The sequence below is a fragment of the Durio zibethinus genome, chromosome 2 (genome assembly GCF_047325235.1).
Source record: "Durio zibethinus cultivar Kanyao isolate XHJ-2024 chromosome 2, ASM4732523v1, whole genome shotgun sequence".
Lineage (NCBI taxonomy): Eukaryota > Viridiplantae > Streptophyta > Magnoliopsida > Malvales > Malvaceae > Durio > Durio zibethinus.
The window spans coordinates 7,789,855-7,850,707 of record NC_143163.1 but is presented as its reverse complement, the minus strand read 5'-3'; the positions used below and the strand labels follow the sequence as shown (position 1 = coordinate 7,850,707).

Sequence of the window (60,853 nt, the reverse complement as noted above, 5' to 3'; positions counted from 1 at the left end):
TCTAGACTTGTCCTCGATTAACCTTAACAACTTGAGGTCTTAGCAATTCTCAGCACCAATTGAAACTGATGATGAAAAAGACATAGAGATTAAAGTTACTATAAATGTTACCTTTGAAACCGATTCTGAGGCTTTAAAAGGTGGGAAGTTTGAAGTGGAGGCTAAAGTTGGTGAACTTTAGACACCATCTACTGAGGAGCATATTGAAATGCAACTTAAGGTGCAGGTTGAGTAGTAGCCTAAGAAATGGGCTTAGGTACTACAACTTCAGACTATAATATTTTTTTTTCCTTTTGATAATTTTTATGATTTATGTTTAGGTTTTGTAAATAATATATATTTTTAATTAAATAAAAATGTTTTTTACACAAGTCTCAGCTTAAAATTTTCTTCTTCCTTTATTTGATAATTTTTATCAAAATATGTAGATAAATTTTTTTTTTTAAGTTTCAGCTCTGAAATTTACAAGTAAGATGAGGCAAGTGAATGAATAACGGAGTAACTTTGAATTTTTAATAGGTCATTCAATCAAGTAGTAGCTCAGTATTAGATTATAGTTTGAACTTTAATCTTGAAATGGTAATTGATTTTTCTAAAAATAAGTAAAGTATGAGGTTGGTTTAGCTACTGTGACCGATCTTTATCAAGAAATGTTATAAAGATAACTAATATATTATAAAGATTAGTTTTAAGAATTTTAATCGATCTAAATCAAAGACCTTGGAATTTATTAATAGTTTGGACATGTAAATTGAAAGATTTAATTTCAACATGCAAATGTCAGCTCGATTTTGCAGGCACTATTATTAGCTTAGATCTAGCATGTGACTAGCGAGTGTTCAAGACGAATTAAAAACTTTTATTTAGCTTAAAACTTTGGTAGTACAAATGTATATAAAAATTACAAGTATGTGTTTAACTTTCTTACCATTATTGATGGTACATTTTTAAATTATTTGCATTCCATGTCCTTAAAATAGGATTTTCATTTATATCTATAACCTATAGGTCACATCTTGGATGATATCTTTAACAATGTAAAGGCCATAATAGTTCGAGGTTAATTTTTCACCTCAGCCATTGACTATTGAGACTTCTACTTTTCTAAGTACAAGGTTACCTTTCTTTATATTCTTTTATTGTACCCTCTTATTGTAAAAATTGGAGACTCTCTATTCGTAGGCTATTATTCTGGTTAAAGTTACATCTTTTTGCTCTTCGATTATATCCAAATTACCCTAAAGGCCTTATTATTCCCTTTTTTTGTTCCAAGCTTAACTCGAAAGCTAGGGAGGTTAATCCCCACAAGTACTACAACTTTTGTTCTAAAAGCTAAATTAAAGAGAGCTTCTCTTGTGAGAACTTTTGTAATTATCCTAAGTGCCCATAACACTTTAGGTAGCTCATTGGCCTATTTATCTTTGGCTTCATTTAACTTTTTTTTTAGGGCTTCGAGTATGGTTTTGTTAGATGCCTCGGCTAGGTTATTGGACTAAAAATGTGTGACTGAGGTGAACCTCATATCAATGCTAAGGTTGGAGAACCATTCTTTAAACTTCGGATTATCAAACTATTTTTCATTGTCTGTTACTATCGTCCGAGTTTAAATCAATAAATTATGTTTTTCTAGACAAATTTCTTGACTTGAGACTCAATTATAGTAGCTAAGGCTTTAACTTCAAGCCATTTAATGAAATAGTCAACTATTACCAGCACAAATCTCTTTAATCTTGTGGTTGGGTTGAAAGGACTAAAGACATCAATTCCTCATTATATGAATGGTCAAGGGCTGATGATAGGGGTGATCTCAATTAAAGGAAAATGTTATGACTATGCAAACTTCTGACATTTGTCACATTTTTTCACTAGTTCAATCATGTCTTTTCTGACGGTCAGCAAATAATATCCCTGTCCAAGCACCTTATAAGCAAATGGTCAGGGTTCGAGGTAGTTACTATAGATTCCCTCATGGATTTTTTTAAGTACTTAGTTTACTTTTTCTTCATCTACACATCTTAGGTAGGGAAAACTAAATGACCTTTTGTACAATTTTCCATTGATGATAGTCTATCGAGAAGCTTTTCTTAACAATGCTTTTACCTATACCTTGACCTTGGACAATTCATTGATCATTAGATAAACTTTAATTTGGACTATCCATGATTCTTTCTTTTCAATTTGGTAGACCTATCTTTAGTTAATACTCTTCTCTGTTAGCTCTTCTAGCAAAACATAGGCTAAACTATCTGTCGTTATCACATATGTCAACCTAGATAATAAGTTAGCCAAGGTATTCTCTGATCTTGGTATTTTCCTAACCTCTGCTTCAAAGAATGTAGCCAATTGTGCCAAGTCTTTATCTAAATATTTCTTTATTCCCTCTTCGAGCGTTGAATTCTCCATTTACTTGTCCGATAATAAGTTACAAGTCACTACACATAAGGATGTTCTTAACATTTAGGTCAGTAGCTAATTTCAGGCTGACAATTAATACTTTATATTTAGCTTCATTATTTAAAGCTTTAAATTTGAACTTTAAAGCATATTAGAATTGTATGTTCTTCAGGCTGATCAAAATTAGACCAGTTTCACTTCTTTAGCTGGTAGCTGACCCATCAATAAAAAGTTTTCACATTTTTTCTTCTTTTAATTCATCAACCTTTTTGGACTATTCATCGATTTTGATCGAGGTGCATTCAGAGACAAAATCTGTTAGCATCTATGATTTGAGAATCGACTTTAGCAAAATATGTATGTCATATTCATTAAGCTCAATTACCCATTTGATTAATCTACCCGATAGTTCAAGCTTTTGTAAAATTTACCTAAGTGGTACTCGATCAATACATTGATCGTGTTAGTTTAAAAGTATGGTTTGAGTTTCTTGGTCCATGTGACAACAATATTGGCTAATTTTTCTATTTTGGAATAGTTCATCTCGAACCCTATCGATTTTTTCTTTATGAAGTATACCGATTTTTACCTTTTTTCATCTTTTCGAATCAATACCATGCTAAAAGAATGGTTAATTGTGGCAATATAAAGGTACAACACTTTGTCAGGTATTGGTTTAGATAATATAAATGGAGAAGGCATAAATTGTTTGAGCTATTCCAAAACTTTCTGACATTGAGATATCTATATTAAATTTAAAATAATTATAAAGATTTTGAAGAATGGTAGCCATCGATCTGCTAACCTTGATATGAATTTATTTAAAGCAATGATTCTCTTAATTAACCTCTATACTTTATTTACTGATGTCGATGCTTTTATGTCCAAAATTGCTTGAGCCTTCTCTAGGTTTGCTTCTATCTCCCTTTTTATTGATTATATAGTTGAGAAATTTTTTTGTCATGACCCTAAAGGTAAATTTGTTCAAATTTATTTTGTAAAAGTTTTTAAGGTCTTTTTCAAATCTTTCAGATGTTTGGTTGAGCTCTTGCTCTTCACAATCATGTTATTAACGTATACTTTTACATTTCGACCAATCTGATTATTGAAAACTTTATTAACCAACCTTTGGTAAGTTATCCTTATATTTTTCAGACTAAAAGGCATAACCTTATAGTAATGAAAACCTTTCTCGATTATGAAGGATGTTTTCGCCTCATTTTCCTTTAACATTTTGATTTGGTTGTAACCAGCATAGGCATTTATAAAGTTAAGCAAGTTGTGCTCATCGTTGTCATCAACCGATCGATCTATGTTGGATAGAGAAAAACTATCTTTTGGGTAAGCTTTGATGCGGTTAGTGAAATCCATACATTTTTTATTTTTTATTGTGCTTTTTCACCATTACAACATTAGCAATCCATTCAGGGTAGTCTGTTTCTCTAATGAAGCCTACTTTTAATAATTTGTCGACCCCTTCTTCAATTGCCTTTTGTCGTTCTGGGGGTGAAAGTTTTCTTTTTTTTGTTAAATTGACTTCATGTTTGATTATTTGTGTAGCCTATGGACCATTACTATAAGATCTATCCTAGGCATGTCGATAAGGTCTATGTAAACAGATCAGCATTGTTTCTTCTAACAAATTGACTAGGTTGGCCCAATGTTATGTTATAAGCTAAGGTGATGTCTATTACCATAAATTCAATAATCGAGGTGACACTCATCGGTTTGGTACCCAATGAGATTGATAGCTTGATGTTTCTTTTAACTGGCACTTGCACATTTCTAAAGTCGATCAATGTGGTGGTGAACAATTTTAACATTTCCTCTTTAATGTTCATCTTTAGCATCGTAACATAGTACAAGATATCAGTCGAGCTCCCACTGTCAAATAAGATCCTTTTTACCACATAATTGTATACAACAACTAAAATCACTATACCATCAAAATGTGAAAATTAGATTCCTTTTAGATCTTTCTAAGTAAAAGAGATCAATTTACCCTTTCAGCTTTTTTGCTTCTTGACCGAGGACCCTATAGCCATTACTACTCTTTGATCAAATTTTTCTTTGTTGATGCAGAGGTTTTTTCAATAATTACATTAATAATACCTATAATAAAGTCGGTTATCCACTACCCATTCTTTATCTTTTTTTGTTCATTCTTTGGTTACCACCATTTTGATTCCTTTCTTTCATGTTCGCTATATTTTTTCTTGTCCTTTCTTTTTAATTTTCTCTTTTAAAGTCTCATCTCCCTTGACCTTGTCTTGTTTAATCAACAAATTTTCCTAGTGGATTTCTTTTGATCAAATTTTCAGTCTCATTTTTCAAGTTGATACAATTTTCGATATTGTGGACAAAGTTTCAATGGAAAACACATTTATTTGTTAGGTCTTTTCTGGTATTACGTCTTAGTGGCTTCGACCATCTAAGTTCAGGCTCCTTCTCAATATGTATCAAAATCTTCTCTCAAGAGGTATTCAATGTAATGTACCTTTTTTGTTCGTTCGAGCTTTTGGCTTTAGGGTACCCTAGTCTTTTCCCTTGTGAGGGATCGTAAACCTTTTTTCTCTTTTGTGAGCTAAGGAGGGGGTTGAACTTTTCTCACCTTGGCTGCTTTTCATTATAGCTTCAACGTTGATATATTTTTCAGCGATTAGTAGAATGTTGGCCAAATTCTTTGGTGGCTCTATGGAAAAGGTAAGCTTGAAGTGATACTCTTTATCACCAAGTCCACTGGTTATAGCAGCAATTATAATAACTTGTTCTAGGTCTTACACTTAAAAGGCTTTAACATTAAAACGAGTGACATAATCATTCAAAAACTTATTTTGGCCTTGGTAAATCAACTTCAGGCTTAATGTAGTTTTCTTTATTTGTTGACTATTGATGAACCTATACAGGAATGAGTGGTTGAGCTATTTGAACATAGTTAGAGGCCTCGGTTCCAAACTACAGTACCATGATCAAGTTGTCCCTTTAAGCGTAGTGGCCAATCCTTTACACATCAAAGCTTTATAGGCCTCCTGTATCATCATATTAGTTCGATAAAGTTATAAATGATAAAAATGGTTAGATGTAATGTCATATGTCTCCAAGGTTAGCATTTTGAACCCTTTTGAAGGCATGGTCTAATCTATCTTCTCAGTAAAGGGCAAGGTCTCCATGAAGTTCAGCTTGTCATCAAATGCAGAGGCCTTTCCCTTCAACTTTTTTTCCATGACATGTATATGAACTTTTAGGTTTTTGTTTAATTGGGGTTCTGGGACGATCTGTTCGAATTTTTGGATGGTGGCTTATGTTGATGTATGGTTATGGTAATAAGTAGTTGGAGTAGTGAGCTTTTCATATCTTGACATCGATGAGGCTACGATGCCATTGTAGCTCTGTAACTTTTCTACTTGTGGAGTTTTTGGGGTGATTAGATCTAGCGGTTTGGATGTTTAAGGTGGATTTAGGTTTTCCATCATTTCTTTGAGGGATTGTAATTGTTGATTTAGGGCTAGGAATTGGCTCCATTATGGGGCTTACTGCAGCAAATATGTCTGTGTTAGGTTGGCTAGTCTGGGTTTCTATTTCAGTTGCAACAGCTTGTTCTCCTTTCTTGGTGACTTTCCTTTTGGGTGGCATTTTGCTATGAGCTTGGCTGAATGGAATTATTCGTACTTAGCACATCAAATGTTTGTATCGAGTTATCTTCTAAGGATAAAATATTGAAATCAAATGAAAAAGAAAAAACCGATTAAAGACAAAGGCTAGGGTAGTCCCAGTGTTTGTACCCCAACTTTTGTGCTTCGATGATAAAGTCAAATAATGGTTAAGGAAGTATATAGGAAAGAGATTGTAAGAAAGTATAATAAAGCAATATGAATTAAATGGTACCTAAAATGTGTTATTTATATTTGTAAAATAGGAGGTTTTAGGCAAACTAGGTTGCTCGAGGTTAGTCATAATGTTAGGGATGATTTGATAGATCGAACTAAGTTGAACGTTGACCACCAAATCATGAACAACAAGTTAGTATCTAAGAGGGTCTAATGAGTAGAGTAGTCGAGTTAACATAATCTTAAGAATTTAAATCGATTTGACATTTTAATTCGATCAAAAAAAATACCCTTAATTATTTTTAATGAAGGGAAATGACTGTTATATTTTTTGAACCTAAAAATGCTCATAACACTTTCCTAGAAGAGATTTTTATATAAATGATATAGACACAAATCATCTCATAAAATAACTTTTGAGGAACGAATAATCATTTCATAATGAAAATGTAAATATTTTATCAATAATTAAGCATAATTATTTTTAGTGAACAAATATAACTTTTAACTTGATGCACAAGCATAACTTTTCATATTTATATTAAAATAATTTGTCATTATTATAAAATACTTAGATCACCAAAATTATTTCATAAAACTTTTTCTTATTCAGTGTAATAATAAAATCAACCTAAATTCTAAATTATCAACACTCTCTACATCGAACTCGTGAAGCATTTTTTGTTTGACTATATATAAAAAAAATATTTTAGTGCTCCGTGACATGTCGGTTCAATGTTGCTGTATGGATGAACAGATAAATTGAAAAAGTCCAATGTTTTTATTTAAAGATAAGAAAAGCGATGTAAATTGACAGCCACCATTTGTGACCTGTGCGGTTGGTTCTACAATTTCTTTTCTTTTTGAATCATAGTTTAAAAAAATAGGAAACCATCGAGAAGTGGAATATGAATTGGAAAATAAAGGATTACCTAAAAAAGGTGTCCTGCGCATTTAACTCATATCGCAGCATCATATATGGAAAATTTGACTCCAATATATAAAAAAATAATAATAAAAACAAAGAGGGGTTATTGGGTTAGGAATTTTGTGGGTCATAGAATGGTAGAAAATTTTGAGCAGCTAATCATAACATAATGGTGATTGAAAAATTCTCTTTGACAAAAATGAGAAAGAGGCCAAGGAATTTGGTCGGCTAAATTCAATATATGATTCTGACCCTTTAGAAGAAAGAAGTTTGATGAAAAACAGAGAAAATAGAAGTTTATTACCTTGCTTTATATAGAGTTCAAGCGGGGTTAAGGAAGAAGAAGAAATATGTTTACTTGCAAAATTTCACAATCAACAGTGACTAAGTCCAAAACCCTTTATAGAAATGGGCCAGAAGCTGCCGACATTGCAAGTATTCATTTGTTCTCAAACCAACAGAGACTAGCTGGGCTTACTTGCTAATGGAGAATGGGCTAGAAATCGTTGAATTTTGACAGGCTGGGCAGTGTAGACTGGAGACCCTAGCCGAATACTGGCCAAGATTATCTAATCGACTTATCAACAAGAATCAATTGTTTCAATGTAATGCGACAAATGTAATTATTGAATCTGAACTTACTATTTTGCAATTTTCCTTGTCCTATTATTGCAGGAAATCGATAAATTTTGATAAAAATCCAAATAAATAATCATAACTCTTTTGGGAGCTCTTCCAAGAAAATGAACCAGCAAAATCTCACCGATTCTTCCCTTGCTTGCAAGTTCCAAGTTCCAATGCCATCTTCACTGTCTCTGCCCTCAGGCCAACAATCTCAATACCTCCAAACCCTCTTAGATTCTATACGACCTTTCCTTCGAGGTGAGCTCGAATCTATTGACAAAGACTTGCCTGGATTGATTGCTGTCCTGCGTTCTGCTGGTGCCGGAGAGTGTTCTCATAAACATGGTAGCTTTTTGGAGCATCTGGTCGACATATATCGTATTCTAAAGATATGGAAAGCACCTGACTGTGTTTGCCTCTGTGGCCTCTTTCACTCCGCTTACTCCAATGCCTATGTAAACCTTGCTATATTCGATGCTTCTACTGGGAGAGACGTTGTCCGAGGCCATGTTGGTAAGGCCGCAGAGCGTTTGATTCACTTGTTCTGTGTTGTTCCACGTCAGACTATGATCCATGATAATCTTTTGTTCAAGTACTTAGATTCTGAGCTCATGGAGCACCTTAATTTGTCGGAGATATCCTTGAAGAATGCGAAGGAAAAGGGTTTATTCGATAGAGAAGAAGTTTGGAGGCAGAAACTTCAAGTTCTGTTACCTGAGAATGGAATTGTAGTAAAAAATATAAAGACAGGTGAAGATGTTTTGGTCACAAGAAGGGTGATGGCTGTTTTTCTTTTGATGAGCATGGCGGATTACAGTGATCAATTTTTCGGCTATCAGGATCTGTTGTTTGATAACTTTGATGGACGGTTCAGGTTTTTGGGGAATAACTATGCCACTTTATGGCCTGGAGATGGCAAGCCCGGGCTGTGGATGAACTCGATATCGAAAATGGGTGCTGCTTATTCTCTAATACTCAGAGATGAAGGCATAATTTTGGAGGAGAGGATAAGTGTTGGTGGTGCTGAGGTTGAGAAGGACAGAGATGAGGAAATTGAGCTTGTGGTACCCCCAGTTTTTGAGAACTGCACAAGGGTTTTGGATGCTAAGGAACAGGTAGAGGCAAGGGACTTGTATTGGGAAGCTACTTGCGATGGATCTAAGAGTGGGATGGAAAGAGCTGAGGACTTGTTGGTAGGGTGCACTGAGAAGAACCCATTTATTGGTGAGCCACATGTTTTGTTGGCTCAGGTTTACTTGAACAAAGGCAGGTTTAAGGAGGCTGAAAAAGAGGCGGAGAGAGGGCTGACTCTGATGTTAGAGTGGGGGAGTCCTTGGGACAAGAGAATGTCATGGGAAGGGTGGATAGCTTGGGCAAGAGTTTTGTTACTGAAGGCCAAGGAAAAGTCTTGGCCGCAGAGTGCTTGGGGTGTCCTCAGTCTGGGACTTGTGAGGTAATGCAATTGCAGCTGCAGTCTTGTTAGTTGTTACTTCATCATATGTGTGTTTTGCCATCTGCCATTAAAAATATGACGCAATTTGGATTTGGGATTTCTGCTTTGAGGTCGGTTCTATGTGTTTTTTCCATTTGTTTTAAAAGGAAGATAGTAATGTCAAATGCTATGCCGTCCCCTGTTTCTTTGCTTCTTGTCCTTTTTTTATTTTTTAATCTTTTCCAATGCAATATCAGAAAATGCTTCTCATTGATGTGAATTTATTCAGAGTGCTGAATCTATTGAAAACAATTTGTTATTTCCAAAATATAACTTTAGAAGAGTGAAATCCACTCGTATTTGTACTTTGTAGTGGAATGGAGACTGGAGAGGAATATAAATATATATATATATATATTAATTTTATTTCACGTGTTATGCATGTGATTGTTAATCAAATTATAATTATAATATAATATAATAATTTTGATATTTTATAATAATAAAATTGAAATAATTATTATCATACTAAATTAAATTAAAAATATAAATTTAAGTTTTAAAAAATAAATATAACAACAAATTAAAATTAAAATTCTAATTAAAATAAATATTTAATCTTTCTTTATTTTGATTTTTTTTAGAAATTTTCTTTTAAGTCTTTTAATGTTAAGTCATCATCTTCATTCTTTGTTTTTAATATATTTTTTTAAAAAAATTTCGACTATAAAAGATTGTTTTTTATCACAATCAAATTGAATTTTGTACTTTTATTCTTCTCTATTTTATGTTTCTTCTAGAGCTTTTTAAAGCTTTTTTAGTGGTAGATTATTATCTTCAATTTTAGAAATTTTTTAGGTAATTGATCATTGTCAAACTCATTCAAACTATTATTTTTCATCTATTTGCTATTAAAAATTTAAATTTGTTTTTTTTATTTGAAACCAAATTCTTATAAAGTTCTTGTTACTTGAAATAAAGTAAATATATACTAACTTTTTTTCATTACTAACTTCTGTTTTTAACATGTACTTATTTATGTAATATAAATCATTTTGTAATTTCATTTTATAGTAAAAATTGCATACTTACATGAATTTTACTAATTAAAATATTAATTTGTAAACATATTCTAAAGAAATGATATGGAATAATAAGAAATTATTAGTATCTCGATGTAATAATCAATGATGTTTATTTATGTATTTATAAGGGATATTGACTAAAATTACTTTTAGTATCGAATACTGATTTTTTAAAAAATAATTAAATATACATAACTTATTAAAATATGTTATACTAAGAGTTTAAATAACAAACTTTACTTAAAGGTATACTTTATCCTAATCAAAAAGTTTTTCATGTTGTTCTTTAAATATTCAAATACTTTTTTCAATTAACTTTGGTTCAATATTATTATTGTTTGTTAAATAATGAAATATCATAATTTTAAAATTAATAAGATATGATCTATTTTAGACAAATATTAAAAGGTATATTTTAAAGGTAAATTATGTTTTAAATCTTAGACTTTAAAATTGATAGTGAATATATTTTTAATATTTGTACTCTTTTTTTTAATTAAAATGGAATAATTTCATTATTCAATGAACACTTAATTATTTATCAAGTATAAGTCATTAAAAAAATTCATCATTTAAACGATATGGTTATAAAATTATAATTTATAGAATTCATACTATTATTAGTATTATTAGATCATATATTTTAATTTAAAATATTATGTACTTGAGAAAATAACTCATAGATAATTTTTTTATGATATTTTTCAATAAATTTAAACTCATTATTTTTCTCTTTCATTTTAAAAATATCTTTAAAGACAACAATTTTTTGTATAATTGCTATCAATGTTATAAATGATACCATAAAACACAACAATTTATTTTAGTAAAGATATATCATTAATCTAGCTACTATTAATATATTATCAACTAGATAGTCAATGACATACAAATATAGATAAAGTTATTCCAAATTTTCACTTCAAAATTTGATTTTTTAAAATAAAAATATATTGTTATAGTAATTGGTATATGAATATTGTTTTAATTATTTATATATGTGAAAAATATCCACAAATATTGTAACTCAATACCTTAGTATTAAATGAAAATTAGTATAATTTTTAAAATGAATTAAATATGTTAGACATATTAAAAAATATAGCTCTATATCAATATTTAACAAAAAAAAACTACTAAGTTAGTAATGATTTACTACTACATGTTATCGATGATTTGCTGTTAAGTTATATTACTAATTTATTATTAAAATATGAATAATTTACTATTAAGTTATCTAGACTTTATTACTAAGCTAAAACTAATTTACTAATAAGTTATCATTGATTTGTTATTATCATTGATTTACAACTAAATTATAAGTGATTTAGCATTTAGTTATCAATAAATTACGACTAAGTTAACTCTGATTTATTATTATAACTAATTTATTACTAAATTTTTACTTCACTCTTGCTAGTAACCAGAGTTCAATCCTTAAAAACTTCAAATATAAAAAATCTTATCATGAATTAACAATTAAGTCATTACTGATTTATTATTATGTTATCAGTGGTTTATTATTAAGTTATTAATTATTAAGTTATAAATGATTTAGTATTAAGTTATTGATAATTTATTATAAAGTTATAACTAATTTACTGTGAAGTTATTGATGATTTATTACAAAATTATCATTAATATATAACTGAGTTATAAGTGACTTATTACTATGTTATTAGTGATTTATTGCTAAATTTAGTGATTTACTATTATATTATTATGCATTTACTAATTAAATTATTTTATTACTAAGTTTTCAATAGTTAGCTATTAAGTTATCAATTATTTATTACTAAATTATTATTAAATTACTACTAAGTTATTTATGGTATATTATTAATTTTATCAATTAATTACAATATATGAGATAATTTTTTTTATATAATATAACATTATTCTTTCGTTTAAATTTAGAATTTTTCTACTAAATTTTTTTAATGAATAAATTCATGGTAGGTTTATCCTAATCCTTTTCTCTTTCTAGTAATCGGGGTTCAATCATTAGTCGCTTTAAGTATAAAAAAACTGTTACCACTAATTAAAAAATAGGTTACTACTCATTTACTATTATCTTATCATTGATTTACTACTAAATTATCATGATTTATCACTAAGTTATAGATAATTTACTACTAAGTTATAAATAATTTATTACTTAGTTATTGTTAATTTACTATTAAGTTATTAATAATTTATTATAATGTTATTACTGATTTACTATAAAGTTATTAATAATTAACTAATTTACAATTAAATTATTATTGATTTATAACTAAATTATCACTTATTTACAATTAAGTTATCAATATTTTGCTATTATGTTATTAGTGATTTACTATTAAATTATCAATAATTTACTACTAAATTATTAATGATTTACTATTATACGATTATACATTTGCTATTTTGTTATCATTGATTTACTATTGAATTTTAGTGATTAGCTATTAAATTATCATTGATTTATCGTTAAGTTATTTATGATTTACTACTAAATTTATAATTTAATTACTATTAAACTAAACTAAATTTACTATTATGCTATCACTAATTTACTACTAAATTTTCATTGATTTACCACTAAATTATCAATGATTAATTATTAAGTTATTATTTTTTATGAAGTTATCATTAATTTACAACTATGTTATTATATATTTACAACTATGTTATAATTGATTTATTATTAAGTTATTATGCTTTGACTATTATATTATTACTAATTTGCTACTAAATTATAATTGATATACTATTAAGTTATATCTCTAATTTACTATATTAAATTATTACTGATTAACTATTAATTTACTGATGATTACTGTTAAGTTATATTGATTTACTTTTAATTTTTAATTATTAATTACTACTTAGTTATAAATTATTTACTATTAAATTATTATTGATTTATTACTAAGCTATTTATGATTTATTACTAAATTTGTCAATTAATTACTACTCATTTTATATGTTCCAATTAAATTATCACAGTTGATTTTTTTAGTTAAAATTTTTTAACTTTGACATCTATTATTTTAAATATTTTAATAAATTAAATTTTACAGAACATATATTTAGAAACCACTTCATTTAAAGTTTTTAAAATATTTTTTCATATTTTTATCAATAATAAATAAAAAATAACAGGTGATTAAAATTGAAAAAAAATTGACCAACAAAAATCAAAATGTGACAATTTTATTAGGATGGAGGGAATATTAAACTGAATCTTATTTACTATTAAGTTATCATTAATTTACTATTAAGTTATCATTGATTTATTACTAAGTTATCAATAATTAACTACTAAGTTATCATTTATTTTTTATTAAGTTATCTTTAATTTACTAATATATGTTATACATTTACAATTATGTATAAATGATTTATTGTTAAGTTATTTGTTATTTCCTACTATGTTATTATGTATTTATTATTATGTTATCATACACTATTTAATCAATTATTTACTACTAAATTATTATTTATTCACTATTAAGTTATTATTACTTTAAAATTAAGTTATCAATAATTTATTATACAATTATCATTAATTTAGTATAAAATTGTTACTGATTTTGTCTAAATTATCATTAATTTATAACAAAATTATCAATAATTTGCTACTATATTGTTATACATTTACTATTAAGTTAAGATTAATTTATCATTAAATCTTCTATAATTAATATAATTGTGTAAATCATATTAATAAGTGTAATATATTATAAACATTAAATTATTCATTTGTAGAAAAACTATTTTAAGCCTTTTAGCCGTATTGTTTGCGTTAACTGGGGCATGAATGACTTAACCAAAAATAAACCATTTTAATAAGAAAATAAATGAAAAATAGATAATATTTTAATTTACTAAAAAATATTAAATAAAAAATAGAGATAATTTAATAAATTATCACATTTTATATATAATATAGATATATATTAAAAATTTTCTTAATTATAGATTGTCTAATTTAAGGTAGGCTATAAAATCTAAAATATGTATATGTTTGTGAGTATTCTAAATATTTAGCTAAAATTTAAATAAAATTTTTTATAGTAAAATTGACTAAATTTCAAGTGGAGCACTTTTTATGCATTAAGAGAAAAAAAAATTAAACGTCACATTATCATTTGTCATCCAACACCTTTTTTTTAATCATTTTCATATATATATATATATTATGATATATTGACCTATTGATTAATAAAAAGACTAATTTAATAATTTTACAATCTGTATGAAATATTAATTGATTCATTTGTTTTATTTTTGTATATATATAATTTAACATTATTAATTGAATTAGTTTATGATCTTAATTGTAAGATTATATAAATAAACATATTTTATTTCACATCCTCATGCTTCAAATTTTTTATTATGCAACTAATGAGTTTGATTATAAGTTTTCCTTTCTTTATGAATTGAAGAATTGGTTGGACATGCATGATTGGCATGCAGTGTATTATTAATAGGAGTGTAACAAATAAAAAAATTACTTTTAATATTAGTTAGAATTCACACTTTTATATGTAGATATCATAGATGATACATGTATTTATCTATAATAAATACACTCAAAAAGTGTAAATAATTATTAAATAGATGCTTTCATGATAAGAGTAAAAATTAATAATCATATACTTAAAAAATATAAACAAATAACAGAAAATAAACTATAACATTATTGATTCAAAGAATATAATAATTGGTTACAAAACTAACAAAGCTTTGATCATTTAACAAAATGCGTACAATTAATCATGTGATTAAAATATTTTTCACTATCAAAATACAAAAATATTCTAGAGCATTCTTAATTGAAAAAAATAAATTTATATTATTCAAGAGAAAATTATAAAATATATTGATAGTAGAGTTTTTAAATTTCACAATTGAAATTAGTAACATAACACACATACCCTTTAAGCTTCAGAGTATATTAAAAAAGACTAATTGAAAAAATAAGTGAGTGATATTAAAAAAAAAATCTAAATGAAAAAATAAGTGAGTGATGTGTTAATTTTTTAAGTCACTTGTGAAATTAAAAAAAACTCAACTAACATTATATCAAATAATTTCTCTTCTTCAATATTAATGTTTATTAACAATATTGACTATGGTTTCATAAAAATATCTTAAGCAAAAAATATTTGAAATTAAAAATAAAAAAATAAGGATTGATTGAAATTAACTTTGATGTAATATAGAATCAATCTATAGAAGACAAAATAAAATCTAAGTTTAGTAACAATTCACATATACAGAAGATTATGTTCATAAAACAAAGATTCATTAGTCATTGTAATGTTAAGACGTGATTGCATAGAGTGATTAGAAATATTATAGTAAAATAAATAAACCATTGCAATCATTAAACATATAAATGTATATTTATCATAAAAAATAGAAAAATTTAAAACATACAAACTTACCACAACACATGTATTACTCTTTCTCAATAATATTTTGATAATTTAATTAATAATTTTGTAAGAACTTTAATTTTAATTTATCTAAAATAAATAAATAAATAATATAAATGTATTTAAGGACTCATGATATGTACTATTAAAGAAGATAAAGAGTAAATTAGATTGTATTTTGAAAAAGAAAAATTTTATGTTTTACTTAAGATAAAATTAAATGTTTTTTGGGGCATAAACGTTATGATATAATAATTTAGACTAAAATAATGACTCATTGAGCAACATAGGAAATATTTTGTCTATCTTTTGTTCAATATCAAAGACTCATAGTATGCCATAGCCCATAGGATGAGAAATATGTTTTAAATGAATTTAATTGAATTATTACTTATGAAATTGAACAAAAAAAATCCTACAAAAAAAGAAAAAGTAAATTTGGGTTAATTTTCGACAACACATCCACTATATCCCACAAATAAAATTTTAATGTAATTTAATTTGATATAAATTGTATTTGTAAATTTTTAATTGATTTAAATTTAAATAACTAGCGAATAAAATGTTATATATTTAATGGCAAATAATCTTTATTAAATAAATAAATAAATGCTAGAAATTTAAAGGTAAATTTGTTATTTTTTAAAATTCATAAGAATATTTATATGATTTACTTTTAACACTTTTGGATTAATTTAAATAATTAACTAATAAATTATATATATTTAATGAAAAATAATCTTTAATACATAAATAACAATGCTAAAAATTTAAACGTAAATTTGTTATTTCTTAAAATTTATAAGAGTATTTATGTCATTTACTTTTAATAATTTTAGAGTTCACACTTTTATATATATAATATTCAAGCTTTTAGCTTAGTAATTAAAAGAGCTTGAGGGGACATCAAATATCTGATTTCAAATCAAATTTTCTTCTTACCTTTACTTATACCAACTTTACTCTCCTGATATATAAAAAAAAAAAGTTTATCTACAGTAACAAAAATAAATTAATTTTGGGCTGCAAAGGTACCCAAGCCCTGATCCACAACAATCGTGGGTTTAGATCAAACCAACTAGCTTTAGGTCAAGAGGCCCATCTCCACATGCTCCAAAGTCCAAACCAACTTCACAGACCAGGCCGGAACATGGATCCTATCGCCATGAGAAACGGATTATACAAACATTTTTCTTACCATTAGTAGTCCAGTCCTATGCACACTCACGGATTTAAATTAAATTTTGATTATTTAGACAAAAATTTAAAAAATAAAATATTTTATATTTATTTGAATAATAAAATTTAAAGAGTGAAAATGAGGAAACTTCTTTTACCTAAACATGTACAAATTTTTATAATTGTCAATATATAAACTCTATACATTGTTAGTCAAACTGACGTTACTATTTTATTAATAAGTAAATATTAAAATTTAAAATAAATATATAAAAATTAACATTTTTTTAAAAAAACTTACTCATGAATGAGGTGATATTATTTAATTAATTTTATTAATGAGATAACATTATCCGATTTACTAATAGTATATAAAATATATACACCGATAATAAATCAAATATAAATTTTTTTATAATAAAAAATAAAACTAAGTGGATTTTAAAATTGGAATGTCTCTCCTAAAAAAATAGTTTACCATTATAACTTTATTAATATATATTTTTTATTTTATAATTTATTATTATTATTTTTTTATCAATTTACTCATTGAATTTGACACCAACTCAGTTGGGGATTTTATAAATATCGCATAGATATTCGATGTTGCGATGCTTAACTGAAAGGGAGTAAGAGTTGAATAACTAAAAAAAAATTAGTTTGCATCTTAAAGTTTACTACTACCTATTTAACTTGTCCAAGTTGAACTTAATTAATCATAAAATGCTTCCTTTGAAAGAAGAAAATAGGAAAAAGGGAAAGGATTGCACAATATATTAGAAGGTAAAGAGGCCAAGCTTGAGTAGAGTCAGGCAAGAATGTTTCAAAATTATAAAACAATTCACAAAGAAAAAATATATTACTCTCCCTCCTACCCATAAATAAACATAAGTAAATAATAATATATGCATGAAGGACTGCTAGAAAGTTAGAACTATAAACTAAGAGTTTTTAAGGATTTATTTATGGTTATAGTTACATCACCAGTTTATAAATAAATCTTACAAAGGAAATATACTCTAAAAATAAAAGTAAATAAATAAGTACTAAATTTAAATTCATATCTAGATATTTATTTTTTTAAAGTTAGATGTCTATTATTTTTTTATACATGCCCATATTAATTGTTTCTTAATGAAAATATATATTAGAAAATAAATATAAAAAATACACTAGGCATATATATATATATACATATATATATATATATATATTAAAGGATTAGATTTCGTCTTTTGGTATTTGAGGTGGTAAAAATTTGAATTATAAAAAAAATTAAAAATTTAATACTTTACCAACAAATCATACGAATATTAGTTAAATTTTATTATATTATATAATCACATTTCCTCATAAACTCAAAATCCAAATTAATTTCCATTTTATTAAAATAAAAAGGAATATCTAAATTAACCTTTAACTTGGTCATATTCATAAATATAAAGCCGGCATGCTTAAAGAAAATATACTTTGTTGATATGAAAGAAACAGCTTAATAGAATAAAAAAATGGATAGAAAATATTATACTATCAAATTTATTTAACATTAATTATAAATATTTTTTAGTGTTTTGAATGTAAAATAATTAATTAGATAAAATATGTAGAATACGTGGAGGTACAATGTGATATGGCCACGTGGTATTAATCTGTCGACAATTTGTTCGTGGTTTTAGGATTGGTCACAGTGATGGAGACTTGTTAACTATTGATATTAACAGTCGTACTGTTTGGTCAATTATTTTAATAAATAGGACCTTGCATTAGGCTTTAACAATGATATCCGTTGCCAACCTTGATTTTGTTTTATGGTTTATGAAATTAATACTCCATGTGTTTGTCCATGAATGTCACCCCCAAATTCCATTTTTATAATGCAACTGGATTGCAACGTTGATGCTTGCTTTTTCTTAAAGAATTACCAATGGAAAACTTGCCTTTCTTCAAACATCATCAAGATTTCAAAGATTTTATCAAAGTTTTTGAGTTTTCACGTTCAACATTTTGATCAAAATACTACCTTATCAACTCTAATATTATCAAGATTTTATCAATTTTTTTAAGTTTTAAGATGTCAATAAGCAAGGATTAAGATGTTATTTTTTAAAAAAGAATAAAGAAATTATCATACCAACTAATAGAAGAACTTTAAAAATTTTCTATTAAGATTAGTAATGTGATATATATCTTTTAAGATATAATAAAAAATTTAAAAAATATGATAAATTTTTTATTCATTCATGAAATTAAAATTTAAAAAACTTATAATTAATGATTTTTTTAATTTAAGGATAACAATGTATTAAATGTAATTTTTTAAAAATAATATTTTTAACCATTCACAATTAGTTATATAAACTGGAAATGGAAGTCTAGTAATTGGATCAAGACATTGGTGATAAGTAGTTTGATTTTAAAGTAGAACTTGCATTGTAATTGACAACAATGATGTTGATGTTGATACTATTTATAATAAAAATTTTTTTCCACTTTCTGAAAGGATTCAAAATCATAAAATTTTCGTTGAAAAGCTGTGATTTGTGAATGACGTTGATGCTTGGTTGTGTTCTTTTGGGTAGGATTTTTGGTATTGGTGTTTCGGAAATTTTGGGCGGTGGCCCCTTTTATAATCATATCTTTTAGATGTCGCTCTGTGTTCCATGTGGGCACGGTGACCATCCTCACAAAATGTTAGACACAGTCCTTTTCCTATTCATAGCCTTTTTCAGCACAAATATCTCCACATGTAATGTTTTTAAAATTTTATTAATTTTATATATTCACAATCACATATATACAAAAATTACATTTAATAATTTTAAAAATATACGGAAAAAATCATATTATTTGAGACCTCTAAAATCTTTACTAATATACAAGCAAAACTAAAATTGCCTTTTTATTAGAAAAAATTACGATTGAGAGGATTTTTAATTGGCAGAGAATTAGGTGCATTGTAGCTACGAAAGGAGGGCATTCTTTTTGCATTATTCTAAGGACAATGAAATATTTATTATGTACGCAACAAGCGTCTTCAATTTTATAAACACCTATAGTGACGAATGTGGTTGGCATTTTCTTTAACGACGGGGAATCGGCATTTTACAAGTAAAGGGTTGCTCCCAATCACCAACTTTGAGCAAATAGGCTACCATTCTTTAGAAGTTAAAGGTGCACATTCTGCCTTTTTTTATTAAATGATATTTTTAGTCTTCATTCACGTTTGTTTCATTCACGTTTGTTTTCAAAGAAAAACTAAAAGAAGAATAGAAGGAACAACACTTTTTTAAGTTTGGTAGTTGCATTTGCTATTTGCTAAAGTATATTATTATTCAATATTGAACTTGTCCTTATGGTTCAATTTAATTGAATTTTATTATAATATTTTAATTTTTTTATTTTTAAATAAATATTTTTAATTTTGTCGATTCTCAAAGTAATGAATTGAAAAGTTTTCATTAAATATTTTTTTTTTGTTTTTGGTATAAAGAATATGTTATACGAAGTATTGAAATTTGAATTTCAAACTTAATGAATATTATCTCAATGGTATAGATGAAATGAATTAAACTTGAATTCAATTTTATTGACAACCGAAAAATTTATATCAATTTCGTTATTTTTTATTCAAAATATCAACCTTGTTGAAGTAAGATATTAAAATTTAACATTAATCCAAGGTAAAGTGATAAATTTAATCTTAACGAAAAGATGGTTTTCCTTTTTGGTCATTGAAATGTCATCCATGATAAGGTACAGCAAAAATATTTGTCATTTAACTAATTTATGAATGAGTCATGTGACGACTACTTGTAAAAGATGAGTTTGCTTTTTATAGGCTCAACTTTTTTATTACGTTTCCAGAGTTCATGTCTTAAAATCTGCCGCTTTCCATTTTCTGACGTATAAGGATGTTTGCACTTATGGTGCAATGCCAATGTGTACAATAGCAAGGAAAAAAAAATGGTAATAATCACTACCCATTTTCACCAAAGTTTGCCAGAAAGCAAAGCAACCATGCTTTTAAAGTTAGAAATCGAGCTACTTCAACTCAACCCAGAACACAACTGAAACCATCAAAAGACAGATTTTTATGTTTTCTTTTTAAACGTTCTAATTCTAGTTTCATTATCTTTCTTGGCTTTCTAGTTGCTTTAAAAGCTGAAGTATTTGAGAAGAGATGTATATGTAGAGATGTTTCCTGATTATTGCATGAGAAGATCTGCTTGTCAGGTATGTTAAACTTAAGTTTTGTTTCATTAATGATGCTATAAAATATTTCTAATAATCAAGAAAGTACTGATTGTGAAGTGTAGAGGTAAGGAAAGGAAAGCAGGAAAAGTTCTTTGGGTTAATTTTTCTATGCATTGTTTGTATTTTGGATGCTTCTTTGAATCTACTGAAATGGTTCCTTGTTTGTTGTCTACCAATATGTTGATTGGCAACTTGGGATTTAATTAATCCTTTATTGTTTGCTTGCTTTTCTTTACATTAATTTTCTGTCTTAGCGTTTGATATATGAGAATTTCTTTTATTGAATCATTGTAGATCGCTGCAAATTCTTACTATTATGTATCTTTCTGTACTGGAAAAGAATCCGAATTTCGGTTCTTGGTTTCTTGCTAATTTTATAAGATGGATCATGAATGGTCAAACTCTACTGTCAGCTAATAATTCATTCCATCCTCATGTAGTAGGCAAAGAGTTAAAAATATTCCACTTGATTTTCCTATTCTGATATTATATAATGTGAATGTTTCAAGGCTTGAGAAGCAAATTGGAAGAAAATGGGGTGCCTGCTATCTACACCAGACGTTGCAGGGGTAACCAGAAGGAGACCAAAGAATATTGGGGAAATTGTAGTTTTTGTTCCTGGACTGAGAATTCCTATGCCACTTGATTTTGCTCAGCCACTTGGTGAAGGACTATCCAAGAGTTTGGTTGAACGTCTATCAGCACTTAGAACACGTATGGTGGTCATGGCGGGTCAAGAAGCACCTATGACTACTAAGCCCAGAAGAACAGCTACACAACATGGTTTAATGACTTCTTCAGAACTTTGAGATTTTCTATGGTAATTGTTTTATGTTATTATTTAATTAAACATTGATGTTATAATGCAGGAGGTTCAACGTTGGCTGATCTGCAGCAGGCTCTTGAGGATTACTTGCCAGTTTTGTTGGGGCTAGTTGAAAATTGTATGTACATTATTAACTAGATACATGCTATGTACCATGAAAAAGAAGCATTTCTTAGATAATGATATAGTGATAAAAATGTTGAGAACGTATTGGTGTGTAGAAATGGATATTTAGTGATTCTTGTCTTATAAAAGATCCTAATTATTGCTCTATGTTCGGCTTATGTGAAAATTTAGTGAGGAAAAACAAGAAACTTTCAAGTGATATATATATATATATATATATATATATGATTTTCTTGTTCAAAATGACCATTTATCCAAAAAAGACTTTCATGTTCAAAATGAAATTGAACTCTACAAGCCAAATGGTCAAACTATTTATTTAAGTTACAAAAACTAATCTCTTTAGTTCTCCTTTTGAGCTTTTGGTTTGTAGCTTGGAAAAGATCTTATTTTTTGCCATGTTCTCCGTTTCAGAGTAAGTCTTTATATATCTTTTTGACTACATACAGGTAACCAGTTAAAACATAACTTGCAATTCTGTTGGATAAATCAGGAAGATGATGGGGAGGTGAATTATCAGACCTGATTCATAATTTTTATATATGAGACCCTTCAATTGCTACAATTTCCCTTTCAAAGAGTTTTTTTTATCATGCAGGAAACTACCATGTCAGATTCTTGGTATGAGTTACTATCAGTTTTGCACTTGATGGCAGTTCTATCATTATCACAGGCCAATATATTGCTTCTTCGTAACACATCTGCTGATGGTTATAAATCTAAAATATTAGAAGGTGAGGCTAATTGATTCTCTCTTATTCATCTGCTGCTGTAGCCTATTCCTATTCTCTCTCAAGGTTTTCATACTCTTGGTAATAGAGGACTGGGAAAACGTGTGGCAAAAATTTGATCCATGCATTTTCAGTACTCTTTGCCGTCTAACAATATTAACTAGTACTTACATTTATCTTAATTGCCTATTCCTGTTCTGTGACATTTTTTATACAAGTGCCAACTGAACTAGTACTTGACATTTATCTTAATTGCTCTCTGAATTTTATCATTTCAGTGTAATGTATGTGAATATGCATACTGTAAAATCCCTTCTATTTATGTTACAAATATGAACAGGTGCCATGTGAGGGTTTGCTAAGAATTTTGTGTAGCAAAGGTTGCATTAGTTATCCATCATGACTGCAGTAGACCCTTAGTTTTGTAAATGATACATGATTTTTATCAGATGTACAAATATTGACGCATACTTGTAAGGATGTCCATCCTTTTGATTTACTAGCATCAATACGCAAGGTTGCTTCAACCTATCTTTTAATGCTGAAACAAGTAAGCTTCCTTAGTCTTAGACTGATTCCTGTAATAATACCATGAATAAAATCTAAACCTTGAATATATGAGACAACTGTGCAAAGTTCGCAGTAGAAATTTTCTTATAGCAGATATCCCCTGAACTTAATTTTACATTAATTCTAGTCTTTATGTTAACTTTTATCTGCAAAATTTTAGTTTCTTTTCAATCTTTGCAATGTTTCTTCTTTTTGGATAATTAATTGGGTGCCACAACCTGGGGTGGCCTTCCCTATCCCTTATTATTCACTTGAAGATCACCTTACTTTAAGGAAGGGGAAATGCCAACTGATCCTTAGGTAAATATTACCTCAGACAATGGTAAATGTCAATCTCTTTTTCTAAGTTGATAATCCTAAGGCGGTATGCAGGAACTATAAATTAGATGTTTCATTTCATTTCTTTTCCTTGCACTTGATGTCGACCTTCTCTAATAATCCAACTAAAGCTACCATTTACTTCTTTTCTATAAGAGTGCAAACGAGCATCCGTTGATATTTTATTAAAGGCAGCGGGATATCTGGATTTTGCTGTCCAGCACGTTCTACCCCAGTTACCCTTGGGACTCAGGTTAGCTCAAAAGATTTCTGCCTAGATTTCCTGATTTGAATTCTAATACCTGTTTCCTTTTCCTTATGTATCATAATACATTGAGGTCATGTTTGGTATATAGAATGATGCATAGAATAGGATGATAATCGTCTTATATTATGTTTGGCTTGTATCTAAAGAAAATGATAGGATTACAAAGAGGATTAATCATCCTCTTGGTATAGGATGATTCAATACTCTCAAAGCGGAGAGGATTATTTTTAATCTATGGAATTGAATTTACATATTCTATTATACTCTTAAAACTTACATTAATAATTTAAATTGTATAAATTTTGAGGAAGGATAATTTTGACCAATAAATAGATTATCTTATCTTAATTCTTGCATACATCAAACATAAGATAGGATGACATTATTTAATCTAATCCTATTTATAATATCATTTTATCCTATCCTATCATAATCTTGTGACCAAACACATCCTAATAGGAGTCAATGCCTGAAACTATTGTCTATTACAGGAATGATTTGCCATTAGACCTGACAGAGGGAGTGCTTAAAGCCCTTTGTTTGCAAGCATTAGGCCAGGTAATTTGTTTGTAATTGGTGAGATGATTTTCTTTTTCTTTTATTTAAAATATCTAACCATTTAGACAAAGGATGTTTCATTATTTGGATCTAAGCATGGACATTGGTTGTCTTATATCTAAGTGATGGCAAATTTTACAGTAACAACATTTGAGGATATAATGTGTGGCATACTGGTACAACCCAAATTCCATGCTAGTAATTAAAGAAAATGGAGATCTATAAAATGGCTGCTCTAGACCTAGAGTCAATTCTCTAGTTGTAGTCATTACCTAGCAGTGACGAAATGTTATTTAAGTTATTGGTTAAGAGTGAAATAAAAGCATAATGGGAGCAGAGCAGAATCGCTTTCTGATGTGCAATTAGGAAATACTGAGTTGACAAATTCTGGTAAATAGCAAATCCAACCAAGCACTGGTTTGGATAATCATTTGGGAAGTTGATTCTCGCTAAGTTCATATGCCCTGCAATCCTTGTAGAAACTGGAAACCGATTATCATGTCAAGCAAAAAGCAATTAAAGCAAACTGGAAGCATAACCTTATTGTGAAACAATGATTTTCTAGAGACCTTTGGATGGTATTTTGACCAAGTTATATATTTACATTTAGACTGAAGGATGAATAACATACAACTTAAACGTGTTGAATAGATACTTCTTGGAGGCTTAGTTCAGTCAGAATTGTATACAATAGAACTTACTTTCTAGCTAAAATTATTTGTCTCCACATCATGCACTTCTTTGGTTCTTTCTCTTTTAATTAGTTTCCTGCCTTCTGCTGCCTCTTATTTCCAAATATTTACAGGGTGTTGAGATTCAACTGGGAATGGCAATTGATAGTATTAAGGCCACCCTGGCAGTGAAAAGGAGGCTAGCATGTGAGATGGTTAAATACTGGCATCAGGTAAATTTATCATTCATTGCATGCAAGCAGTTGGTTTTCGTTTCTTTTTTATCTTTCCTTTCTTTTGTGTGTTTTCTCTGTTTTTTTGTGTATTTTTCCATCAAAATTAAATGAAAATTATTAGATTCGAATTATATATTTTTATTCTTTGTCATTAGTTTTCTCATCAATTTAATGGAAGCTTAATTTTGTTGGCCTTTGAATGGTTTAATCTTTTCATTTTTTTGTTGTATGTTACTTAATAGCAACTGATGTTCACCTACTTATAGTAATACCTTGAGAAAATGATGCAAACTAAAAGCCTGAAAGTTTAAAATACCATGTTTTTGGTTTCATCCTCTCGTGCAAGTATATTACTAGTAAAAAATCAGTGAGCTGAAACATTGATTTTATTTTTTGGCCAAAAAAAAAGCACTGATGCTATTTATTCAGATGCAATGGAATTTACCTTTTTCATTGATGGAATCTGATGCTACACCATTATGATATCTCGTTTTGCACTTTTTAACCTTCACATTGGCTCTTGATAATTTTAAATGCCTTGTAGTCATTTACTGTCTTCTATTTGTCTGCGATCGGTGATGTCTTTTGTTTCATTTTATTTCTCATTGATATAAATATATTTGTGTATATATATATATATATATTTATGTTTCATTTGTCTTTGACAGTTTCTGCTTATACATATAATGCAGGCTCAGGAGTACATAATGGACCTTCCACTAGCAAATGGATGGGGAGAAAAGCACAAGCTTTTTATTCAGTGGAAGCATGTTGAAGCTAAGGTATAAATCTCCATAACACCCGAGGCCACTACTCTCACTGCTTACTTTTGCAGTGAAAGTAGAGAAACAAGTGCTTGATGTGTTGGGGATTTGAACATGCAAGCATCTCTTGAGGAGCTAGTAGTTCATCAACATCTATCTGATCTCCTTGGTGGAGGTCTATAGCTGGTTCCTGGGGAGGATGTACATGTAGAATTTAGGTTTCTTCTGAGAGAATGTCTCTTTACCAAAGTTTATTGGTTTCAGTCTGCAAGGAGCTTGAGTGGGTTTTGATTTCTGCAACTTGACTATTCTCTCTAGCTCAAATCCAGTCTTAGAGTCCATATGTGATATACATTTATGGAGACCAAAGCACTCAATAAATGCTAGTCGCTTCCACATTTTCATGTGAAATGCCTAATTTCTCTGTTCAAAACACTTGTCTGACTAACATGTTTGGATGAAGAAAGCTGTTTGTCTCTAGCATAGAAGAAAATTATTTCAGTCTCTTATTGTTCTGGTTGATATAGAACACTGACTCACCTTTTGGTCCTCTTGATGGTAGACTTTAGTATCTAAGCATGAACATGACATATCCTTTTGTTCCAGGCTATTGCATACTATCTTCATGGACTAATCCTTGAAGAGGGAAACACATCTGCTGAGATTGCAGCAGCTGCTCTACAAGCAGCAGAAGAGTATCTCAAAGAAAGCAGAAAGGCTTGTGAATCCTTCCACATGACACTTCCTGCATCACGGTAGTTTACTTCTGACCTCTCTCTGTGTATAACTAAATGAATGGATGGATGTGTACAGAACAACCATTTCGTTATCCAGTTTCTTTGATAAAATTTCATTGCTTAAAAACGAGTTCTTGTCCTGAATCTTTTCCTTGAAGTTCCCTTACAATCAAAATGGTTCATTTAAGTAACCAGTTGGTTGCTATGAATGGATATGAGGAGATATGGACATGTAAAATGCGTTTACATTAGAACTAGAGCGTGTAGTATATTAGTGCTGCAGCCCCCTCCCCCTTCAAAAGTAAAGGAAAAAACCAAAAAGCCAAAAGATTAAAATGTAAAAACAGAATAGTACAGCTTGTTTGAGGGCCTGAATTGGTTTGGAGAGTAGATTGTATAGTGTTTATTGATTTATTTTATCCCAGATTTCACCTAGTCGATAGATGGCACACCCTACTGCAAATGGTGAAGGAGTTTTACTGTTGTGATTTTTTTATTTGTTTTTTAGATGCTTCTGTCATTCATCTTCACTTAAACATTACCAGTTATTTTTTGGTCCAGTAATCCTCCTCTCTGGGGAGCTAGCAAGTATCTTGCTGAGAGGATTCCAAAAGATATATCAAGCAAAACAATCAATTGGGACTCACAAAAACATGAAATGTAAGTTGCTATATTTTGCTTTTTTTTTTTTTTTTTCAATTTCCTTTCCTTTTTCAACTGTCTAAAAAGATGATGTGATATAAATTCACGTAAGAAAACATAGTCAAGAAAAGCAAGTTACTAAACACAACATTACCTATTTCTGGTTGACCCCCTTTTTCTATTATTTGCCATGACTAGGTTAAAAATCTATGGTATGTGAAATATAATTTACTTATTTTGTCAGAATTTGATTTCCAGGATTATGCAGTTGGCTCCAGCATTGCCAGACTTTGTTTTGTCCTTAAAACCTGATGAGTATCAGCTTCCTTCAATGGATCCCTCATGGAATGATTTACAAGTTCAAAATTTGTTTCCTACCAAGTGAAGCCTCAAAAAACATTAGATGTGTGTCAAATATTGAAAAAACAAGTGTAAAACATCTCAAGGATCATATGAAAGCTGTTGAATGTTTCCAATGTTTATTTATGATGGTTATCTTTTCTTTTCTCATTTGTGCTTTGAACATATTTATATATACTTATGTATAAGAAGGTTTTGTGCCTTCTTTTGTTGACAGTGGTAATTTTAAAATTACTTCAACTTTTTTTTTTAATTTATTTTTAAATATTTAAAATATAAAAATAAAATTATACTTTTATTATCTATACATTATATAAAAATTGAGGTTGTTGAACGTTAATTTTTTGGGAGAGGTTCCATTTGCACCTAGAGAAATGCCCTTTGCACCTTCTTATTAATTACACTCCACATTCAAGAGTTTAAAATTAATTTTTACTCATTACCCTCATAACCCCTAAGCCTTATTTTTCTTAAACATCCTCACACCATTTTCCTCTCAAAAACTGATTCATCCTAATCTCTGATACAATAAACCCCAAAAATTAATCTAAAATCATTAAGCTCTGGAGTTAATCATATCACTAAACTTCAAATTTAATTTTGTAAAATTTTTGCATTTTGGAAAACTTATAAAAATATCTTGAAATATAAATCTGGAAATTTTTAAAAACTACTAAAAATGCAAATATGAAAGCTTTTAAGAAATGCAAATAAAATTTTCTGAAATGTAAATCTAAAAGTTTTTAAAAATTAAAAAAAAAAAACAAATTCGAAAACTTGAAGAGAGGAAATAAAAATGAGTGTATAAAAGGCTGAATGATTATTTATCAAAGATTAATTAATTAATTTTATTTGAAGTATTTATAATAAAAAAAATTAAGGAGTGAAGAGATTTCTAGGGTTAAAATAGAAGCTCTTTTTTTGTTTTTATATTGAAATTTGATATTTTTGGAGTTATTTATGTGCCATTTTTTTAAAGATCGATAATGATCGTTAAATTAAAAAAAATTAAGTTTATTGGGTTTTAAAGTCGATTTGGATGGACTATGCAATGGGCTTAAAGGTATATTTGGATCCTGTTTAACAATAGCAAGGTGTGGTAGTGGGTCCAATTGCACTAACTTATATATGTTGTTCGAGTAACAAGGATGTGGCTTGTTGTAATTATCACTGTGCTGCATCCAATTTGTGGTTGGAACTATGAGGATACCGTGGATAAGGAAAACCCCAACCGCAACTTCTCCCTTTCCTTTTTTTTTTCTTTTAAATAATTTTATTTTATCAATTTCATATTGCTTTGTTTAAGAATTTTTTAATTATTCATTTATTTAAAGTGATAAGTAAATTTATATAATTACATAATACTTAAGAACGTAACAAAAATTTTGAATAAATATGTAAATAAATATATTTATACATAGAATTAATTATATAAATAAATAGCTATCAATACTTAAATCAACATAAAAATGAAATACATAAGAATATAAATATATTTATACAAATTTTAATATAATATCTTAATTTTTTTATTATTACATTTTATTTTTGCTATCCAAATATATTTATTATCGTTGTTTTCAATTTTATCATCTATCTAAATGGATAATAAACACAACAATGATGTCAAGATTGATTATTTTAATACTGAAATTAAGAATTATAATCATGTGATTAAAATTAATAATAGGATACAAATTTAAATAACAAGACAATGATGATGGTGAGGAAAAAATAAAAAACTATCATTAATGACATAAATCTAAAAATGAATTAATAAATTATTTTCATGCATGTTTTAATTTTATTTAACATATAAAATAATAATTAAAGGATACTCTAGAGAATATGATAACTACTTAAAGGTACAATTAGACAAAAAAAAAAATAATGTGAGTAGAAATAGAATGTTATTTTATAAATTCATCTAAGATTATTTTAGTTTTATAAATTTCTAAACATAAGGATAAAACAATGGTAACAGAATTTACAAGTACTTATCTAAGTACATTCAAATGAGAAGAAAAGCAATCTTAAATTTACTAATTGTATCATTTTAATTTAATAGTAATAAAATTTTAAAGTACAAAACATTTCTTAAATGATCCATACTACCGGCCAAAAGGCTAAGTAGATTGCGATCATCAACTTTCCTTTCGTTTTTTTTTTTCCTCAGTCCCGCTCGTTCTTTCCGTGTCGACAAAGCACGTAACCCTCTCATTCTTGTGAATCGAAGGATCCAGTTAAATTTTAATGATTTTTGTTTTTATATCATATAAAATATTTAAATTTATATATTTTATATTTTATTTTATATTAAAAATTGTGTCAAAATTATATATCAATATAAAAATATATTTTTTATTTTAATAAATTTATATATAATTATTATTAAAATTTTAAACTATATCCAATCACCGGTCTTGACATTTAATTTTAAAGAGATCAAAATTATATTTAATAATAATTTTTTAAAATTATCAAATCTATTAGTAATACAAAAATAAATATAAACATATAATAACAAAAATTACAATTACAAGTATATTAATATATAAATATATAATAAAATAAATATATTAAATAATTAGTTTTATGGTTTCTAACTATAATCACTAGTAATATTTTTTATAAAAATAAAATCATTATATTTTTTTACAATATTAATACATTATTTTATCATATTTAATATTTAAAATATTAAAGTGAAAAAAAAATCACAAAATATATTTTTTAAATAAAAAATTAAATTTTAAAACAACAAAGTAAAAACTTTGATATGATAGATTAAAACTTTCTAATATTTTACGTAATATTTTTATATTATAAAAAAATTTAAATTAATCATATTAATTATTTTAACATGTAATAATTTTTAAATAAAATGAGCATGCATATAGTAAAAAATTAATTAAAAAAAAACACAATTGAATATTTGTTAAGTCAGTTTTAATTATTATAATACTTGCACATATATTAAACTTGAATTTGCATGTTTGTGAAAATATAATGTTGATAAATTTATTTATTTTAATTAAAAATAATTTATAATAAGTAAACACAAGTTAAAGAATTGTATTTTTTTTTTAAATTAAGAGTTGTAATATTTAGATACAAATAACTTTTTTAATTGTATATCAAATATAAATATGTAAAATAAAAAATAATATTTATCAACACAATAAACTTAAGTTTAAGGGGGATTAAATTAATTTTTTTATTAAAAAAATTTAAAATTATTATGGGTATCACATATGTATAAATTTTTTTTTTAAAATTTTGGAGGTCCTTAAAGGATCTGTCATCACTAACTATTCAACGGCGGATTCTGGAACCATTTTAAGTTTTCTTCAACTGAGTGAAGAAGTAGAGATCTTGAACAGGACGTTGAAGATCGGCTCCGGAAGTAAAAATCCCAGATTTCCTATGCTTCTTTATCTCCATACAAGTCGCATTCCTGGATTATGTGACCAAGATTCGGCGTCTTGCCGCCAATGACTCTGCTGTAGAGAAAGCCCCACTAACAGGGCATTTTAACTGGGAACAGCAGCAATAATATTGTCCTCCATTATCATCTGGTTGTTCTTGAGGGATTATGGCAAAGATTGGATTCGGCGGAAACATAAACTTATTTTGTTGCGAGAGAAAAAGAACTTGAGTGGTTTTATTCTTAGGAGATGAAAAAGAGAGATGATATAGCCATATATAAATATTTACGGAAGGGAATCAATTTATTTCAAAAAGTTTTATATTTTTTAATTATTAATTTTAATAAATTTAAAGATGAGATTAATTTGTTTTTTATTTTTGATTTATTGAAATAAATGATTAAAAAATATAAAATTTTTATTTTTAATTTCAATAAACCTAAAAAATAAAAGAGATAAGTTAAAAAATTAATTTAATTTTCTCTCTCAAATTTATTAAAATTAATAATTTAAAAAAGATATAAAATTAAAAATTTTACATTTATAAATTGAGCAAGTAGTGAACTCCGTACTTAGGACTTCGGGGGAGCCCCTTCGCTTCTCAATCCTTTGATAATCATTATCATTTTATCATACTATTTTTTTAAAACTAAAGGGAAATTTTCAGTCTGGCCCCCCCGTTTAGAAATTTTTGTAACTAATGTGTAAACTTTACAATTCGCTTACAATTTTTACTTGTAAATTTTATTAAAATATGAAATTTCTTTTACTTTCTTTTTATATAGGCATTGTTAAACTTTATATTTAACGCTTTAAATTATAAATTTATCTTCTCAATTAATCAATAATAATCGACATATTAATTAAGAAAAAATTAGTTACTATATATTATTTAGGAGTGTAAAAGAATAAAGCATGAACAAATATGATTATGATTGGGATTTATTCATTTAAATAATGAAATATAAAATGTTGTTGGTAATAATTTGTTAAGCTTAATAAATAAACATAAATGAATAAAAACTAAGCATATTTATGAACTATTCATTGAATGTTTTATTAGGTTTCACAAATGAATTAAATATGAATGAATTTTATTACATTTGTTATTTATTTATTTAAATAATAAATTTTAAAATATTATTTGTGATTATGTGTTAAACTTAATAAATGAATATAAATTGAACATATTCATAAATTATTAGTTAGATATTCTGTTCATTTATACCCCTATATATTGTCTTCGTTTCAAATTCTTTGATCATTTTTTGACTTTCACAAAAGCTTTCACTTATGTATTTAAGGGTAAGTTTTAAATTTTTTATAAAATTAATGTTCCATAATGTAGCTTTTTTTAAACAAAATTGTCAATCAGACCTTAATTTTATATATGTGATGTGAATTATAATGTTTAAATATATAATTTTCACATATCAAAATTTTACACGCCCTATGCAATTGCTTTGCTATTTTATATGAATTGGGGATAAACTTTTTGTGTATATTTTATATTTTTATCAAATTAACTAGTTCTAAATTTTACTTATGTTTTAATTACATCAGATATATATTAAGCACCCAAAGTTGAAATCATAGCTTCTCCCCTACTAACATACAATGCTTATAAACACAATAACGATGAATTGAAAATAACACTATAAGCAAACAATGGGATTGATTATAAATATTCAACACTGATTCAAATTCAGAAGCAATATCAAATATATGTGCACACTTCCATTGCACAAATATCTTTCAACACCATCTCATAATGTTATAACTTCCCTCCTAATTCCTATCTTAGAAAGTTGGTTTTAATTTTTAACCCAGACTACAACATCAAATGTGGCAGAATCTGCAAGCCAAACATGGATTAGGTAACTGACATCACCTCTCTGACATGCAGCAGTTTGTCAGTTCAGCGCAGAACCAGAGGTGGGAATCATATTCAGAGCTTTCAGTATAAAAGCATATGTCAAGGCATCTTCTTGAAGCCTCTCAAATCTGCATTCAACACAACATATTGTAACTTCTACTACTTCTATAAAGAGATTGTATGTGTGTGATCCAAAAAGGAAAATAATGCAGCACCCTCAGGCATATTTCTTCTACCCAAAGTTAAAACATTCACATATGTGACAATAGCAAACCATAATTATGATTCAGTTTCATGTAATATTTGAGGTTTTAGCTACCTTTTGTGCACTTAACCTACACTTAAAGCTTATGTAAACAGAATATAAAGCAGTAATATAGACAATACTTAACAATGAAATATTCAAAATGGCTTTTAGCAAAACTAGAAAAGAGAACTACCTTCCAGACTTTGAAAAATGGCCAGCACCAAGTTCACATTTAAACAACAGCATGTTGTCATCCGTTTTCATATCCCTTAGTTTAGCAACAAACTTTGCAGGTTCTGAGTACATTACTCGTGAATCTGTCACGATATGTTAGAAAGATTAAATTGCAGCAAATGGAGAATGCTATATTTCTCCTCCCAACTTTTCCAAATATAATCCAAAAGAACAGAATTTATCAACTCTACCATGCAATCCCCCCAGTCAGATGCCTCAAAAATTACAAATTAGGCAACACGTTATGGAGTAATTAGCTTAGATATATAAGTGCTTAAGTTGCGTAAATATATAGACAACATTTATAGTTTGAACATCTAATTTACTTAAACAAACAACTTCATCAAAATTTGAAATTTACTTGACATGTAGGCAATGAACCTGCAACATCAAATGCATCTTTTAAAAGTCAAGTCACATTTAGCCACAGTTGGAGATAAATAACAACTCACAAAGGTCAGTTTCTCAACACAATAAATAATCTAAATCTCACACATGATCAATTATCGGACAAGTTTTAACTACAGGGAAGAGAACTGAAGAAAGCATCACATACATGATCCTTAAAGGGTTCACGAGTTTTAAAATAGACAAGATCCTTAAGAGGTGCGAAAAAAGTTGTGCCTTGTATATGTGGATTACTATGAGAGATGCCTAGATTTTTTCCAGCAAATTCCATGCCTCCAAGGAGCCTAATTGTTCATAGATAAAGATGTAAAAAGAAGCTCTAGCAAGCACCTCTAAAACACTACAATCATTGCATTACAATTAACCAATCAAATATTTTAGGACTGATACTATTAGGGTGGTTCTCATTCCTAAACACTTATCAACCCACCCCGAACCAAACATAGATATATATTACTATGACCAACATCTATGCAACATTTGTACCAAAAAACAATCTATGCAACATCATTCATCCAAAGAAAAAACATCTATACAAGATCGTTATTATGTTTTAGAAAAAAAAAAAAAAAAGTTCTACCCAAAGTTTTTCAATGTCATCATTTCTTGTCTTTGTCTTCTTGACATCAAAACTTAGGTTCATCATCTATACTTTCAATTTCTGCCATTGAAAAACACCCCAAATAAAAAAAAAAAAAATTTGCCTCACCTATTATCATTTATACATCCACTCCAATATCTGTGTAAGAACTAAGAACTGAGATATTTTCATTTTATTTTTCTCGTTATTATATATTTTTTTAAGATCTTGTTTTTAATTCTTGGATTATATTTTGAATTTATATGTAATTTAAATAATTTAGCGCATTTATATATATAATTTCAGTGAATTAGAAACATGTTAATTAAAGAAAAGATTGTGATTCCAATGATTAAGTTGATTAAGGATGAAGCTACAAAAATGGATCTTCATAAACAAGGTAACAAATATAAAGCAAGAGATTATAACACTAGAAGAATAAATTAAAAAATTTGATCAAGATTATTGCAGATATATTCTTGCTAAGATCATTATTGTGGATGAACAGCCTTTTTCCATAGTAGAGCATGAAGGTTTTAAGGATTTTGTTAGCGAACTGCAGCCTATTTTTTATGTAACTTTTGATTTTCATTTCATTTTGTTTACAGATATGATCAATATTGTCATTGATGCTGGATCTATGGCATTTGATAAAATAATGATTGACCCAAATTCATAGGTACGAAAATCATCTTTAATTTAGTATATAATTTAGTTTTTTAATCATTTTTTATTATGTTATTAATATTGTTGATTTATTTTTGTTTATACAGATCAATAAAAATATGTACTACAAGTATAATGTTTGAACTTAAGATTTTTTAAAAATAAATGTGGATGATTGCAGTTTGAATTTTGTAATAGTTAATTGTAATAGGCATTATAATATGATTCATGAATTTAGCTTATGTGATTTTAATTTTATTTAATTACATTAAAAGATTATTATCTAAATGCATATTTAAAAAGCATAAAATTTAGGAGCGATCTTGGACTGCACTGGATCAACCCTGCTTGGGTGGTTTCAGTCCTAAAAGATTATGGACTGGCCCATGGTCCAAAATTTTTAGGGCAGACCCTATATGGGTGGTCTGTGATCCTAGCTTCAGGACTGCCCACCCAGACCATGCACACCCTTAATTGTAGGATTGTAGTGAAAAGAATTAGAGATGAAATGCAGCCCTAAAACGTTACTATCACTTAACAACTTCAATCCAAAGCACTTCAATCATAGACGTGAAGTTCTAATAGCTTCTTACTTACTCTAAGATATTTCCAATGGTAGCATTTAATATGTAGAATTATCAATTAGCAAAGACAAGCAATCAACACCCTTGCTTTCAACCAATTAATATGATGGAAACTATGAGTAACACATAACAATGAGAATACCAAAATCGTGTTTTTAAAAACATTTTTACTTACCATGTAAACCAGCTGTCACAAGAATATTAGGATAGTTTTGGGCCTTCAACTGCAAAATAAAAAATATATTAGAGCATAAATATAACAAGTAATTTTACATGATAAATATTCAGCATTCCATAAGCATGTTTGAATAAGAAACTGTTAGCTATTCTAGATAACAACAGTCACAAATGCCAGGAAAAACAGCAATATTACAGTCTTACATTATCAACAGGTGAATATGATTTCATATAGAAATAAAACTCTTCCTTCCGAGGGTCACCCCATTCCTGTTGTAAACCAAAATAGAGACAGAAAGAACATGGTTAGCTTTTCACTAGTTGGACTAAATGATATAGTTTTCAAAAAATAAGGCTTATGGGATATTCAATAAAAATAATTGAATTTCAGGGTGGATGACTGGATCCTACAAAAAATGAAAACAAGAAAAAATGCCATATATTAATTTAAGGACAAATTTATCAGCCCGATAAGTTAAAAGCATTATTAGGTCATTGACTATTATTGCTAATAGAGTTCTTGCATTTTATATAGGGCAGATTTGCATTGACAAGCTATACAACACAGACGCATACCGTTTACAAAAATCAAATTACAACACTGGGATTACTTAAACTAGTTAAAAGTTCATCAGAATATTCACTCAGCAACTAGTCTCCATGATCAAGGTATTAGATTTTAGCATCAAAATCAATCCCCATAAAGAGTCTGCCAAGCAGAGAATGCAATTGCAATGCAGCAGCTGCCTCATGTACCAGATTGTTCAATGGTAATGCAAAAGAAAAGTAAAATGAAAATCTTTAAGGAGAAAGATAATACCTCCCACTCTGAAGTTGTAAGAGGGATAGTAGGGTCAAGCATTGTAGTCAGGACATCTACAAAAGGCACTCCAGCAACAGCAGCCTTGAACAAATCAGGCCTCATGTTAAGAACAGCACCAATAAGCAATCCGCCAGCACTTCTTCCTTCAATGCACAATTTTTCCTTTGAACAGTACTTCTTTTCAATTAAAAACTCAGCACAAGCAATAAAATCTGTGAAGGTATTTTTCTTCTTTAAAAACTTCCCATTCTCATACCACTGCCTCCCCATTTCACCACCTCCACGAATATGAGCTATTGCAAAGACAAACCCACGATCTAAAAGAGACAGCCTCGATGCCTTAAAGTCAGGATCTACACATATCTGCTAACAGACAAGGAACACTAAGTCACAAGACTGAAAAAATAATAATTATATACAACAAAACTTGTGCGCATTCAACTAAAAAGATACACCAAACTGATGCAGCAGATAACTGTACAAGTGTGAAAGTCATTGTTGCAACAGTTAGTTGAAAGACCAAACTGGATGAATATAAACCAGAAAAGTGACCCTTTTAAAGATCATTCAACTTTCTGAATACAAAATTTTAAGAAACTAAAGGAAGACTGGAGGGGGGGGGGGGGGGGGAGGATGCCCCTAGAAGTGAAACAAGAATGAACAAGTTTTAGAGTTCAAATCCAGAAAAGGCTAGAACAACCAGGGACCAAACCCTATCGTGTACAATCAAGGAAGACTATACAAGCAAAAAAATTGTTTTTTATGCTAAACATTAAGATTAACTTCCTCTTTAATTCAATATGATCTAAGCAAAGCAAACCAAAATCTATGACAAAATAGAAGCAGCATAACTCGAACTGGCGATTAGGCACCTCTCACAAGAATTTATCCCACTGACTGCATTGTTACCTCATATGAACCATAGCCGTAAAGCAACATTGGATCAGATCCATCAAGCTTCACAAGATTCTTTTGGTACACAATTGATATAGGAATCTGAGTGCCATCTGAAGCAGCAGCCCATTTCCTTTCAGTGACATAATTAGATGCATCAAAACCTCCCAAAACCTGAATAAGAGATAATGTACAAAATTAATCCAGGATGATAATAAACACACAGGACCAAAATAAAATTTCATACACCTCTTTTTATTCTTGACCAGTGAAAAATGAAACATTGTTTCTGGAGGGAGAATGAGTTCTTTTACAAAATATAATCAATACCATTTTAAGAACAGATCAAGACACTAAAAACTAATTTTTTTTTTTTAAACTTCACAAGAAAAGGGAAGGATATTGCCAGAAGAAGCAGAAAACTGTCAATATTAAGGACCCAAGCAAAAAGGTCAGAAAGAGAAAAAGTCACAAATCATAACTACTACTGTTCTGAAATGTTGGAAATAATAAAGTGAAACTTTTACTATATTAGAGCATCAAGAACACTATTTATGATCTTGGCAAGTCCATGTTGAAGTTTAAATCAGTAGAGACAACCATAGTCAATTGAATTGAATGCAGTGCGTTAACTATGAGGCCAAAATTATGAGAGAACAGCATAATAGCTTTCAATCCCAAATCCTTCTTCAAAAAAATGTCACAATACAATATAGAAGGCATTACTGAATGAGATAAATCCCACTTAAGGACTCTTTGTAATACATTCAAAGACCAAATCTAGAAAACAAAGAATATTCCAACATGGAGGTAGGAAAAACAAACAACAGATAGCAAAGCAGCAGATACTCAAGGAGAAACTTAGGTAAAGATAACTACACCTGTGATATCCTTGTAATAAGATCTTGCCTTGTCAAGTAACATATTGCACATAACACTAGTTTTACTATTTCAGATCCTTTATTTACACTATGCTTTATCAACTCATTTCTTATTATAGCTCAGATGTTAACAATCAGTAGTGCTTACAGTTTCAATCTTCTTCAAAACAGACTCCCCAGTAATCATGTCATAGTCATAGACAGATGGAGGCGTCCTCAATGAGCTATAAGAAAACCGTAAAATGGTGGATGAAAATTGCGATTCTGATGGATCAACTGAGTATACAGGGTCAATAAATTGAACTGCCTGAGCACCTTGAAGGCTTGCGAGTGGCTCTTCAATTGCTGGGAGGCGGTAAATAGAAATTTTGGGCAAACCTTGTTCACGTTCATAGACAACAAGATGATCACTAAAAAGTTGAATATCCTGAATCTTTACACTGAAGAAGAAAATATAAAATGGTAAGCTGTAAGCCAAAGCAAGGCATATCATTTCAGACATGGAAAGCACCAAAGCTATGACACCATGAGGGCCATTCCAAACTCCCACCACCACCCCCGTAAGAAAAAATGAACACAAACAAATTAAAAGTTTCCAAAATTGTCAGTAAACTAAATGAATCACCAAATAACATGGAAGTAATAAATCAACATTTCCACGTCCTGGAAGTAGCATGTAATTATCCACAACTACAAAATGCAATAAAAACATAAACTATACAATCTGACACCCAACCAAGCAGAAAATTTTCAGTTAAATTTTAACTCTTTCTTTCACTGGCTATGATTAAAATAACCACAGTTGTGGACAGATAATGTCAATTGTTAAAGCACTAGCTCCTTGTAAATAAATCATATGAATCATTGGATGATTATCCATAATTTCTTGCAAAAGCAGCCATCAGAGAACTAACAATAATCCAATACCGAAAAAGAAATAATTAAGCAGAAATGAATTGCAAGTGATGTTATCTAAAACTAAGGACATGCAAGGTGTTATGTAGGTTTGAAATAGTATAATATCATTTAAAAAACAAGCTAGGTAATTGCTGAAGCACAAATATTCACCAAGAAATGTGTTCCTATGTTGAAGCAGTTATAAATTTGTAAGATCAACATAATCCAAAACACCCCCCCGTCCCCAAATCATTACTAAGATATTCTAAACAAAAAAGAAGCCAGCATGTCCTAACAAAAATCAAGAGCCACATATATGAGGAATTGATGCAGGTCATTGTAGACGGAAAACTTTAGAATTTGTTACGACCTTGCCCTGTGAGGAATAAGAATTGTTGTAGCAGACGTATTATCCACTGGACAAGCTAGTAGTTCTGAATTGAAAAACTCATCACTTCTCCGCTGGATAAAAAAGTGATTTCCACGATGACTGACTGAGGTATCAATGCCATTTATACGAGGTGTCAAAACCCTAAGCCCATCTTCCGGCTTGGAAACCTCAAGATAGAAGACAAACCTTGTAATTTTGCTTTCAGATGCGATAAACAAAAATTTCTCACTCTCAGAAGCTTGAAGATCAAGGGAAAACATATCATCTTTCTCATGATAAAGGCAAGAATCATTGGATTGGTCTGACCCCAACTTATGTAACCATACCTGTCATTACAAATAAAAGCAAATGCAGGTTAATGTAGTTCTGCCTCAGAAAATGACAAAATGAAAGGCTTTATTTTTAGATTAAACTGAATTTTCCTGTTACCAGCCAACACTGCTGTCAAGAAGCTAAACATAACAAGAATATGAATCTATCTGGAATTGAAGAAGGCACATTATCTTGATGTCTAAGTACTAATATTTCACGCAACTGTAATTTATTTTTAGAACCTAGAAGGAAGCTGGAAAGATCTCATTAATATTACATTTAAACACATAAAATCCCAGAAAAAAGGTATATATGAATAAAAAACTACATGGTACAATCCTGTATTAAGGCACTTGATACAGGGATATCAAATTGACATATCCAGAAAAGTTTGCTCTCCATCATGTAGTGAAGAGAACCACCATTTGAAACTCAAAACACTCAAGTCATCAGTCTAGAAGAACTAAGAAAATAAAACAGATTGCCTATATTTAGGTTTTCTGATGAAGTGATCAGAGGAAAGACAGAAATTTTAAAACAGTTCATTAACATCAAAGAATATGTAGAAAAGTCTCAGATAGGAACTGGACATGTAGTGCAAAATTAAATTAATCTCTAACTGCTATATGGTCATAATATGTTTACGGCCATTTTCTCCCCGTAATGATATGATACAGAAATGGGTAATGGTACTGGTATAGAAACTACAGGACTAGAAGGCTTGAGTTAAAACATTAAGAAGCAAGGGAAACAAAAAAATAAAAGGACTGTTGTCCTCAATAGGAACTGAATAAGTCCTAAACTTTAAGGCATGGAAACTGGAAACACATACCTTATCTGGCCGAAGGATCTCATCCATGGTAATGTAAACTAAAGCTTCGTTACCAGCCCATTGAAGATATGACGTTACACCTACTAATGGCTTCCCTACCGGAGCTCGAGTCTCAGCATCAATCACATAGACGGTATAAATTTCATCTCCTTTAGTGTCTTCAGCGTATGCAACCAATTTATGATTTGGACTGACCTGAACAACAAAGTGCAGAAAGAGACCTCAAATAAAAAATGAACCTTTATAAAAGGAAAGTGTGCATTCAAAACAAGTTAACAATATAAAGTTGATCATATCCGACCTTAAAAGCACCAATTCTGTAAAAATCATATTCTTGAGCCTTAACATTCTCATCCAATATTACATGCTCGGGCGGAGCATCAGGGCCTGTAGGCATAGTGTCGTGAACAGAAGGTGGAGCATCATGATTAGGAATGGGACGCCTGCAATACTGAACATACTCCTTCCCTTCCAATGTCCTTGCGTAATAATAATACGGCCCTTTTCGCAAAGGTGCAGATATATCATCCTCTTTTATTCGCCCTCTTATCTCAGCATATATTTCATCTTCAAATTTCTTGGTCCCTACATCAGGATTCATACATTCAATAAAATACTAGCAAAATGGAAGACTAATTTCAGCAGCCAAACAAAGCGAATGCAACTCAATATAGTTTCACAGATCCATACAGGAGCAAAGTAGCTTTTAACATTTCCGAGAAACAAACAGAAGGTATAAATACCGGACATGATGGCCTCGGTATAGGCGTTTTCTTGTTGAAGATAAGAGATGACTTGAGGGTTCTTGCGGGAATCATCACGAAGCCAGTAGTAATTGTCAACTCTAACATCCCCGAACAACTCCATCTTGTGCTTCACCTTCTTGGCCAACGGCGGAGACGGAGGCTGAGACTGAGAGCTCATGGCGGCTATTGATTGGCGTGAGGGGGAGATCGAGATCTTGGGATGAACGGCGATGATGCGATTAGCAGTGGAAAAAAGCAGCAGTGGAAGATACAAAATTCCGCCTATGTATAAACGTCTAGGAAAAGGTTGTCGATACATCTACTTTAGAGTTGTCTTTTATACAGTGTTACCAATCATTGGAATTCGTGCTTTGCTTATATTTTTTCTTTCCCTTTTTTTTTTTTTTTTTGTGAAAATTACATGCTAATGTTATCTTTTAACTAGCATTCTGCGTTATCAGATTGTAATCCTGTAGGAACCAATCACATTACCGCTAGATCACATTAAGGGAACATATCCCACGATTGGTCTGCTGATTTGCCTAGAAAACTGGAGCACCCATGGGACTTCTTCAGTTCCAGACACCTAACAGTCTATCAGGTCCAGTTCCAGTTCCAGATACCTAACAGACTAGCATTAGAAAGAATGACAGAAATGTACTTGTCTTGCCCCAAACATGTCTGGTTTTTATTCATTTCAATCTTCAACAATTGGATTTGGAACCACCACAATCAAGTTCAGGAATCCAAGTAGCAGACAGGATTAATCGGCTACCATTTAAGTAGAACGAAAGATAAGGAAACAATAATTTTAGAACTAGAAGAAGCAGTATACAAAAATGAACCAAATACACATCTCAGGAATTCAAGGCAGACATTAACTAACATCAAGAAATATGTATTAATAGAGACCGTATGGTAATGAAGACGGATATTTAAAGGAAAACCCATGTTGCAACATGCAGCAACCTTGAGACATGACCCACTAATTATACTCAGAAGCAGCTTGGACCAGACAAAATTTCCATGACAGGTCCATCTGCAAACATTGTATCAAGGCTTCCTCGTTGCACCTCCTTTAAACAGCCAAATGTTTGGATGATTCTACAAGTACTTCGGTATATTTCTCCCTTTCATTACAAGAAATATGGAACTCCTGTTCTGGGCCCTCTCATCTGATTATTCTCTTCTGTTTCAGTGAAGAACTTCACTTCTCTCTCCTGAAGTAATGCCATAAGCAATAAGCATCATGAATAGCATTGCTTTGGGGATTAGATTACATTTATTATGAATACAACTTATGGCCCAAAAAAAAAATAACTGGAAATAACCTGCAATCCTAATTAAATTTGATATTGAAGGTAGACCAAGTTCTTTACTACACCCACCCACCCACCAACACACACACACAAAGCAAATTCCTTTTACCATATTCTCATTGAAGCTCAGTATAGAAGCTACATTCCCACATCGATAACAATAATTCGGTGCAGACCACACCTGCAAATATCAATAATCAAGAAATTCCGTTAAGCTCTTAATAACATTAAGCTAAAACGATGAAAACAGCAAGTCTAGTGTTTCTCACTGTTACTAGGCCTTTATCTTGAAACATATACTTAAGACCTTCTTGCACAAGTTGGTGAGCTCGACAAACAAGACCAAGATTATTTATGTGGTTGAACTGCAACAGATGAAAAAGTTAACATTTTTAAGCATGACAACATGATTATAGACTGAGATGAGATCAATTACCTCAGATGTGACCCTGGACCCAAATAGCCAACCTGCGCCACGTGGACTGACTGCCCATGTTTCGATATCTTCAGGGTCACTCCACATGAGATCACAGAATGGGCCTTCATGAGGGATCTCACAGTTCCGCTCAATTACTCTTATCTGGCATAAAAGCAGAAAAAAGAAATGTGTATCAACAACATGTAATGAAATAATGAAACGAACAAACAATCAAGACACTTACAGTTCGACAAGTCCCTCAGGAAACTAGTCCAGTACTTGTTAAAGAAAATACCACCCACATGAAATAGATGGTTATTCACTAAAGAGTCAATTATCCCTTCAGCAGAAGAAACAAAATAAAATGCAACGGCATGAACAAGTCCTTGGTTTTACATAAAAAGACTTTGGATTGGATTGTTATTCACTAAACTGAATAGGGAGGATATTATTCCAGGGACTAGATGCTTAAAAAGTCAGTAAAGCCCAATGCTGCAATGCACCCTCTTAGTGGACAAAATCCAGAAAAGTTGCATGATCAACATATAAAAGAAAAAGATAAAACAATACAAAGTATCAATAAAAAAGAACTATAAGCGTCCCATTATTTCTTAAAAAATTAGTCATCTTCTGCTTACTATAATTTTGTCCTCCCCTCAAAGAAAGAGAGGAAAAGAGCCACCATACATGACCTATTTTTGTTTAATTCCTCAAAATGCATCACACCAGTTTTCTACATAACTATTCATGCTTTGTTACAAGAAAACTAGCCTAAACTCCAACATATGCAAGTTGTGATCAAAAGAAATATCCGGGCTACATGCAAATACTCTAAAAATATGACAAAAAAGAAAAATACCTGATCGATAGTGCGTATGTCAGGAGAAAGGCCACCATGTACACAAAGTACCTGCAAAATAGAAAATAATAAAACTATTAAAGAGTTACAAATAAGGTGCTAAGATATAGATGGTTTAGAGAGAGAATGCTTACAGTCCCATCTATAATTGCTGAAAGTGTAAGATAGTCAAAAACATCTGTACAATACCGCCATGCATTAGCATTGCCATACTTCCTCTGGCACTCATCATAGAAACCATAAACCTAGAAAGATATGTACACACCGTAAAACCGTCAGCCCTTGATATTTGGAATACTTTCCTAAAACATTCCATCTTTAGAGCTCTACTCAACAACCCTAAAAATCAAACTAAAACGATATTGCATAAAGAACTTCCAATAACTCCGATCCTCAGATTCAGTACACACCTAAAACTGTTAGTCCTTGGTATTTGAATGCTTTTCTAAAAATTCCAGCTTTAGAACACTACTCAACAACCCTAAAAATCAAGCTAATATGATACTGTATATAGAACTTCCAATAACTCTGATCCTCAGATTGAGCATGCTACTCTCAAATTTTACCCTTAGATTTTCATTAATGTGTCCTCATTCATTCAATCCTTTTTTCCACAAAAAAAGAAAACGTAATCATGGAACTGTAACCAAGCTTTAAGCATGACAAGAGACAGCTTCAAAGAAAGAAAAATGAAAAGAAAAAAGACATAACGGTGTAACACACTTATAATCACACACAATAGCACATAAACACATTCTATAAGGTCTTTATAAGCATATTCCATAGTGGTATAATTCAAAAGCACACCTGAGTTAGCTGTCTGCTTTCATGATTCCCACGCAAGAGAGTGATGTTAGCTGGGTACCTATGATTCAGAAAACAAAAGAGAAAAACAATGTTACCTCTTATTTCAAACAAGAAACAACATTTGATAACCTAACAGGCCAAAGAAAAGAATCTGAAATTTAATTTCCTTATCAAATGCATAGAAAAAGCAATAGCAGAACCAATTCATGGTATCTGTATTTTGAGACTTCTAAATACAAGTATGATAATGTATACTACCTCCATCCCATAAGTTATGTCTGGTTTGACTTTTTTACAGTCAAACTTTATCAACTTTGGCCATTGTTATTTTAAATATTTTATAAAATTATATTTGAAAACTTACTCATTCAAGGTTTTTTGAAAGTATTTTCTCATATTTTAATTAGCAATATATTTAAAATAAAATGAAGTCAAAGTTGAAAAAGTTTGGCCCTCAAAAGTTAAACTAAATTATTATTTATAGGACAGAGGGAGTACAATATATCCTTCTATCTTGCTGCCAAAGCACCATAATTGCTTTGAAAGAATCTTTTGGCCTGAAGCAGGAAAAATTAGTAATTTCAAACTAAACAAGATAAGCATTGGTTTTTTCTTCCTATACCAAACTATAATTTGGAATTGTGTATGAGATTGCTGGTTAAAAACAATGATCAGATACACCTTACACTGGGGGTGCATTGTACATTAGAGGTATGAAAATTGAGCTAGTAATCACATAGTGAACTGAGAACAAGTCACAAGAAGAGAAATAATGCACCCAAGCACATGGATGAAAATCAGTAGATAAATTGCAAGCAAAATTATAGAGATACTTCAGCATGTATCCAAAGGGCATACCTTGCCTTAAGAAGTAAAAGAATAGTGAAAACTTCAAGACTATTATAACCTCGATCAACAAAGTCTCCCTGGAGGAAATAGGAAGGTTTAGCACCCATTAGTTGAAATCAATAATCTATAACAGACACCAACATCACCTAGAATTTTCACAACTGTTTCCACATAGGAGGTAGAAACTATACCATAAAAATGTAATTTGTCTCTGGTACATGACCTCCTGTATGAAAAAGTTTCATTAGATCATGAAACTGGCCATGGATATCACCACAGACAGTTACTGGACTGTTGACAGGTTGCACATTCGACTCCTCAATGAGGATTTCTTTTACCTGCAATGTTTTACAGGATAAAGTATACAATGAACAGTGTTCAGATGAAATGACACAATGAATAAACCTTCAGAGCAAATTAACAATATAGCAACGACCAATGTACTCCTTTAAAATGAATAACATAGAAACTAAATACTATAACAATAAACGTTATGCATATGATTCTTCAATCGAATAAAATCTCCATAAATGCAGGTTAATCTAGATCCTGGAAGCGTTGTTTTTATAAAAAATAACTCAGTTGTGTGATTATTCTTTAGAAGCAATACCAACAGATGATGCTAAAGACATTAAGCACTATAATTTCAAAAACAAAAAATGCATAGATGCCATGAATTTTAAATAGTAATGAACTTAACATTTTCGTGCAGTTCTTAATACATTTCCAAATGCTCAGCTTCATTTTAACAATTCAAAAAGTCATTTTATAATTTCTCCTAATTTCTCAATCAGCAAAAGACTCCATAGAAACCCTACTTTTACGCATCAATATAGACGCAGAGAAAAGGTAACCAATTTTAAAAACCCTAGTAGAAAAAAGGGGCCCGAAGAAAGAAAAGGGAGAAGAAATACGTATTCGCAAAGAAGCTGAAGCTCGTCTTCCAAAAGATGTTGCCCTCCTTTAACCTTTGCTATCCACTGATCCAAATCCATCGATCTCTTCTCTTCAGAATTTGAATTCCTTTACTGTTGCTGTGTTTTCAAGAGAGAAAAAGGAATCTGAATGAATATGAAGTTTCTCGCTCTTCTCCCTGTATCTAGGGTTTTAACCAGAGGATAGACTGCGGGAAGAAGCAAATTTCAATGGACGCTTTTTTTCTTTGTTATTTTTTTCGTCCGTGTTCCGTTAAACAATAGAGTGAAACAAACAAACAAGGATCTGGGCGTTATTTTTTTTATTTTTTGTTTTCATTTTATAGAAGATGGGAATAAAGCTTGAACCAGCAGTGAAAACGACAGCGTCTTATATCAGTACCTAATTATTTCTCGTTTACTTTTTCATTTTTCGTTTATGTTTTTCCTCTGCCAACAACGAAAGTAGTTGAATAGTAATGGATGATCGGCTTAAGGATAGATATGTAAATGAACATATCGTGAATAGAGTAGCAGATTATTTTTCGTTTGTTTATATTACTAGTAATATTTTTGAATTTATTTATAAAACAAATTAATTTTGAATAAAATTATGTTTAATTTGTTTATATTTATGAATAAATTTATTTAAAGATTATTTATAATTTTTTGATTAATAAATCATTTAAATTTCATTTATTATTTGATAATAAAAAAATAATAATCTTATTCATTTACCTTAATATTACTATTATCGTTCATTCACTCATATTTTACCCAATATTATCCATTTAATTATTGACGATAACAACATTAATAGGTCTTTATGAAAATTCTCTGTGGGCTTTTGTTTACTCTGGAAGCTGCAATCAGTTTGTTACTTGTGGACTCCAACTTGTCGCTAGGGCCCAAAAAAGCCTGACAAATAGTCCACATAAAAAGGAAAAAGTTACAATAAAACAAACATATATATATATATATATATAGTAAAGTGTTCTTGTATTTTTCTTTGACCAATATTTGGAATCTGTTGAATCGTGATAATCTTCTTCTTCGTAAGCCTACGCAATTCTCGACCTCGGAAAGAATTGGGAAGAAGAAAGGGAAAGAGGAAAGAGGCAATTCTCTAACTTTACTGGTTTCGGAAGGGAAGAGATGGGAGAGGTGTTGTGTTCGAGTGGTTCATCAATTGCCATTGACTCCTCCAACATTGGCTTCCAGGTATTCAATCTCTCTCTTCTCTATAAACTCAGGGGTTTTCATTGGAACTTTTTTTTTCTTTTTCTGATCATTTTTTAATGGCTATTGACTTTTGGGGTTTTCTTTTTGGCAGCTATTAAAGAAGCATGGATGGAAAGAAGGCACTGGTCTTGGTATTTCTGAGCAGGTGTGGTTTATCTTTGAAACCCAAAACTCTTTTCTTTAATTCCAAGAAAAACTTGTAAAATTTCCATGATCTCTTTAAAATATTTTCATCTGAATTTTAGATGGTTCTATTTTATGTTTTTAGGGTAGATTAGAACCTGTACAAGCATGTGTGAAGAACAATAAAAGAGGTTTGGGAGCGGAGAAGAAGAGAAAGACACCAAAGCCTAGTCATACTCCTGATTCCAAGGCACAAAATGATCAGGTGACTCATTCCTTTTACTACTATATACTTTCCTTATTAGATGCTAAATGGGTTATGATAATAATTTCGGAGTTTACTTCACTCGGATGATTCATGCCACCATCGTTTAAGAGATGGTAGTATCTAGCAAGTTTAAGGTTCGAATTTCAACAATTATAATCTCTTCCCTTATATCCAAGCAAGCTAGGACCTTCATTATAAAAGAAAAACAAAAAAACCATATTACTTACTATTAAGCAAGCAATGCTCCATAATAGCTGTGTTGATGTAATATTCATGCTTACATGGCTCTGAATGTTTCCTATGCCGCATGGTACTGATACCAGTTGGTTCATTCATCATCGCTATGAATTTCAGGTAGAGACACCTACAAAGAAGACCAAGGCACTTTCCAAAAGGATGCGGAAGATGCAACAACGGGAAAAGCATCTGCAAGAAAAGGAATTTGAGCGGGCTTTTTTTAGGGAGTTTTGGCCAGATAATGTTTGACTTGCTATTTGCAATTTATTTTTCTCCCCTTAAATGGTTGTCTTTAGAATGTATACAGGCTGTTAGAATCTATATATACTCCAATTCTGACGTGATCTTTCATATTTTTGAAGTATCACATGCGCTGGGTGGCAACTAGAGAGATTACAAATGATGTGAAAAAGATATTTTCTGAGAATAAGCTCTCCATTCACTCCACCAAAGCCTCAGCAATGGCAGGAGAAGACTGTCCATAAATCAAGGAGCAACAGATTAGACCATAAGCAAATATATATATATATATATATATATATATATATATTGGCAGAACATATGCATTATTATCATCCGGCCATGGAGAACAATTAAGTAGAAATTAGATATATTTGGCCCTTGACAATTTACAATCTGAGTGTTGTTCACAGCATTTATCATTTCTTTTTCTTGTCATCAGCTCTAATGACCTGAACAGGTGCTGCTGGTATCCTAAACCACCATTCTCTAACCCTTCTCAGCAATCTGTCACTGCTTTCTCTCCTATACGACAGTTCCCTTGTAAAACCCTCTAGGAATACAAACAATATCAAGTATCTCAATGGTACCAAAGCTAACATTACAGCCATGAAAACCAGTAAGACAGCAACCCTGTCAGTGGCCTGGCAGACAGATAACGCATAGAAAACATTGTCAGGAGCTACGCCAAATTTACCAATTATTATATCAAATTAACTTCAAAGTGCTATGCAATTTGGTTGGGTGACCAATTAATCATATGCTAACATTCTACATTTTTTCAATTAATTTCCACTCAAAATGAATTTCAAGAAAGAACAAGACATTGCTACTTTAATTTGACTTGAGCTTCACTTTTTCAGCTATTCTTCATGAAAGTATTCTAGTCATTTCCATGGTTTTTAATAAATTGTTTGTCATCACTTATCCATGTCTCAACAGTTAAAATGGACTGAATACGCATTCAACTAAGTTCTGTCCCAGTTTTGTCGATCAATAGGGCAAGACTTTCTAGAGCACATGCAGCACTAGATACTACCAAATTCAAACTCCATGAAAAAGACTTGAAATCCTAGATTGCCCCTTTTTTCTGCTATTTTCAGAAAAAAAAAGTACAAGAAAAGAAAAACACCAAAATGCCTATCCAAAACTCCACCCTAGCCCTCTTTCTTTGCAAACCCTCTGTAGAATCAAGCCGATAAATAAGCTACTAATTGATTCAATTAACAGCAGCAAGATGATGCTAGTAAACAAAGAAACTTATTCATGCTAATGTACCTTACGAAGATATAAGCCAGAACTCAGAAATTGAATTTAAGTTTTGTTTTTACTCTGTATCAGTTCAATGTGATGGGGAATGGGAAAACTTGCAACAACTCGTATTGGTATTGCATACTACTTATATATTATGGGAAGTGCGCATTTAGCACATTTTAGTTTTCGTTTATCTGATTCAAGTATAGCTGGGACATGTACCTGTGGTAAAACAGCAAAGAAGAGAGCCCTTATCTTGAGAAGAAAAACATTCCCAGTTTGGATTAGTGCTTCAAGTTGAGAGATGGCTTCTTGTAATGCCAGCAGCTGCTCAACTGCATTTTTATTTGGTGGAGTTGTTATTCTGAAGGCTTCTAAGTGTTTCCCTTTGTTAAAATGCCTGCGCCAGAGCATGATAATTGCGAAGGATACAAAAAGAGATGCCAAGATATAACTGATCCAACCCCTGCAGATCATAATTAATGGATTCATTATATCATTTGGTTTTGTGTATGTAATCACAAAATGTTAAACATTTAGAAATGTGAAAAAAAAAAAAGGCCTACACTAAACTGAATGTAGAACGAAATGGACATTTATGGTGCATTTACAATATGCCTGGCAAGGAAAGGGCATGGAATCCAACTCAGAAGAAAACAAATCTTGAAATGTTGCATGCAGAAAATTCAGGGAATGATCAGCTAAGCCATCCATTAACATAAATATTTTCCTGATCAGTTGGCAATTCATATTGCATGAATATTTTCACCTTACATGTTTCAACTTTCACGACATACAGAAGGAGAATTTGTATTATTCTTAATGCATCTTGAAGCAAAGTATGAAAAGACCAGTCATAGACAAGTTACCTGATAATTGCACAACAGGTCAACATCAGAAAGACAGTTGACTTAAAAGGGTCTTTCCAAGAAGCCAAAAGCTCAAGACGAGTAGCTAATTGAACGACAGGAAACAGTAGTTCCTACGAATTAGAAAAAGAAAAAATTGTCAACTTCAACAACCTATCGCAATTTTCAAAAGGATTTCGGTGTTCGGTTAAGGTAGTACAACAAATGGCTTGGCAGCTGTCCAGTATCTAATTGAACACCAGGTTGTTTATAGGAGCATGACAAAACAAAACCTTCCCTAAATCAACTATGGAATAAAATGAATTAACTTTTTCTAATGACAACTTCTGCTGAACAAATTAGTTAATAACTTCATCAAAATAGCCAATCATATGCAAGTTGTTATGATCTGAAATCAAATCCAATAGATGGGAGATTGATATAACCAACCTTCATTACGGCTAAATTTGTATCAATCCCTTCTACCTTCACTTGGTCCACCGTTGCCTTTGCAGCTTCAGCCCTTCCAGTGTTAGATATAGATCGCTTCACTGCTATCTCTAAGGGATTTGTCTCCCCAACACAGAAATCTCCAACTATTAATGCTTCTACATCAAGATTTGTATCCTTCTGTAGAATGAATCCAAGTTGACTAAGTGCCAGAAATGAAACACGAGAGGAAGTTGGCAGCTTTTTCACAGTGCGTGGGGAAGTATCGGAATTTAAAAGTGCCAAACGACTAGAAAGAGTTTCCAAAATCACATCACCTCCAGGAAGGCTCTCAGCTAGGTTAAAACTAAGTAAGGTTTTATACTGGGATGCGAAGAACTTAAAAGCTTCTCTCAGTGCACGATAACGGAAGATACCTAATATAGCCCTTGCAAGTATTTCTGACTGCTGAGTCTCTTTGAAGTTGTTTTTTCTAGCAAACCTGTGAGCATGGAGGATCTCTTGGGATATATCTAACCAATAGTCTCGACGAGAATTGCCTTTAAATTCAGGAAACTCAAAATAAACGGGCTCTGTTCTGCAAATAAATTTTAAAAATTCCAAAGAAATATAAAAAATGTTTTTAGAATAAGACTATAAGTTATATAATTCCAGGTTACTGTGTTGACATATAACTTACAAAGTTGTTGATTTGTACATAACAGCTTTATCAAAGAGACGAGCACCCAGTGGCCCAGTCAATTCAGGTTTTATGACCTGCTTCAGGTCCGCTGCCAGATCATATCTCACAGCTTTGTCATATACACCAACTCCCAAAGACTCAAAGTACAAAGCAAAGTTGGTTAGTGTGAGCCGTCCTGCATCAACAGATAAACATCCCAAAGATAGCGCAAATGATACATGTTATTAGAGGCTTTCAATGAAGTATATGAATCAATGAAATCATTGAAACTGACCAGACTTCTAAGTCTAAAAATGATTTCTGTTGCATGACTGTTTGTATAGATAATTTTTATTACACATTCATTTCATAAAAACAATACATGTGAATGTTTAAAAATTTTACATTAACAATGTGTTATCAGCAAAAATATCAGTACCACTTGAGGCATCCATAGATTAGACATTAAAGTCCATCTACTGATAAAAATCAGTTGCACTCAATACATTCATATGAAAATAACATTTTCTTGAACACAAATATAGTATGGCCTAGCTTGATATATACAAGCACCAGCCCAGCCACCCTATAAAGGGAATTTGGTTAACAGTCTTAACAACTAGTCAACTTTTACCAATTGTATATAATCTAAATCTAGGTTTACTTCCATAATTTCTGGTCATTTTTAAAAACATTGAAATACCTGGCCATGCTGAGATTCCAACATGTTGCAGAACTGGTTGAGTTGGAACTGCACCTTCAATATCTAAAATTATCTCCACTTCGGAAAGTGGAAGATTAGAAAGTGAGGGTCCCAATGAATTTTTCACGGCCTTGATAACCCTAGGGATAGGTAAAGTTTCATAATAAATAAATGTCCTAACAGTTTCAACTTAGAAGTAAAAAAACAATAAAACACAAGACTACAAAAGATATAGGTAGAGTAGACATGTTTCTGCCATGAGTGTCAAACCTAAACATTATTACTTAGAATAGATAAGAACTGAGACTAAGTAATTAAATATGAAGAAAAGTTACTATAGCTCAACACAAGAAATTTTAAACCCTAATCACCTTAGTTTTCATGATCCATTTTATTAGAAGTTTAAAATATTTTAAACAAATGGTAAAAGATGTAATAGTATCAAAAGACAAGGATCTGTAAATCTTAAGTCTATCATTCCCCATATGTTTACAACAAGTGACTTGGTGCAACAGTTAAATGACAGAAAGCATTAGAGTTCACAAGATTGATAGAGAACAACAAATCATCCATACTTGTCAAGGCTTCGGAGGTATTTTTCATATACAAGAAAGTGAAGTCGGTGGCCTGAAGAGCTTGTCAATGCATCAAAAAGATTGTGGACAGTAATTATATCTGCAACAGCAGCACAGACAGGAGCTATTCGGGCAAAAGCCTCTTGCCCAACAGTTTTCTGGTTATCAACCTGATGGAAAAGTAAAGAATCAATTTCAAAAATCAGCAGGGACAGAGCCGGGGGGTGCAAAGGGGCCATGGCCCCCTTGGCTTTACCAAAATTTATTTCACAAGCCTACAAATTTCATAAGCCTTTCGTAATATTAATACTTGGCCCCCCTTATTCTTATAAATTCTAAACTTATAACTTTTTATATTTTCCAAATTCGATACAAAATCTATGAGTTCTTTTTGAAGTTTTTACTGAATTTAACCAGTATGTTCTTCTTCACAAATATATCTTCATTTTTTATAGGGCCCTTTTCCTTTGTCTTATGCTTAAATGGTTGCCTTCAATTTTGTTCTACTCCTTTTTGTTTTCTTTACATATAAATTATTACCTTTAATTTCGCTTTTACTTTTTCAAGTTTCTTTTACAAAAATTATGTCATATACTTTATACCTCAAAGACATTATAACAACATTTAATAATAAATACATTAAAATGCAAGAAGATTACTAGAATAGTTTTTTTTAAACAGATCATAAAATAAATAGATAACAAAAAATAAAATTATAGTATGATTATTTTTATAGAAAATTGTAGCATAATTGGCCCCCCTCAACTTGAAACTCTGGCTCCATCACTGAATATCAGTGGTCACTTAAAATAACGTCCAAGGTAACTGAAAAGCTAAAGAATTACGAATCCCTGGAAGAATGCCATTAACATATTGCCAGGCAGTACAAACCTACAACCTCGTTATGCAAATGAAATTCATGAAACAAGCAAAAAAAACTAATATAACAAACCTGAACTGCCATATTCATTGAACTAGAATAAAACAGTGACCCGCCTTCTTCATCCTCTACTTCCTCCTCGCTGGATGAAGTTTCCTACAACAAAAGAGAAGTTCAGAGACCATTGTAGCCCCCCCCCCCCCCCCCCCCCCCCAAAAAAAAAAAAAAAGAAAAGAAAAAACCTCATACTCAAAAGTTTTCAATCAAAATATCAGCAAGGACATGTCTGACAAACAACTCCAATGCATCACTTACTTTGATTCGTCGTTCACACTCAACACAAGGAGCCTCCCACGCAAGCATCATCTCATATGTTAATCGACGGAATTCTGGGTCACTCAAATAATCTGGATTTCTACTAAATTTATGTAATGCTTGGTATGAGCAAAACTCTAAAAAGTTCCTAGCATACGTGAAAAGTTGTTTAACACTTTCTGGCAGCTCTATGTCGAAACGATGCTGTAATTCTTCCGTAGGAATTTGAAGAATCCTGCAACAGTTTGTAAAAAAGCTTTGGGTAATTGAAAATTCAAAATTAAACAATTGTTATTAAAGAAAAAAAATGCATTGATTTTACTTTCATAACAAAACAATTAAGTTAGAAATTGGCATCAATTGAGAATCCCTAATTAACATTTTGATCTGACTTCGACTAAAAACGTAGGATTTCAACAGAAACGAACAATGTGCAGAGAGAGACAGAGAGTACTTGGAACAGCGAGAGACGACGGAATTGGCGAGAGGAGAGAGCTGAGGGATGGGTCTAGGAGAGGTTTCGAGGGATTCTTCATCGTTGGATGATGATTTTCTGCGCTGAAAAAGGGATTTCAATTTACTCTGATTGTTTCTCTTGAAATTCTCCCACATTCCCTCCATTTTAGTTTTTCTGATTTCACGTCAATCGGAAATTTCAGCCCACTGATAACTTGGGCATTTAATGAAGATTTTAAATAAGAAAATACCGAGAGATTGATAGACGAAGAAGCATTTTATTATCTGTTTCTTTTTGTTGGCTATTTCTCTCTATTTCTCAGAGCTCTTCACTTCGTTTTCGTTTCCCTGCTTCCTCTCGTGGCAGTTATTTTACTTTTCTAACTTATAATTTTGTCCCTTCCCTTTGTTTCACAATTAAAAAAAAAAAAACTTTAAAAAAAAAAACTTTTTTATTAAAATTTAATAATCGGTCTTATTTTTTTTCTATAAATTAAATCTTAAGATATTTATTTCCATCAATTGAACTTTTGTTAGATGAAAAATATTTAATTATTTGATAAAAATAAATATTTAAAGGTTTAATTGAGTAAAAATAAATATTTAAAGATTTAAATGATTAAAAATAAAAAATTCAAAATTTAATTAGTTGCAATAAAATATAAGAACTTGCATGATTATTAAATTTTTGTTTAAATATCTTTCCTAATCTTTTTACAAAAAAAAACTATAATTTAAACTCTCATATAAAATAAGTCACTTTAAAACTCGTACTATTTAAGATTAATTTGACAAAATAATAAGATATTTTCATTATGTCATTTAATAATGTTACAAGGTTATGAGAATTTCTCTCATCACATTATTAAAGGAAGGAAGGGATCAAGTTACACAAAAAATAATTTTTACATATTTTTAAATTATTGATTTCAATAGTTTTAATGGATGAGATTAAATTTTTTTTTTTACTTGTCTCTATTATCCTTTTAATTTATTAAATAACAAACTAATTCTTATATCACATAATTTTGAGATTGATAGTACGAAATGCCAAAAAAGAAATCATGTTATGTTGTAATTTTAAATTTTCCTATGCCACTCATATTTATACAAAAAGAAAAAAAAAAACTCTTTATCTACTTCTTTAATCTTTATATAATTTTTTATTATTTGCATCTATATCTTTTGTAGCCTACCTTTAAAATTTTGGTCCCTCCTAAATTAAAAAGCTCATTTCTCCTAACTTATGCATAAATAGACTTACGTTTCACATATCCAAACCATCTCAAACGACCCATTCTCATTTTTTTCTCAATTTAGACTACTACTAATTTTCTTTAAATTTCTTCATTTTTTATTTTGTCTCTTCTAATTTTACCACATATCTATCTAAGTCTCTTCATCTCAATTATGCTCATTTTTTTCTCATGTTTTTATTAACAACTTAACACTCAGTTTTGTATAACAACACTGATCTTATAGTTGTTTTATACAACTTCACTTTTAACTTTAAAGACATGTTATAATTATACAACACATTCAACGCACTTCACCATCTCACCCGTTATACTTGAATCCTGTGATTTATATCTTTTTTTATCTCAGCATCAATCTCAATAATTGATCTTAAATATCAAAACTTACTACTCTGAGTACTACCTTACCATCTAACTTAATCATACTAACATTCACTTCTTTATGATTACTAAACTTATATTCTATATATCTAGTTTTAGATTTACTCAATTTAAAGCCTTAAGACTTTAGTGCATGCCTCCATAATTCAAATTTCACATTAAGATCATCACTAGTTTTAGTAACTAAAACTATATCATTAGCAAATAACATACACAATGGCATATTGTCTTGAATATATGTAGTGAGCTCGTAGATAACTAATACAAAAAGAAATAGACTTAGTGTTAAGCCTTGATGCAATTTTAAGGTAATGGGAAAGCTATCAATCGCGTCCTCAAATGTTCTTACATTCGTTATAACTTATTCATACATATATTTAACTATGCTAATATACTTTAAAGGAACTTTTTTCTTCATTAAAGCCCATCAAAACACCTCTAGGGGAACTCTACTATATACTTTCTCTAAATCCATAAATACCATATATGGATCTTTTTTTCTTGCTTAAAACCCCTCAAACAGAAGCCTTAATAAATAAATTGTCATTATTGTGAAACGTTCTAACATAAACCCAAATTGGTTTTTGAGAATAATGATCTTATGTTGCAACCTTCATTCAATTACCCTCTTCCAAAGTTTCATAGTATGGTTTAAAAGCTTTATTCCTTGATAGTTCAAATAAATTTGTATATTACATTTATTCTCGTATAAAAACACTAGAGTATTCTTCCTTTATTCTTCTAGCATCTTTTTAAGTACGTCAAATTTTATTGAAAAAAATCCATCAACCATCTTATCTTTATTTCATCCAAGCATTTTTAAATTTCAATTAAGATTTCATCTAGTCTTATAACTTTCTTTGCTTCCATATTTCTTAAAACCTTTTTAACCTCATACATTTTAATATTCCATTTAAATACATGATTTATATCCTTAAAAGGTATGTTAAGTTCACATATATCATGTTCAAAATTTTCATTAAAAAGATTATCAAAATAATCTTTCAGTCTATTCTTAATTTCTTCATCATTCATTAAAAACTCTTTCACCACCACCTTTAATGCATGTTACGCCATTAAGATCCCTATTCTTCTTATCCATCATCTTAGCAATTTTGAACAACTATTTTTCTCCATCTCTTATCTCTAACTTTCTATATAATTCATCATGAATCCTAGTTTTTGAATCTTGAATAGCCTTTTTAGCTTCCTTTTTTGTTGTCATATAATTTAGATAACTCACTTCATCCTTATTGTTCTTTAAATTTCTATAACTCTCCCGTTTAGCTTTAATTGTCATTTTTACATCCTTATTCTACCATTAAGATTCTCTTCCTAATTGTACATAACCCTTAGATTCTCCAAATAATCTATTAAAATTAATGAATAAAAAGCGTAAACTAAAAAATTTTACACCAATGTAAGTTAACCTTGCTCCATGAATGAATTCTTAGATAAATAGCATAATTTTCTTTTTCATTGTAAAAATTATTAACTTTTACTCCCAAAAAAAAAAATTCCAAAAATGTCTTTACACTTTCTAAAAATAGATATGAGATTATATTTTTAAACCAAATCTTACTAATTATGACCATTAACTACAATTATTAATTTTTGGTTAAATTGTTATTTTTATTTTTATTCATTATTATTTTATGAAAGTTATGAGTTGTTCAGTAAAGTGAAATGTGCTCACATTTTTCAAAATTTAATTGAATGGAAGCAAATTTTTTGTGTTTGGTATATTACATTTTTGAAATGTAAACTTTCTTACAGGCATCACATTCCCCTTAAAACATAGTAATATGATTTATTTAAAAAGGTGTATAGTTCGGGAAAAAAATAAAGATTATTGGTCGAAATCTTACTTTTCGTAATTTGATTCCTTAATTTGGTTAACAGAATCTAATTTCTAAAATTTTTTAAAATTTTTAATAATATAAAAAAAAGAGGGTTACAGTCTTAAATAAAAAAAAAACCTTTCTCTCCCTAAGGTTTTTTTAATCTTCTTAGCATAATATAAAATTTGTCCTACTTTTGCTTTTAATAATAATTTTTTACGATTTATTTTATTTTATCTTTGATTGCATGATAAATCGAGATTTATTTTGACACACAAAACTGCATTCCAAGCCACATGATTGGACACTTGGTAATAGTTATGTGTAATTAAATTTTTATAAATTTACATATTTGTTTTCAACTAATAAAGTTTTAGCAAAATAATGTTTTATAATTATAAATTTAGTTGATCTTGTATAAAATAAAATCGAAATAAATTCAAAAATTTTCATTTGCACAACCTTATTTTGTTAGAAATGTAGTCATATGTTATAATATATTAAGAAAAAATTAATTATAATAAAAGCAACATTTAAAAAATAGTAGATTGTTGAAAATTTTTAATTTTGATTTTTTTATAGTTTTAGAACCATTATGTTTTTAACATATGAAAAGTAGTTGATAAAAAAAAATAATAACAAAATAAATTTTATATTTTCAATATCAACAATGCTTCTTAGTATAGAAATGTAGTAATTGATAAAATGTAGTAATTAAAAGAGGAAAAGTGATATTGATTTTATATTTGGAATTTTAGAATTCGCAAATTTGAAGATGTTTCTAAGATAAAAACACAATCTTAGTTGAAAATATAAAAAAATATTTTTCAAAATTCAACAAAAATGACATTTTTAAGATAGAAAACATAGTCTTTGTTGAAAATATGAAAAAATATATATTTTTAATAATTTAACAAATATGACATTTCTAAGATAAAAAAATATAGTTTTTATTGAAAATATGAAAAAATATTTTTCAAAATTTAATAAAGACGATATTTCTAAGATAGAAAATATAGTATTTATTGAAATGATGCTATTTTTAAAAGGGATAATGTCTCATTTGACCTTTAAACTATTGTAGTTTGTTGAATTTAGTACTTAAACAAAAAAAAATTCTAATAAAATACCTAAACTATATTTTCGTGTGTTAATTTACCCAAACTGTTAACATTGTTAACCTTAATAGTTGACGTGACATGAACATTCAAAAAATATTGACATGTATAAAAAAAGTCTAGTTAGTGCCGCATCATTAATGTCACGTCAACATTAAAATAAATTTTTCAAAAAAATCTAAAAAAGTTATAAAAAATTCAAAAAAAATTCTATAAAACACAAGTTTTTATTTCCAATTCATTTAAAACATTTTCTCTAAAAAAATTCAAACAGTTTCAACCTCCAAGAACACCGGCCATTCCCAAACCCAGAAATTAATGGTTTGCCATTGCGCCAGCCACTATCTATCACAGTTGGCCGCCAATCGCTAGTATTGATTTAAGCTTAAATTTCACTTGCCAATTCCTTTCAACCCCTTCTTTCATATTTCGACTTTAGTTTTTTCAAAATCAATCCCTAGAAGCCTAGATCTAGTATTAAAGATTAGGTAAAAATTTTCTTTTCATCAGTTTTTGTTTCTTCAATTACCCTAATCTTTTACTATGTTGTTTTTTTTCCTCGAGGCCTTTTACTCTCTAAAGATCTAGCCTAAATACCATCCAAAACATTCAAACCTAAATCTTAACTTTAGTGTTAAATTTTTTTTATTTGGCTTTTGTTTTGTGGTTCTCCTTTTGAGGATGTGGTCTTTTGTGTTTTTTTTACAAGTTTGGATAGAGTGTTGATAGAAAAGAGTTTGTGCATTGGGGGTAGTATTTGTTGATGTTTTGTTTTGGCTGTGAGCAAGACTCATGGTCTCGATGATTGATGGCTGTTTGGGTTGTATGTGATGGTAGTGAATATAGGTTTTGGTCCTTGAGTTGTTGGGTTGATTTGGTTATTGAGACGAGGTCTTAGCAG

The 60,853-nt window shown here is 29.8% G+C and overlaps 6 protein-coding genes across 9 annotated transcripts; 3 read left to right on the top strand and 3 right to left on the bottom strand.

The window, feature by feature from the left end:
- The first annotated feature begins 7,654 nt into the window (after nucleotides 1–7,654).
- On the top strand, nucleotides 7,655–9,477 carry LOC111308383 (uncharacterized). The gene has a single exon (XM_022906704.2). The coding sequence runs from the start codon at nucleotides 7,893–7,895 to the stop codon at nucleotides 9,228–9,230; it is 1,338 nt and encodes a 445-aa protein (XP_022762439.2). The 5' UTR covers nucleotides 7,655–7,892; the 3' UTR covers nucleotides 9,231–9,477.
- Nucleotides 9,478–20,839: 11,362 nt separating this feature from the next.
- On the top strand, nucleotides 20,840–28,202 carry LOC111309192 (uncharacterized). Of its 4 annotated transcripts, none has more exons than XR_016330674.1 (12): nucleotides 20,840–21,134; nucleotides 21,665–21,938; nucleotides 22,025–22,099; nucleotides 22,557–22,615; nucleotides 22,706–22,841; nucleotides 23,883–23,979; nucleotides 24,486–24,552; nucleotides 25,358–25,456; nucleotides 26,152–26,241; nucleotides 26,830–26,978; nucleotides 27,506–27,620; nucleotides 27,861–28,202. XR_016330674.1 is itself a non-coding variant. In XM_022908143.2 (12 exons), the coding sequence occupies exons 2-12, from the start codon at nucleotides 21,689–21,691 to the stop codon at nucleotides 27,985–27,987; spliced, it is 1,248 nt and encodes a 415-aa protein (XP_022763878.2). In that variant the 5' UTR covers nucleotides 20,840–21,134; nucleotides 21,665–21,688; the 3' UTR covers nucleotides 27,988–28,202. The 4 variants fall into 4 exon arrangements, 2 of the variants coding, with proteins under 2 accessions (XP_022763878.2, XP_022763879.2); XR_016330675.1 differs by having other exon boundaries at nucleotides 27,847–28,202; XM_022908143.2 differs by having other exon boundaries at nucleotides 27,522–27,620.
- Nucleotides 28,203–33,033: 4,831 nt separating this feature from the next.
- LOC111309190 (Prolyl oligopeptidase family protein) lies at nucleotides 33,034–42,247 on the bottom strand. Its single transcript, XM_022908141.2, has 11 exons — nucleotides 41,936–42,247; nucleotides 41,494–41,777; nucleotides 41,193–41,387; nucleotides 40,028–40,374; nucleotides 38,909–39,200; nucleotides 37,895–38,053; nucleotides 36,983–37,348; nucleotides 36,367–36,432; nucleotides 36,161–36,209; nucleotides 33,707–33,830; nucleotides 33,034–33,394 (listed from the first exon to the last, which is right to left on the bottom strand). Exons 1-11 carry the CDS (start codon nucleotides 42,114–42,116, stop codon nucleotides 33,304–33,306), a joined length of 2,154 nt encoding a protein of 717 aa, XP_022763876.2. The 5' UTR covers nucleotides 42,117–42,247; the 3' UTR covers nucleotides 33,034–33,303.
- Nucleotides 42,248–42,733: 486 nt separating this feature from the next.
- LOC111309191 (phytochrome-associated serine/threonine-protein phosphatase-like) lies at nucleotides 42,734–47,509 on the bottom strand. The gene is made up of 10 exons (XM_022908142.2): nucleotides 47,105–47,509; nucleotides 46,382–46,528; nucleotides 46,200–46,267; nucleotides 45,342–45,399; nucleotides 44,669–44,779; nucleotides 44,535–44,585; nucleotides 43,694–43,837; nucleotides 43,527–43,622; nucleotides 43,367–43,438; nucleotides 42,734–43,158 (listed from the first exon to the last, which is right to left on the bottom strand). Exons 1-10 carry the CDS (start codon nucleotides 47,183–47,185, stop codon nucleotides 43,075–43,077), a joined length of 912 nt encoding a protein of 303 aa, XP_022763877.1. The 5' UTR covers nucleotides 47,186–47,509; the 3' UTR covers nucleotides 42,734–43,074.
- Nucleotides 47,510–48,103: 594 nt separating this feature from the next.
- Nucleotides 48,104–49,318, top strand: LOC111309189 (uncharacterized). The gene is made up of 4 exons (XM_022908140.2): nucleotides 48,104–48,325; nucleotides 48,438–48,491; nucleotides 48,615–48,734; nucleotides 49,092–49,318. Exons 1-4 carry the CDS (start codon nucleotides 48,260–48,262, stop codon nucleotides 49,221–49,223), a joined length of 372 nt encoding a protein of 123 aa, XP_022763875.2. The 5' UTR covers nucleotides 48,104–48,259; the 3' UTR covers nucleotides 49,224–49,318.
- A 239-nt stretch (nucleotides 49,319–49,557) lies between these two features.
- LOC111309188 (uncharacterized) lies at nucleotides 49,558–55,716 on the bottom strand. The gene is made up of 10 exons (XM_022908139.2): nucleotides 55,355–55,716; nucleotides 54,901–55,135; nucleotides 54,658–54,741; nucleotides 53,706–53,875; nucleotides 53,131–53,270; nucleotides 52,446–52,623; nucleotides 51,767–52,343; nucleotides 51,338–51,450; nucleotides 50,691–50,934; nucleotides 49,558–49,858 (listed from the first exon to the last, which is right to left on the bottom strand). The coding sequence occupies exons 1-10, from the start codon at nucleotides 55,519–55,521 to the stop codon at nucleotides 49,634–49,636; spliced, it is 2,133 nt and encodes a 710-aa protein (XP_022763874.2). The 5' UTR covers nucleotides 55,522–55,716; the 3' UTR covers nucleotides 49,558–49,633.
- Between the last annotated feature and the right edge of the window lie 5,137 nt (nucleotides 55,717–60,853).

Excerpts from the sequence above, each read along its gene's own strand:
- LOC111308383 (XM_022906704.2), top strand. The coding sequence starts at position 7,893 with ATGAACCAGCAAAATCTCACCGATTCTTCCCTTGCTTGCAAGTTCCAA.
- LOC111309192 (XM_022908143.2), top strand. The coding sequence starts at position 21,689 with ATGGGGTGCCTGCTATCTACACCAGACGTTGCAGGGGTAACCAGAAGG. Across the intron at positions 21,939-22,024 it reads AAGAACAGCTACACAACATG|GAGGTTCAACGTTGGCTGAT; the intron begins GTTTAATGACTT and ends GTTATAATGCAG. Across the intron at positions 25,457-26,151 it reads TGGTTAAATACTGGCATCAG|GCTCAGGAGTACATAATGGA; the intron begins GTAAATTTATCA and ends CATATAATGCAG.
- LOC111309190 (XM_022908141.2), bottom strand. The coding sequence starts at position 42,116 with ATGAGCTCTCAGTCTCAGCCTCCGTCTCCGCCGTTGGCCAAGAAGGTG. Across the intron at positions 41,388-41,493 it reads ACAGAATTGGTGCTTTTAAG|GTCAGTCCAAATCATAAATT; the intron begins GTCGGATATGAT and ends TTTGTTGTTCAG. Across the intron at positions 33,831-36,160 it reads TGTGACAGCTGGTTTACATG|ATTCACGAGTAATGTACTCA; the intron begins GTAAGTAAAAAT and ends ATATCGTGACAG.
- LOC111309191 (XM_022908142.2), bottom strand. The coding sequence starts at position 47,185 with ATGGATTTGGATCAGTGGATAGCAAAGGTTAAAGGAGGGCAACATCTT. Across the intron at positions 43,838-44,534 it reads ACATACGCACTATCGATCAG|ATAAGAGTAATTGAGCGGAA; the intron begins GTATTTTTCTTT and ends CTTTTATGCCAG. Across the intron at positions 43,439-43,526 it reads AAGATAAAGGCCTAGTAACA|GTGTGGTCTGCACCGAATTA; the intron begins GTGAGAAACACT and ends TGATATTTGCAG.
- LOC111309189 (XM_022908140.2), top strand. The coding sequence starts at position 48,260 with ATGGGAGAGGTGTTGTGTTCGAGTGGTTCATCAATTGCCATTGACTCC. Across the intron at positions 48,326-48,437 it reads CCTCCAACATTGGCTTCCAG|CTATTAAAGAAGCATGGATG; the intron begins GTATTCAATCTC and ends TCTTTTTGGCAG. Across the intron at positions 48,735-49,091 it reads CCAAGGCACAAAATGATCAG|GTAGAGACACCTACAAAGAA; the intron begins GTGACTCATTCC and ends TATGAATTTCAG.
- LOC111309188 (XM_022908139.2), bottom strand. The coding sequence starts at position 55,521 with ATGGAGGGAATGTGGGAGAATTTCAAGAGAAACAATCAGAGTAAATTG. Across the intron at positions 53,271-53,705 it reads TACCTCCGAAGCCTTGACAA|GGTTATCAAGGCCGTGAAAA; the intron begins GTATGGATGATT and ends ACCTATCCCTAG. Across the intron at positions 50,935-51,337 it reads ACCTGTTGTGCAATTATCAG|GGGTTGGATCAGTTATATCT; the intron begins GTAACTTGTCTA and ends TATGATCTGCAG.